The sequence below is a fragment of the Bos taurus genome, chromosome 6, assembly GCF_002263795.3.
Source record: "Bos taurus isolate L1 Dominette 01449 registration number 42190680 breed Hereford chromosome 6, ARS-UCD2.0, whole genome shotgun sequence".
Lineage (NCBI taxonomy): Eukaryota > Metazoa > Chordata > Mammalia > Artiodactyla > Bovidae > Bos > Bos taurus.
In genome coordinates, this window is record NC_037333.1 from 85,923,358 (window position 1) to 85,994,425 (window position 71,068).

The following is a 71,068-nucleotide window of genomic DNA, read 5'->3' on the forward strand; positions in this document are numbered from 1 at the left end:
ATCAGATAAAATAGACTTTAAGACAAAGGCTGTAAAAAGAGACAAAGAAGGACACTACGTAATGATCAAAGGATCAATCCAAGAAGAAGATATAACAATTATAAATATATATGCACCCAACACGGGAGCAACGCAATATGTAAGACAAATGCTAACAAGTATGAAAGGGGAAATTAACAATAACACAATAATAGCGGGAGACTTTAATATCCCACTCACACCTATGGATAGATCGACTAAACAGAAAATGAACAAAGAAACACAAACTTTAAATGATACAATAGACCAGTTAGACCTAATTGATATCTATAGAACATTTCACCCCAAAACAATGAATTTCACCTTTTTCTCAAGCACACATGGAACCTTCTCCAGGATAGATCACATCCTGGGCCATAAATCTAGCCTTGGTAAATTCAAAACAATTGAAATCATTCCAAGCATCTTTTCTGACCACAATGCAGTAAGATTAGATCTCAGTTAAAGGAGAAAAAAATATTAAAAATTCCAACATATGGAGGCTGAACAAGACGCTGCTGAATAACCAACAAATCACAGAAGAAATCAAAAACTAAATCAAAATATGCATAGAAATGAATGAAAATGAAAACACAACAACCCAAAACCTATGGGACACTGTAAAAGCAGTGCTAAGGGGAAAGTTCATAGCAATACAGGCATACCTCAAGAAACAAGAAAAAAGTCAAATAAATAACCTAACTCTACACCTAAAGCAACTAGAAAAGGAAGAAATTAAGAACCCCAGGGTTAGTAGAAGGAAAGAAATATTAAAAATTAGGGCAGAAATAAATGCAAAAGAAATAAATGAGACCATAGCAAAAATCAACAAAGCCAAAAGCTAGTTCTTTGAAAAGATAAATAAAATTGACAAACCATTAGCCAGACTCATCAAGAAACAAAGGGAGAAAAATCAAATCAATAAAATTAGAAATGAAAATGGAGAGATCACAACAGACAACACACAAATACAAAGGATCATAAGAGACTACTATCAGCAATTATATGCCAATAAAATGGACAACGTGGAAGAAATGGACAAATTCTTAGAAAAGTACAACTTTCCAAAACTGGACCAGGAAGAAATAGAAAATCTTAACAGACCCATCACAAGCACGGAAATTGAAACTGTAATCAGAAATCTTCCAGCAAATAAAAGCCCAGGTCCAGACGGCTTCACAGCTGAATGCTACTAAAAATTTAGAGAAGAGCTGACACCTATCCTACTCAAACTCTTTCAGAAAATTGCAGAGGAAGGTAAACTTCCAAACTCATTCTATGAGCCCACCATCACCCTAATACCAAAACCTGACAAAGTTGCCACAAAAAAAGAAAACTACAGGCCAATATCACCTATGAACATGCAATCCCTATCAAGCTACCAATGGTATTTTTCACAGAGCCAGAACAAATAATTTCACAATTTTTATGGAAATACAAAAAACCTCGAATAGCCAAAGAAATCTTGAGAAAGAATGGAACTGGAGGAATCAACCTGCCTGACTTCAGGCTCTACTACAAAGCCACAGTCATCAAGACAGTATGGTACTGGCACAAAGACAGAAATATAGATCAATGGAACAAAATAGAAAGCCCAGAGATAAACCCATGGACCTATGGACACCTTATCTTTGACAAAGGAGGCAAGAATATACAATGGAGAAAAGACAATCTCTTTAACAAGTGGTGCTGGGAAAACTGGTCAACCACTTGTAAAATAATGAAACTAGAACACTTTCTAACACCATACACAATAATAAACTCAAAATGGATTAAAGATCTAAACATAAGACCAGAAACTATAAAACTCTTAGAGGAGAACATAGGCAAAACACTCTCCGACATATATCATAGCAGGATCCTCTATGACCCACCTCCCAGAATATTGGAAATAAAAGCAAAAATAAACAAATGGGATCTAATTAAAATTAAAAGCTTCTGCACAACAAAAGAAACTATAAGTAAGGTGAAAAGACAGCCTTCAGAATGGGAGAAAATAATAGCAAATGAAGCAACTGACAAACAACTAATCTCAAAAATATACAAGCAACTCCTACAGCTCAATTCCAGAAAAATAAATGACCCAATCAAAAAATAGGCCAAAGAACTAAATAGACATTTCTCCAAAGAAGACATACAGATGGCTAACAAACACATGAAAAGATGCTCAACATCACTCATTATCAGAGAAATGCAAATCAAAACTACAATGAGGTACCATCTCATGCCAATCAGAATGGCTGCAATCCAAAAGTCTACAAGCAATAAATGCTGGAGAGGATGTGGAGAAAAGGGAACCCTCTTACACTGTTGGTGGGAATGCAAACTAGTACAGCCACTATGGAGAACAGTGTGGAGATTCCTTAAAAAACTGGAAATAGAACTGCCATACGACCCAGCAATCCCACTGCTGGGCATACACACTGAGGAAACCAGAACTGAAAGAGACATGTGTACCCCAATGTTCATCACAGCACTGTTTATAATAGCCAGGACATGGAAGCAACCTAGATGTCCATCAGCAGATGAATGGATAAGAAAGCAGTGGTACATATACACAATGGAGTATTACTCAGCCATTAAAAAGAATACATTTGGATCAGTTCTAATGAGGTGAATGAAACTGGAGCCTATTGTACAGAGTGAAGTAAGCCAGAAAGAAAAACACCAATACAGTATACTAACGCATACATATGGAATTTAGAAAGATGGTAACGACAACCCCGTATGTGAGATAGCAAAAGAAACACAGATGTCTTTTGGACTCTGTGTGTGTGGGGGGGGGGTATGATTTGGGAGAATGGCATTAAAACATGTATAATATCACATAAGAAATGAATCGCCAGTCCAGGTTCTATGCAGGATACAAGAAGCTTGGGGCTGGTGCACTGGGATGATCCAGAGGGATGGTATGGGGAGGGAGGTGGGAGGGGGGTTCAGGATGGGGAACACGTGTACACCCATGGTGGATGCATGTTGATATATGGCAAAACCAATACAATATTGTAAAGTAAAAAAATAAATAATAATAAAAATAAAGATACAAATGAACTTACTTACTAGACAGAAATAGACTCACATGAAAAACAAACTTATGGTTACTGAAGGGGATAATGGGGGGGAATAAATTAGGAGTTTTGGATTAACATATATACACTACTCTATATAAAATAGATAAACAACAAGGACCTACTGTATAGCACAAGGAACTATACTCAAAAGCTTGTAATAACTTATAATGGAAAAGAATCTGAAAAAGTATGTATCTATAGATAAAAAATATATAGATAAATAAAAATAGCTGAATCACTTTGCTGTACACATGAAAACTAACACAACATTATAAATTAACCATACTTCAATTTTTTAATTAATAAAATAAAAAGCTTTAAAGTACCCACTCTTTAAACTTTTGCTCCACACACCTAAAAGGTAAAATTTAATCAGATTTAAATTTATAACCCAGATTGCTGCTAAGTCACTTCAGTCGTGTCTGACTCTGTGCGACCCCATAGACGGCAGCCCACCAGGCTCCCCCATCCCTGGGATTCTCCAGGCAAGAACACTGGAGTGGGTTGCCATTTCCTTCTCCAATGCATGAAAGTGAAAAGTGAAAGTGAAGTCGCTCAGTCCTGTCCGACTCTTAGCGACCTCTGGACTGCAGCCTACAAGGCTCCTCCGTCCATGGGATTTTCCAGGCAAGAGTACTGGAGTGGGGTGCCATTGCCTTCTCCATAACCCAGATTACTGCAGTTCATTCAGAGTGGGATAGAATGGGAAGGATTAATATGAACCACAGTAGAGCACCCACATAGAAATGTTATGAATAGGCTCAACAAGTTTTCCTTATATTAGAGTCAGCCCCATCAGTATGGAATAAACCTAAATATACAACCACAAAATATATTCCATGTTATGTTTTCCAGGTGGTTAAAATTTTACTGGTGGCTAAAGATTTATTAGCCACAACATTTCAGATTTGCAGAGCTGAATAACATATTATGAATTGTTATGGTTTTCAAAGCCAAATGAAAGAAAATTAAGATTCAACTTTCCAAAAGTGAATATTTTATCATTAGTGTCATGTGATACTAATTAAAAGTGTGTATCAAAGATTTCCTAGGTAATTCTCTGTCAAAAAAAATTCCCTCTGTAAAATATATTAATATGATGATTAAGGTACATAAAAGTGCTCTGTGAACTCCAAACTACTGTAGAAATTAATTTTGTTTACGTTCAGTATGCTTCAAACCAATTAGAATTACCTGTCCTTTCAGCCTCACATCTTCTCCGTATTCTTCCTCACTGTACTTTAATTATTAGTGTAGGTATATGATTGCCAGCTAAACCATCAAGATCAGATGTCCTTCTGGGCATCTCTTGGGGATGCTACTCTTGGGGAAACCTGAAAACTTCCCAAGGCTATAGGTAAACAGATGGACTTAAGGGCTCAGTTTCCACTTTGACCTCCCACATGTGGACTTGACTAAAACAGATCTGCCTGAGAACATGTTCTTTTCTTCCTCTCCTTTCATTGTCACTCTTTTCCCACATTCCAGAAGAAAACCCATGTCTCATCTATCACTGATCTCACTGTGGAAGATTGCTCTGTTATAGAAAACCTTCAAGACACAAAACAAAGAATTTCAAATACTGGAGCTGGTGCTGAGAATGACAGTGGCCTTTTACAATTCAGGTAGTTTCCTGTTCTCAGCTTTCAATAAAATTAAATAAGGACCTATTGGAACATGACTTTGATCATGAAAACGTTTTGATGGTAGAAATTAAAACTACAAAATTTTAAGTGCTTAATTATTAATTCATTTTAAAATATCATTAACATGTAAATTACATGTTAATATAAATAACATCCTTTTTAAATTAAAAATAACTTTTTAATTTGATGAGAATGCTCAATTTAATTAACAACATTTAGTGAGAAGAATGGTTTTATCTTTGTACTCTCTTTCATGTCTGACTTAACAAGAGATATTAGGATTCTCTTATCTGCTTCTGCATTCAATCTTCATCTGTCACAATATCACATATGAAGCTGCTGGAAAATTCTACTACATACTCTTCATAGGATGAGAATGAAAAAGAAAAATAAAATCTTCATATTATTATAAAAATAATTTTACCTCACTGACCTGTCAGAACAATCTCAGGAACCCCCAAGAATCCTCATCAAATTTTGAGAATAACTTTGGATGATGTTGCATTCATATTTTTAATCCTCTCCCTGGTTATATATTAAAAATGGTGCCACATGTGCATGACTTTACACACAGACATTCTCATTGCTTATTTTACTGATAGTTTGTGCCCTACAAAAACAATAACTCTGTTAAAAAAATCAATTTTGTTCAATTCCCACCAAAAAAGAAAAAAGCTATGATACATGTATAGTTGTATGTGCTGTAATATCAAATATATTCCTAGCAGAAAAGAGCTTCCCTTTTTAAAGGAGGCATTGGTGAAAACTGAAACCTCTGCTTCTGATTTTACTATCTGGTTGGTAGAATTTTACACAGACTAGCTTCTGGCTTCAACCATTACAGATCTTTTCCTCTTTCATCACTCCTACTTCTGCTGCCAAGCACCATAAGGCAAGTTCATATGGCAATGCCAACTTTCACCTTTCACTTTGGTGTCCCTACACTTGGTACATTGAGACAGTGGTGCGTAGGAGTATTCCCGAAGACATTTCTCAAATGAAACAACCGGAGCAACTTATTCACAAGCTACATACATATACCCTACTGAATCCAAATTCAGTGTCTCCACAATTAAACCTTTCTGAAGCAGATCTCAAAAACACCTGTGATTATCCCAACACCACTGACACAACATATGTATGGTGAAAGAAAAGTCAGCATGGAGAGAAACAGATGTCTTCACTGGTTACGGCTTAAATATGTTACATTTGCAAGAGCTACAAACATATGACCCCATGAACACACTGCTAGCATCCTCGTAGGCCCCTGAAAGGAGCCTGAAGTGAAAGGCATTGTAGCTTAAACTTAAATTTAATTAGCTTTATGATTAATCTGTCTTTGCCTCACTACTTTTCTCAGTTGTGTTTGCTCTTCCTTCCCCTATATTGTGTATTATTTTTTGCAGTAATCCTATTTATGTCCTTACTAGAAAGCAAAAAGTTCATAATATCACCTCCCTTGTTCTAGGTGACAAGTTCTGCTTGGAGTACAAAGCAAAGGGAAACATTATATACTGAGCATTCTATGTAAGAAATGCAAAATATTTTTGGAAAATTGAACTCTAATTTACTCATGGTAAGGTAAATGGATACCAAAATCCAGAGAGAAGTGCCCTCCAATAGAAATACAACATGAATCACATATGTAATTTAAAATTTTCTGGTAGCCACATGAAAAAGATTAAAAGAAGAAGGTGAAGTTAATTTTAATAATATATTTTATTTAACCCAATATGTATATAGCCTGACATACCTACAATCAAAAAATTAATGATGTATCTTGCTTTTTTTTTGGTTACTAAATCTTTAGAATTAGATATGTATTTCCATTAGCATCTCAATTTTAACTAGCCACTTTTCAAGTGCTTAAAAATCACATTTGGCTAGTGGCTACCATATTGAACAGTGCAGGTCTAAATATAATGGAAGAAGAAGGACAGAGTTAAAAGTAACACCCCTATTGAACAACAGTGAATCTAAAGCTTGGTATAAGTAACATTTCCAATGTCACCTAGGAGCTACCATTTGGTAGAGACAAGATTGGAACATGGGTTTGCATTACAAGTTATAAAGTTAAAAGAAACTTTTCTAAATTACCAAAAATAAAAATCAAATTTAATCAAAAGTGTTAGAGAAAAGACAAGATCATAAAGTGATAATATAAAATCATGATGATATGCAGAAAGAGAAAAGAATCTAGACACTGACCTTATACCTTTCACAAAAGTTAAGTCAAAATGGCTCATAGACCTAAATGTAAAATGCAAAAATAAAAATTCCTAGAATATACAAAAGAATACCACCTAGATGAGTTTAGATTTAGTGATGACTAAATATAATATCAAAAGTACTCTCCTTGAAATAAAAAGCAGTAAGAAAGACTTTCATTAAAGTTAAATTGTTCTGCTCTATCAAAGCTAGAGTTAAGAGAGTAAAATGACAAGACACAGACTAGGAGAAAATCTCAGCAAAATGTATATCTGATAAAGGACTGGTCTCCAAAATGTACAACGAATTCATAAAATCAACAATAAGAAAATAACCCATATTTTTGATAAGTCAAAAGATCTAAACCAACATTCCCCCCACCCCCAAAAAAAGCATAAAGATGGCAGTTGTTTGGAATATGGGCAAAAATACTCAATCTCTTATGCCAGCATGAAATTGCAAACTCAGAAACAATGAAATGTTGAACATGTAAACCTGCACACTGGTAAAAGTAATTGCTGCTAAGAATGTGGAGCAACAGAAATTCTCATCCATTGCTGGTAGAAGTGCAAAATGGCATAACCACTTTGGAAGACAGTTTGGCAGTTCCTTACAAAACTTAAAATACTTTAGCCATGTGATCCGGCAGTTGCACTCCTTAGTATTTACCCAAATGAGTTGAAAATATATACATTCACATAAGAATCTGCATGCAAATGTCTACAGCAGCTTTACTCATAATTACCAAAGTTGGAAGCAAACAAGATGTTCTTCAATACATGAATGGATAACCAAACTGTGGTACAACATACAACAAAATAATTAATATTCTGCTATCAAGTCACAGAAAGTCAGGAAGTAGTCTTAAACGCATCAGTTCAGTTCAGTTGCTCAGTAGTGTCCGACTCTCTGCGACCCCATGAATCACAGCACATACTGCTAAGCAAAAGAAGCCAATCTGCAGAGGATATGCACAGCACAATTCCAGCTGGACGACATTTCTGAAAAGGCAAAACTGTGGTGACAATAACATGATCAGTGACTGCCACATTTTTGGGAGGAGGGAGGAACAGAGGAAGCACGGGAGGTTTTTAGGGCCATGAAACTGTTGTGTATGAAACTGAGGGTGGGTACACATCATCATTTGTCAAGACCGATATTATATACAACATAAAGGATAACCCCTAATGTAACTGTGCGGTTTAGTTAACAAAAATGTATCATTATTGGATCATCAATTGTAACAAATAAACCACACTAATGCAAACTGTTAACAATAAAATTAACTGTGGGGGAGAGAAAAAGGGATAAAAGGGAACTTTCTGTACTTTTACGCTCAATTTTTCTGTAAACCTAAACCTGATATTTTAAGTTTATTAATTTTTAAATATATCCCCCAAATTACTGGCTAGTATTTTAAAATATTAGCCCACAATATTTGCAAATTGGTAGTTTGCTAGAACGGAGAAGGCAATGGCACCCTACTCCAATACTCTTGCCTGGAAAATCCCATGGACGGAGGAGCCTGGTGGGCTGCTGTCTATGGGGTCGCACAGAGTCGGACACGACTCAGCGAGTTCACTTTCACTTTTCACTTTCATGCATTGGCGAAGGAAATGGCAACCCACTCCAGTGTTCTTGCCTGGAGAATCCCAGGGACGGGGGAGCCTGGTGGGCTTCCGTCTATGGGGTCGCACAGAGTCGGATACGCCTGAAGCGACTTAGCAGCAGCAGCAGCAGTTTGCTAGAAATGACTGAGATAGAAAATATCGCCCCCTAGTGGCTCTGAGAAAGAAAAACTACACGTGTAATGAACCAGCTAGAGCCAAGGAAAAGTCAGCAACAGCCCCTTTTGTGGGAAAAGGTAGTTCCAAAAACAAATTAAGTCTGAAATACGATGGCCATCCATAAATCCAAGTAATAGTTCAAGTAGTCAGGAAGAAGGGTGACTAAGGACAGTTTAAGAAAAATCAGTACCACGGGAGTGACTCTGAACGAAGGAAACCAAATTCTATAAATCCTTCAACTGGCTAAGTATCCCTAGGGTAGGAAAACCTCTGCCGATGGGGAAGAATGTCATACTAAAAGGGCCATAAAAATGCACGCCTGCGAAACAACTAAGCCCTTGTGCCACAACTTTTGAGCCAGTGCTCTAGAGCCCTGGAGCCGCAATTACTGAAGAACGCATGCCCTAGAGCCTGTGCTCCACAAGAGAAGCCCGGCAATGAGAAGCATGCACAGAACTAGAGGGTAGCCCCGACTCACTACAACTAGAGAAAAAAGCCCTCGCAGCAACAAAGACCAAGCACAGCCGAAAAATTAACTAATTTAAAAAGTAAAATTATTTTTTTAATGCAGGCCTATCCTCCTAGTAAAATATTTAGTGTTGCTGCTGCTGCTAAGTTGCTTCAGTCGTGTCCAACTCTGTGCGACCCCATAGACGGCCACCCACCAGGCTCCCCCGTCCCTGGGATTCTCCAGGCAAGAACACTGGAGTGGGTTGCCATTGCCTTCTCCAGTGCATGAAAGTGAAAAGTGAAAGTGAACTCGCTCAGTCGTGTCCGACTCTTCGAGACTCCATGGACTGCAGCCTACCAGGCTCCTCCGTCCATGGGATTTTCCAGGCAAGAGTACTGGAGTAGGGTGCCATTGCTTTCTCCGAAAATATTGGCAGATCAGACCAAAAGACATCTAATCTAAGAGGTAAGAAGCCACATTCAGGAAACTCAAGGAGACTAAGAAAAAACAAACAGAATTTTTAATTAATAATATAATTAAAACTTTACATTTGTTAAACTAAAACAGGTAACTATATACCAACATGAAATAGGTTCCAATAGATTTTAGATCAACACATAGAACAAATAATTGCAACAATTTTTCACTTTAGAGTAAAATTTAAAAGAACAACTAATTTGAATTAAACTTCCTTTACCTTTAAACTTCAAGAAGACATTACATATAAGAACATCTCAACAAGTAGTATACTTATATCCCTTATACAATCTACTAAATATTTTTAGAATCCAAAGATCCTACCATTTCAGTGTCCCTATGTAACTGAAAATACAACAATTTGAGAAGTCATAGACTAGAAGTCCTGGAAGGAAAATAGCACATATATGACCACTTTTGGAAGGAATGATGCTAAAGCTGAAACCCCAGGACTTTGGCCACCTCATGCGAAGAGTTGACTCATTGGAAAAGACTCTGATGCTGGAAGGGATTGGGGGCAGGAGGAGAAAGGGATGACAGAGGATGAGATGGCTGGATGGCATCACTGACTCGATGGACGTGAGTCTCGGTGAACTCCAGGAGTTGGTGATGGACAGGGAGGCCTGGTGTGCTGTGATTCATGGGGTCACAAAGAGTCGGACACGACTGAGCGACTGAACTGAACTGAACTGAACTGATGACCACTTTTGTTCACATAAACACATTGCCCTCCTACTGCCACCCAGGTAGTTTCCACTGGCATTGTGGACATACTTATGTTGCAAATTGCATCTTCAGTGTTTTGAATGCAACTTCCTGGATGCCAATACATATTGCTAAGGATGTTTACAGTCACCTTACATTCTAAACTTGGACCTATGAGTTCATGAGTTCTTTCTCCAGCTGTATCTAATCTGCTGCTATACTGATCCATCGGTTCTCTTAATTTTATTTACATTGTCACTTTCAGAATTTCTATTTGGCTATTTTTGAAATCTGCTACATTATATTATTTAGTTTCCTGTTCCCTGTCAAAGTTTTCAAGCTTTGCTTTTATCTCTTTGCATATAGTCTTAGTTTTTTCAAAGCAATGTATAATTCAATCCCTGGTTGGGGAACTAAAATCCTGCAAGCTGCACAGCAGGATTAATTAATTAATTTTTTAAAAATAAAAAGCAAAGCACATTATCATACCAGCTCTACAAAAAAATACCCACTATTCTTTGGAGCTGGTAGAGTTTGTCAGCCAGTCACCAGCTGATTATCATGACTCTGTTTTTTAAAGTAGAAGCAAATGAAAAAAAAAAAAGTTTAATTTTTTATAATTATAAATTATAAGAAAATTTATAAGAAAGAAAATTAGTCACTCAAACTCCATCATTCATATTTTATGAACATTAACACTTTGATAAATACTTTCCAGTCACTTTTTTCTGTGAACATTTTATGTATTTTTTGACAAAGTTGTTTATTCTGCAGCAGTATATACTGTCATGTAACATATTTTTTCCACTTAACTATTCTATATACCATAAGTATTTTCTGCTGTAATTTCGCTAAAACAATTTCAGTCTCTAAATTATCTTCTATTTTATCAATTAGTCATAATTTATACAACCAATTCCCTAATGTTTGAAAGGGATTTTATACAGTAAGAAATCTTTAATGATCTCTGTTGATCTGTCTATGTGAGAAGTGAGGCTGCAACTTCATGGCAAATAGATGGGGAAAAAATGGAAACAGTGACAGACTTTATTTTATTGGGCTACAAAATCACTGAGGACAGTGACTGCAGCCATGAAATTAACAGACGCTTGCTCCTTGGAAGAAAAGCTACGACAAACCTAGACAGCATATTAAAAAGCAGAGACATCACTTTGCCAACAAAGGTCCATATGGTCAAAGCTATGGTTTTTCCAGTAGTCATGTATGGATGTGAGAGTTGGACCATAAAGAAGGCTGAGCGCCAAAAAACTAATGCTTTCAAACTGTGGTACTAGAGAAGACTCTTGAGAATCCTTGGACAGCAAGGAGATCAAATCAATCAATCCTAAAGGAAATCAATCCTGAATATTCATTGGAAGGACTAATGCTGAAGTGTCAGTACTTTGGCCACCTGATGCGAAGAGTCGACTCATTGGAAAAAACACTGATGCTGGGAAAGATTGAAAGCAAGAGGAGAAGGGGATGACAGAGGATGAGATGGTTGGATGGCATTGCCAATTCAATGGACATGAGTTTGAGCAAACTTCGGGAGATAGTGAAGGACAGGGAAGCCTGGCATGCTGCAGGCCATGGGTTGCAGGGTTGGACACAAATGAGCGACTGAACAACAACAAATCATGCGGAGATTCTTTTTTTCCTTCTCCCTACCTGAAAATGAGTGTCAATGAGATGATTTGGTATGTTTTCTTTCATCCCTCCCATCATAGTGACATGGATACCAAGGGTAAGAGATACCAAGGTAAGCATTCAGTAGAGAAGAAAAAGTAAGTATAGGAAGGGAAGAGAGATTTTCTTGGGATAATACCAAATGTAAGACCAGTTAAAAGGTGGTGCATCTTGGCAGTGTCGAAGATATGAACTTGCTGGTAGACACTCCACCCATGAGATGAGACCCACCTCAATGAACCGCATCCAGTGGAGAATGAACTGGCTTTTGAAATCTGGTACAAGAAAGAGTGGAGCCCTAGATTAAAGGCATCTAGAGGCCGTGGAAAAGATTTAAGTCCCAAGAGAAGGCTTGGGTTTTTTTCCCTACAAAATATAAAGTAATATAGAAGTATAAGCTGTTACTTCCATGAGAGATGAAGGGTCTGTCGTCTGTGAATAACTAATGAGGATAACTGAATCCTTGGCACCTGTGGAGTTGTGTGGGTTGAAGGACTTGTCTTTGCCCTGAAAAACTGCTCTGTACATTCTGTGGGCACTGTGTATGCTTGATCAGCTGACGTATGATTGCTTAATAATGTAGTGCTTTCCTCATCCTCCTCCACTCCAAGGGATACAGTTGTGGGGTTACAATGAGGGGAAAATCCATGTACTATAATAACTGTAGACATATTTGTTTAATCACTGTTCAAGTCAGACTTTGTGTCAGCAAGCTTCTCACGGTTAATTGTCAATCATTTAACTCCTCCACACCCCGTCTGTCCCACACTCTGTAATTGTAGTCTGATTTGCTTTTCAAAGTAATGTCTCACCAGGCTAATTGAAGCTAGCTGCAGTAACACAGTCTCCAGAAACTTGCTTAGAAAAGCTTTCCCTCATGCCAAGCAAGTGGCTACTAGATGAGTCTGCTGAGAGTTCTGAGCTTGCATTCTCATATCTGATTAGATCTTGGTCTCTGAACCACTATAATAAAATGCACATTTAATTTTTGCTTGATGTTCACAAGTTATTCTAAGTGCTTTAAAGAAGCCAAACTGGGGACATACTGTAGGACATAGTACACACAACATACTCAAAATGAAATCATCTTCCCTCATGTTCCTCTTCTTGCATCCTCTGTTTTTATCAGTAGTCCCACCATATTCCACATCACCAAAGTTCATAATCATCATAACACTATACACTTCCCTCTTCTCCTGCTCATTACATCCAATCAGATGCCAATCCTCTCCATGGCTACTTTTCAATCCCCTTGTAAAATTGTAAAAAAAGATTTAATGAAAGTATATATTTAGAAAATAATTGGCAAATTCTTAAGCATATTTTAAGAATGCAATAAAGACAGGTGTTATTATTATTATTATCATAAGTATTACCCTGAGTATGACCCTTTTTTCTGACCTGTAAAGACAAGATAAGACTCTTGAGAGTCCCTTAGACAGTAAGGAGATCAAACAAGTCAATCCTAAAGGAAATCAACCCTGAATATTCACTGGAGGACTGATGCTGAAGCTGAAGCTTCAATACTTTGGCCACCTAATGGGAAGAGCCAACTCATTCGAAAAGACCCCAGCGCTGGTAAAGATTGAGATCAGGAGGAGAAGGGGGTGACAGAGGATGAGATGGTTGGATGGCATGATCGACTCAATGAACATGAGTTTGAGAAAACTTCAAGAGACAGTGAAGGACAGGGAAGCCTGGCATGCTGCAGTCCAAGGGGTCGCAAAGAATTGGACACGATGGAGTGACTGAACAACAGCAGCAAGGACAAGAGAATTTGACTCTCCACTTTCACTTTTAGAGAGCGTAAGAAAGTTCCAGGAAGGTAGAAAAGAGTACCAGCAATAACTGGCTCTGTATCCTTAGAACTTAATGAATGTCCCAGAGTCTGTATTTTGAAATCCCAATACAAGGCTGCTGATAATAAGTAGCCTATCTCATAAGGTTGGTGAGCTTGAGATGAAATATAAATTTAAAACTCCTTTGCAAGATATAAAGTAATATACAAACACATACTGTTATTTCCATCCTCTTTTTTAATTACAAAGTGAAAATAACAGGCTGGGAAACTCGATGACCGAGATTTTAAAACTCTACTGATTGTGAAGAGAAGGTTCAGAACTGTCTATGATTCTGTATAATATGTAATTTTCATCTCACATGAGCAATGCTTTGCAGAAAGACCTGACAGTGAAGGAGTGGCTCTGTAGAGCCAATACTTTTATATTCTGGAATGAAATGGTCACTCTTTACAAAAGGAAAACCTAACTTCATTTATTTTTTTTTTTATTTCTTCTTTTTCATGAAGCTGGTTAGGATTGCAGTCCTATGCTGAGGACTGAATCAAGATAAAGAGGCATAGTTAAACTTTTTCCTTTGTAGTATAAAAAGGTTGTTTCAGCCTTTTTATCAAATTATGTTTTCTCATAATTGGATTGAAGTTATAAATTTTGAGGAAGAATACCATAGAGGTGAACATGCCCATCCTGAGGAAGTAAATGGTGTCAATATGTTTTATGTGATACTTAAGTGGTACCTGCTAGATTTTTCCACTATAAAATTTACTGTTTGTCTTTGGACAAAATAAGCATTAGGGGGGAGATAATTTTTGGCTATGCAAATATTTTGTTTCTCCTTAAAGCTCTGACCAAAATTTTAACATTCATCTGTGGATCTTGCCTGCAAAAATGATTCCGACGGCATTCTAATGATAGTTTTCTATTTCCCTCATTCCTTCTACATTTATTAATTGGAATTCTTATGTAAGGAAAAGTTGTCCCCCTCTCCCCAAAATAAACTTTATTTGCTTTGTCACCAAAAACAATCACTGTCCAACTCTTTGCATGATTTATCATCCAAATGTCCTGACTTCCTTACAGAGTTATAAAGGGAACTGAATAAGATAGAACATGTACAGGGTAAGCACTCAATGAATATACATCCCATTCCTTCCACTGCTGCTGCTAAGTCGCTTCAGTCGTGTCCAACTCCGTGCGACCCCATAGATGGCAGCCCACCAGGCTCCCCTGTCCCTGGGATTCTCCAGGCAAGAACACTGGAGTGGGTTGCCATTTCCTTCTCCAATGCAGGAAAGTGAAAAGTGAAAGTGAAGTCACTCAGTCGTGTCTGACTCTAGCGACCCCATGGACTGCAGCCTACCAGGTTCCTCCGCCCATGGGATTTTCCAGGCAAGAGTACTGGAGTGGGTTGCCATTGCCTTTGCATGATTTATGATCCAAATGTCCTGACTTCCTTACAGAGTTATAAAGGGAACTGAATAAGATAGAACACATACAGGGTAAGCACTCAATGAATATACATCCCATTCCTTCCACTACCCACTGTCTAATATCCAGATGAGTCCCATGTCTGAGCCCTATAGTTAGCATTCAATCAACCATAATCATTGAAACTTCTTATCATTAGTTAATTTTGCATACATGTGACTACACCAAATAGATTGTAATGCCCCCAAGATGAGCAAACAGACTTCCTATGGTTACATGGATTCACAGCATTGGTACAGTGTACTATACAGAGACAGTCAGAAAATGTACTGAGTGAATGAATGGATATTTGATAAATGCTAAGAAAAGAGATATATATGCTAAGAGTCCTAAATAAGGATCAGTTTAAATGTTTTCCTGTGTTCAAACTATTCTCCCCTTACCACCCTTTCATGTCACTTGCTTCTAGACAGATTTAAACTTCAACGTCATTAGATCTCTTTTTCATAGTTCATTCATGTTCCTGTTAAAATCCATCAGGTTTTTTGTATCTTCAAAACAACTCAGAAAATAGCCCTAATTTTAAAACAGGCAAAGGATGGAAACGGACAATTCAAAAAGAGCCAAAAATGCACAATAAACATTTGGAAGAGAAAGTTTAAATTTAAAAGTTGAACCTCTGCAAGTTCAAACTTTAAGGAATGTTCAAAACACCAGAGGATCTTGTTAAAATTTAGATCCTGATTCAATGAGGCAAAGAAAGGATCAGACAGAGTCTGCATTTCTCATAATCTCCAAGCGATGACTATGTTGCTGAGCTTGAGGGCCACACTTCGGGCACTCAGACAAACTGTAACCATAATGATGAGGGCTGAAAACAGCTGTGTGCTGTATGTAACTCATTCTGCTGTAGATCAGTACAACCTTTTGGAAAGTAGTTTGTCTTTTTAAGGTAGATTTTATTGAATAGATAAAATTGTGATTTTAAGAGTAATTAATGAAACATTATGTGTTAAAAATATAACAGGAAAATGCTTACCATATAATGCCAATTGTTTTAGTTTTATTAAGGTATAGTTGACATAAAAAATCGCAAGATAATTAAAATGTATGTTGTGGTGATTTGGTAGACATATATATTATGAAACGATTTCTCCATCTAGTTAATTAACACATCCTTTTTCTTGTTCTTTTTTTTTTTTTTAAGAAAACTTAAGTTCTACTCTCTTAGCAAATTTCAGTTATACATAGTCTTATCAACGACAGTTATCATCCTATACTTTAGATCCTCAGACTTTATTCATCTTATAATTAAAAGTTTGTACTCTTTTTTCTAGCCTCTCCCCCTGTCCCCCAACAGCCCCCAGCCCCTGAGAACAACTTCTGTACTCTATGAGTCTGACTTATTTTTAAGATTCTACATATAAGTGACACCATGCAGTATTTCTTTCTCTGAGTTATTTTACTTAGCATAATGCTCTCGAATTCCATCTATGTTGACACAAATGGCAAAATTTCCTCCTTTCTAATGATTTAATAGCATTTTACCACACATTATATACACAATAATGTGTGTATGTGTGTGTGTATATATATATATATATATTGCATGTATACACATGTATCTTCTTTATCTTTCTGTTAATGGATAACATAATGTTAAATTTAAAAATAATGCAAATTATACAAATAGTATAAGTTCAATTATTGATCAAATCAAAAATTTAATTATTTAGTGCCTATATGTGCCAAGCACTATTCTAATAGGTGCTTGGAATAATTTAGTAAGTAATGCCAAAATCCCTTTCCTTGAATTACTTACATCCTATATATCATGCATTTAAAAACAAAAATAGATACAGTCAAATGTGAGTCAAAGTTAGTTCTGAGCAGTCTTTATTTTCTTCTTTAAACGTTTTGGTTGCTCCATGTTTCAAAGTTATATAAAAAGAGATATTTTCTTCATAAATATTATCAACATGGTATCAAGATTAGTTAACATTCTGCAAGTAGCATTTTCTAGAAAGACTTAAGCCGTCTTGGCAATTTCAAATATATCTGTTTCTTTTGGGCTAGAAATATCTTTCTGATGCTGGAAAGATTGAAAGTGAAAGTGAAAGTGAAGTCGTGTCCGACTCTTTGCCACCCCGTGGACTGTAGCCCACCAGACTCCCTTGTCCATGGGATTCTCCATGCAAGAATGCTGGAGTGGGTTGCCATTTTCTTCTCCAGGGGATCTTCCGGATCCAGGGATCGAACCCAGGTCTCCCACATTGCAGGCGGACGCTTTAACCTGGATGACAGAGGATGAGACGGTTGGATGGCATCAAACTGAATGGACATGAATTTGAGCAAGCTCCAGCAGATGGTAAAGGACAGGGAAGACTGGCATGCTGCTGTCCATGGGGTCCGCAAGAGTCGGACACGAGACTGAGCGACTGAACCGATGCTCCTTTCCCTAAATTGCTCCCTAATCCGGTGGTGGATCTTGGACTCCCTCTGCTGGCCAGACAGCATCAACAGAAGACTGTGGTGGTGGTACTGGTGGTTTAGTCGCTAAATCCTGCTGGACTCTTACAACCCCCATGGACTGTATGTAGTTCACCAGGTTCCTCTGTCCAAGGGTTTCTCCAGGCAAGAATACTGGAGTGGGTTGCCATACCTTTCTTCAGGGGATCTTCCCAATCCAGGAATCAAACCCAGGTTTCCTGCACTGCAGGCAGATTCTTTACCAACTGAGTTAAGAGGGAAGATACAACCAAAGACTGAATTGAGACTAAATCTGGAAAATCACAGAGCACAACTACCCTCCACAGCCTTCCCTCATTCATTCAATCAAAAGACACTTACTAAACGCCTGCTTGTATTAGATATGATCCTTGGTGCTAGAAATAAAAATAAATAAGATACAATCTCAGTCCTTGAAATTGTCCTATACTTTTCACCAGGAAATTATCCAGCCCCAAAAGATTTTATGAGCCTGGGACTCAAGAAAAAAGTCTGCTCTGCCTAGACAGGATGACTGGTATGTATTATGCTGGACTATGAAAATAACATGTTTCTGTGAAAATCAGGGACACCTTTCTACAGTACCCTCTGAAGTGAAGTGTTAGTCACTCAGTGGTGTCCAACTCTTTGAGAACACATGGACTGTAGTCTACCAGATTCCTCTGTCCTGTCCTTGGGATTCTCTAGGCAAGAATACTAGAGTGAGCTGCCATTTCCTTCTCCAGGGGTTCTTCCCAATCCAGGGACTGAACCCAGGTCTCCAGCATTATAGGCAGATTCTTTACCAACTGAGCCACCAGGGAAGCTCTGGAAGATACTAACATATTTAAGCTTCAAATTGCCCAAAACTGAGACAGTCGGCATAAAAGAAGAGATCTAGACATTAAAAGATAAAAGTAACACAAAACCATGAGAAGTTTGGGATAAAAATGTGGTCAACTGCCCTAAGAAAAAATCAGATACGTGCTTAATTCTTTCCCAACTTTGGACATGATTTAAAGATTTACACTGCTGCAAGGCTGTGAAACTTCACAAAACAAAAATTCCAGAGATGCTCCATTCTTACCCTTTTCATTACATGACCAGTAGCTACCTGTTTGATGTGGAAAGCAGGTGTGATATTAAAGGAATGACATTCCTGAAATGAATATTCCCTACAACTGATGTTTCAACCACAAATAGCCATGGTGACAGCTGGAATTTGAACTCTGCTTAAACGTCTCCTAGTAAGCTGATTCCCTGATGGCTCAGATGGTAAAGAATCTGCCTGCAGTGCAGGAAACCCAGGTTCAACTCTTGGGTCAAGAAGATCCCCTGGAGAAGAGAATGGCAAGCTCCTCCAGTATTACTGCATGGAGAATTCCACGTACAGAGGAGCCTGGAGGGCTATAGTCCATGGGGTCACAAAGAGTTGGACACTACTGAGCAGCTAACACTTGTACTTTCACAATAAATTGATACAACTTGCAAACTCACTGTCTTTTTATCAAGCATTTTGATCCTTTTGAGCTATGATAGTATAAAAATATGAAAAACTACAGAGGCGTGAATTTTAAAGTAAGTTAAGACAATAGAACATTCCAATGCTTCTCAAGACTTTTTGAATAAAATCTGTAGGCTTTGGTTTAAAAGTCTCTACTAATTGGCTCTATCCAAAAGAAGGCCTGCACACTCTCCTTCAAATCACTCTAATGCATTAGTTTCGCAGTAACTTAACTTAGCCTAAGCCTTTTTTATTTTGTAGCATAATGCTCTTTGCAACCCTATGGACTGTACCCGCCACGCTCTCTGTCCATGGGATTTTCCAGGCAAGAATACTGGAGTGGCTTGCCAGTCCCTTCTCCAGGGGATCTTCCCAACTCAGGGATCAAAAGTGCATCTCCTGCTTTGCAGGTGAATTCTTTACCATCTGAATCACCAGGGAAGCCCTTGTATGTTAATACATTCAGAATATGTTAGGCTTTCACACCTTCCTTTTCATTACAGAAAGAGTATACTGTGCTTTTGCTCAAACTTTTCCAAGAGTTGTTAACCACTGGGAAAATTCAAGTTCCTAAGGGCAAGCACCATTCCTGGCCTTTGAGCTAATGGCCCACACTTGTACCATCTGCATTTGTAGTTGAATTTTGGCAGTCTTTTAAAGTGAAGATTGAGATACCATTAACGTTAATCGAGATACATGAAATGCACAGATACCACCACATTTTATGAATAACTCTATTATTCAAATGGGCATAACAGATTCTTATTATCTATATTATGAAAATTAAAACTTGAAGTTTCTTTAAATTGCTAATTTATGCCTCAACATGTGGTTATAAGACAGAATTTGTGTATTGAACTATTCTATCTTGTCTCTGTCCCACGCAATGCAGGGAATTATTTTGACACACACTTGTAAATAAGGAAAGTGAAAGTGTTAGTCATTCAGTCGTGTCCAACTCTTTGTGACCCCATGGACTGCAGCCTGCCAGGTTCCTCTGTCCATGGGTTTCTCCAGGCAAGAATACTGGAGTGGGTTACCATTCCCTTCTCCAGGGGATCTTCCTAACCCAGGAATCAAACCCAGGTTTCCTGCACTGCAGGCAGATTCTTTACCAACTGAGTTAAGAGGGAAGATACAACCAAAGACTGAATTGAGAATAAATCTGGAAAATCACAGAGCACAACTACCCTCCACAGCCTTCCCTCATTCATTCAATCAAAAGACACTTACTAAACGCCTGCTTGTATTAGATATGATCCTTGGTGCTAGAAATAAAAATAAATAAGATACAATCTCAGTCCTTGAAATTGTCCTATACTTTTCACCAGGAAATTATCCAGCCCCAAAAGATTTTATGAGCCTGGGACTCAAGAAAAAAGTCTGCTCTGCCTAGACAGGATGACTGGTATGTATTATGCTGGACTATGAAAATAACATGTTTCTGTGAAAATCAGGGACACCTTTCTACAGTACCCTCTGAAGTGAAGTGTTAGTCACTCAGTGGTGTCCAACTCTTTGAGAACACATGGACTGTAGTCTACCAGATTCCTCTGTCCTGTCCTTGGGATTCTCTAGGCAAGAATACTAGAGTGAGCTGCCATTTCCTTCTCCAGGGGTTCTTCCCAATCCAGGGACTGAACCCAGGTCTCCAGCATTATAGGCAGATTCTTTACCAACTGAGCCACCAGGGAAGCTCTGGAAGATACTAACATATTTAAGCTTCAAATTGCCCAAAACTGAGACAGTCGGCATAAAAGAAGAGATCTAGACATTAAAAGATAAAAGTAACACAAAACCATGAGAAGTTTGGGATAAAAATGTGGTCAACTGCCCTAAGAAAAAATCAGATACGTGCTTGATTCTTTCCTAACTTTGGACATGATTTAAAGATTTACACTGCTGCAAGGCTGTGAAACTTCACAAAACAAAAATTCCAGAGATGCTCCATTCTTACCCTTTTCATTACATGACCAGTAGCTACCTGTTTGATGTGGAAAGCAGGCGTGATATTAAAGGAATGACATTCCTGAAATGAATATTCCCTACAACTGATGTTTCAACCACAAATAGCCATGGTGACAGCTGGAATTTGAACTCTGCTTAAACGTCTCCTAGTAAGCTGATTCCCTGATGGCTCAGATGGTAAAGAATCTGCCTGCAGTGCAGGAAACCCAGGTTCAACTCTTGGGTCAAGAAGATCCCCTGGAGAAGAGAATGGCAAGCTCCTCCAGTATTACTGCATGGAGAATTCCACGTACAGAGGAGCCTGGAGGGCTATAGTCCATGGGGTCACAAAGAGTTGGACACTACTGAGCAGCTAACACTTGTACTTTCACAATAAATTGATACAACTTGCAAACTCACTGTCTTTTTATCAAGCATTTTGATCCTTTTGAGCTATGATAGTATAAAAATATGAAAAACTACAGAGGCGTGAATTTTAAAATAAGTTAAGACATTAGAACATTCCAATGCTTCTCAAGACTTTTTGAATAAAATCTGTAGGCTTTGGTTTAAAAGTCTCTACTAATTGGCTCTATCCAAAAGAAGGCCTGCACACTCTCCTTCAAATCACTCTAATGCATTAGTTTCGCAGTAACTTAACTTAGCCTAAGCCTTTTTTATTTTGTAGCATAATGCTCTTTGCAACCCTATGGACTGTACCCGCCACGCTCTCTGTCCATGGGATTTTCCAGGCAAGAATACTGGAGTGGCTTGCCAGTCCCTTCTCCAGGGGATCTTCCCAACTCAGGGATCAAAAGTGCATCTCCTGCTTTGCAGGTGAATTCTTTACCATCTGAATCACCAGGGAAGCCCTTGTATGTTAATACATTCAGAATATGTTAGGCTTTCACACCTTCCTTTTCATTACAGAAAGAGTATACTGTGCTTTTGCTCAAACTTTTCCAAGAGTTGTTAACCACTGGGAAAATTCAAGTTCCTAAGGGCAAGCACCATTCCTGGCCTTTGAGCTAATGGCCCACACTTGTACCATCTGCATTTGTAGTTGAATTTTGGCAGTCTTTTAAAGTGAAGATTGAGATACCATTAACGTTAATCGAGATACATGAAATGCACAGATACCATCACATTTTATGAATAACTCTATTATTCAAATGGGCATAACAGATTCTTATTATCTATATTATGAAAATTAAAACTTGAAGTTTCTTTAAATTGCTAATCTATGCCTCAACATGTGGTTTTAAGACAGAATTTGTGTACTGAACTATTCTATCTTGTCTCTGTCCCACGCAATGCAGGGAATTATTTTGACACACACTTGTAAATAAGGAAAGTGAAAGTGTTAGTCATTCAGTCGTGTCCAACTCTTTGTGACCCCATGGACTGCAGCCTGCCAGCTTCCTCTGTCCATGGGTTTCTCCAGGCAAGAATACTGGAGTGGGTTGCCATTCTCTTCTCCAGGGGATCTCCCAACCCAGGGATGGAACCTGGGTCCTGCATTGCAGGCATATTCTTTACCACCTGTACTACGAGCCTTCTTTTCAGCCTTATTCCCCAGAGGTCTGCCACAAAACTTTGCTATTATCCCCTGAATTGCTCTTTCTTTTTTCAATAGTTCTCCAATTTCCTGTTGACTGTCAAAGCACATGGTCTCTGCGGTCCCTTAGTAAATTCAAGACCGAATGTATGCCTCCATATGCGGTTTTAAGACAGAATTTGTTTATTGAACTATTCTGTCTCGCCTCTGTCCTATGCAACGCAGGGAATTATTTGACACACACTTGTAAATAAGGTACAGCTCATTTGCAAGAAAATCATACTTCCTCATTTTCTCACTTCAACAATCTGTAATTTGTCTTGACTTGTTTTCCCTACTGCAATTAAGGTTACTTCCCTCTTTCTCTTATCATATAGACAGGTCCAGTCTGTCATCACTTATCGTAAAACTAGTTTTTATTCTAGTGTCTACTGTACCGCTGCTCTTTCATTTTCCTCTACATCTTGCTCAACATGGCTTTTAATTTTGTTTCTTCTAAAGTCATCATCATGACAAGTAGGTACAAACATCTGACTTCTTCATTTTGGCTTGTTCTGTAGTCATACTCAAGCATTATATATTGAAATGCACACTGCTTATTATATTTTTCCTTCTCCTTTAAATTATAGTAAGGATATTATATGTATGAATACTTAATGTAATTCAGTTTTTAAACTATGTGTTCATGAAGGTTACAGAAGAATTTAATTTCAGGAAATGAAACATTTATTTAAGAAGAGGGCTTCAGGTCTGAGGAGGATAAAAAATGGACACTATTTGCCACCTCCACCCTCAGACACCTTGTTCCTCCTCTCTGCCCTGTGGCTCTGTTTTAGAAGGCTCATTCAGGGAGTTTTGCAATTAGATTTTTTTTTTTAATGTGTTTATTTGGCTGCACTGGGTTAGTTGCAGCACTCAGGATCTTTGATCTTCATTGCAGCATGCGGAATATTTGGTTGAGTCATGTGGCACCTAGTTTCCTAATCAGGAATCAAACTCAGGCCCCTTGCACCGAGAGCTCGGATTCTTAGCCACTGGACCAACAGGGAAGTCCCATAATTAGATTTTTGAAACTACTCCTGCCTCTGAAGGCCTCTTCTGTGTTCGATGGCTCTTATTTATTTACTATAAGTAGTTGAAATTTAATCTCCTACTGCCTTGAACTACCATTGCTAATCTTAAATGTGTGTGCATTATTGCCTCACCAAATGGAATGCAAGTTTCTAGAAAACAAAATCATTTACCAGACTATATCCTCTAACACTAAACTTTGCACAAAGTTAGAATTCAGTAAATTCTGGCTGAGTCAATAAACCAACTTCTAAACGTTATTTGATAGCATAGTTCTCAGCACATCTCACTTGTCAGACCAAACTTTAATTAGTTCTTTATATATCTGACTCTCTCACAATTGTTGGAGAGGAAAGGGACTCTGATTATTCACCCTTGTAACCTCAGCATCAGAATCCACTTACTAGTTCATAGAAGTTGCCCTGTGAGTGTTTATGAATGACCAGATGGATGCATTTAATTAAATCCATGAGGAGGATTCTGTTGTAACTATATATTAACTAGAAGCAATTTAATAGGAATGAGTGTAATTAAAGTCACTGCAACAGAGAAAATCCTGGAATGGAGGTCCCAAAATTCTATCTTCACATTCACATTACCATTTTGTTGTGAATTCAGGTGTCATTTTCAGTTCTTTTTCTTGCAGAAGTTTTCTCACAAGGTAATTATTAAAGGAGAGCTGAAAGAAAATACAGGTTAAAAAAAAAAGATGAAGCCCATTTCAATGTTAGAAAGCCTTTCTCCCCCTTGAAAAGTAGGAGGAATTACATTTTGTAGACCTCTTGTAAGACTAAATTTCATAGACTTGGACATAATTCTAAATGTCTAACCAAGTTTATTTTAGTTCATTTTACCACATATCCATTACCACAGAATCAGCATGCCCTATATTTTAAATGTATGGAATGTATCATTCTGTCTTAATAATGAAAGAATTCACATTGATTGTAGAAATTTGAAAGGACAGATATTTTCAAAATTTAAATCATCCATTTTCCTAACAAAAATGATCAGTGTTTCTGTGTATTTCCTTTCAGTCTTTTTCCTATGTATCTATGTGTCTACAGTTCTACAGAATTAGGATCATATAATGTAATCATGTGTTTTTTCCAATGTTAAATTACAGTAATGGTTTAAAAAAAAAAAAAAAAGAAACCTATACAGGGGTCCTTTCAGTGTCAGGACTCTTTACTCTCTTAAAAATTCTTGAAGACTCCAAATTTTTTCAACATTTAATTTATTAACTATTTTGAAATAACAATAACAAACCAAAAGTACATGTTAACAGAAATTAAAATATTATATGAAAAATTACTATATTTCTCAAAACAAAAATTTTAGTAAGAAATAAGGACATTGTTTTTACATATTTGTAAGTATCTTTTAATGTCTGACTTCACAAAAGAAAGGTGGAGTCTCTGATCTATTTTTGTATTCACTCTTTTATATCATACATACAACGTGTAGCCTCTGGAAAACTCTACCATGCACTTGTGAGAGAAGAGAATGAGAGTGAACAGAGCAAATATAACATGTTCAGTTCAGTTCAGTTCAGTCGCTCAGTCATGTCTGACTCTTTGCGACCCCATGAATCGCAGCATGCCAGGCCTCCCTGTCCATCACCAACTCCCAGAGTTCACTCAGACTCACATCCATCGAGTCAGTGATGCCATCCAGTCATCTCATCCTCTGTCATCCCTTTCTCCTCCTGCCCCCAATCCCTCCCAGCATCAGAGTTTTTTCCAATGAGTCAACTCTTCGCATGAGGTGGCCAAAGTACTGGAGTTTCAGCTTTAGTATCATTCCTTCCAAAGAAATCCCAGGGCTGATCTCCTTCAGAATGGACTGGTTGGATCTCCTTGCAGTCCAAGGGACTCTCAAGAGTCTTCTCCAACACCACAGTTCAAAAGCATGAATTCTTCGGCGCTCAGCCTTCTTCACGGTCCAACTCTCACATCCATACCCTGGGATACCCCGGGGTCCCCAGGATCCCTAAAATGATCCTGGGACCCCAGGGTATCCCCAGACCACACTTTGAGAATATGTGGTCCTGTGAACTGGATGTGGATAAGAAAATGTGAACAGGCCTCTCCCTCCAGCACAGACTCTACTCCAGGAACTCCACATTGGCCATCCTGTTCCTGGAAGACCCTAGAATGCCAGTCTTGGCTTGGTCACATCACAGTCTTGGGGGAAAATAATTTGCACATGTACCACTGCACTTCTGGTCCCCTCACCACCACCACGATAGCTCAGGGAATGATCATAGTCTCAGGTGGGCTAGAGCTTGTAACCAGAAATACCAAAGAAAGTAATATATTATTTTGTACAATAAAAATTTTAAATAAAATATTCTCTTGAAAAATATTAACAGCAATTTTTCAGCTAAAAATAAAAAATTAAGTACCATCCTTAGAAAAAGGCAAATCACAAACACCGACAGTATCTAGCCAACCATCACCCACTGAACAAGCTCTTTCCAGTGAATTTTCCAAATTCTGAGTCATTTGTAAGGCCATCTCTGATGTGGGAGAGATGCAGGAGGTAGTGGCTAAACAACTCCATGTATCCCAGGTCCAGTGATAAATCCACTCTTTCATTAGCTATGAGCCAGACTAACTTAGTCTTTTGCCACCTAACATCTATGCTAACAAAGAATTATGTGATTATGTTTTTGTTTTTGACATAGATATTCTATGGGGTAATATTAGAATCCTTATGAATAATCTGACCAGACAGAGCTCTGCTGCTTGTTATAAATTAATTTTTTAAAGTCTGGTTTTAACTTTAATATTGCCATTGAGTCAAGAAACTTATACTAAGTAGGCCAAGAAAGGTATCTGACAGTCATAAACCTTCTGGGAGTTTCAAAATGCCTGCCAAACCCACATCTCCTTCTAGAAATTTCCTCAATCATGCTTTACAACTTTTACTCTACCTCCTTGGATTCAAGTGATTAGGTAAGGGATGGGTACTTTTTCTGGCCAACAGTCTATGAGATGCCCTGACTCAAAGTTCCACCCAGTTCAGATCTCCTATATGGAATGATGACTAGTTAAATCAGTCAGGTTCTTTCTCTTAGGAAATTTAAACTGGAGACATAGGAAGAAGCGATTAGTGAATCTAATTAACTGGATCGTACAAAGCAGTACAGAGAACAGTTGTGTCTCTGTAAGAAGTCACAACTAACAGAAGAGAAAGCTGCAGTGCCTGCCGTGTTGTGAAGCTGCTGCCAGACACCAGAGGAATTACAAGATGCTGGATGACATCCCATCTCCAAGAGGCCTGAAAATGCATCTGTTCCTATTTTGCTTCCATGTATTAAGAAGCATAATTTGTTCTTACAACTTAGAGCAAGCCACATTATATTGTAAGCTTAACGAGAGAGTGGAAAGTGAATTTAGCCAAAGTCACCATGCATGTGGTGAAAAGGTTTAGAGCAGGCATCAATAGCCAAAATACTTTCCCAAGCAAGAAAGGTAACATACATGAGTGAAACCAGACAGATGTAAGAAAAGTAAGGAGGGATGCTTGCCCTGTTAAAGGAAACAACTGCACTTTAACAATTGGTCATGGTTACCATTCAGAAAGACAGTTTGCTAGAACTTAAGTTTTAAATGGCATAATGTATGTTAAGTGTTTACTATATGCACAGAATATGACAAGAGCTCATTAATATTCATTATTATTGTTGTACCATTTACAATAATTGTTAGCAGTTATTTATAAGATACATATATATATGACATATATTTATAGAATATATATATCTATAGGCTGTATATTGTCACCCTGCTTATTTAACTTATATGCAAAGTATACCACATGAAATGCCAGGTCGGATGAATAAGTGGGAATAAAGACTGCTGGAAGAAATATTAACAAGCTCAGATATATACATGATACCACTCTAATGGCAGAAAGCAAAGAGAAACTAAAGAGCCTCTTGAAAGGGTGAAAGAGGAGAGTAAAAAAGCTGGCTTGTAACTCAACATTCAAAAAACCAAGATTGTGGCATCCAGTCCCATCACTTCATGGCAAATAGATGGGGAAAAAGTGGAAACAGTGACAGATTCTATTTTCTTGGGCTTCAACATCACTGTGGATGGTGACAGCAGCCATGAAATTAAAAGACGCTTGCTCCTTGGAAAGAAAGCTATGACAAACCTAGACAGCATTTTAAAAAGCAGAGATATCAGTTTGCTGACAAAGGTCCATATGGTCAAAGCTATGGTCGTTACAGTAGTCATGTATGGATGTGAGACTTGAACTATAAGGAAGACTAAGTGCCAAAGAATTGATGCTTTTGAACTGTGGTGCTGGAGAAGACTCTTGAGAGTCACTTGAACAGCAAGGAGACCAAACCAGTCAATCCTAAAAGAAATCAATCCTGAATATTCATTGGAAGGACTGATACTGAAGCTGAAACTCCAATATTTTGACCATCTGATGGGAAGAGTTGACTCATTGGAAAAGACCTTAAAGCTAGGAAAAACTGAGAGCAGAAGGAAAAAGGGGTTGCAGAGGATGACATGATTGGATAGCATCACAACTCATTGGACATGAGTTTGAGCAAACTCCAGGAGACAGTGAAGGACAGGAAAGCCCGGCGTGATGCAGTCCATGGGGTTGCACAGTCAGACACAACTTAGCAACTGAACAACAATCTATAGGAATCATCTGAAGAAATGAACCTGCTTGGCAAATTTACATTTTCTAATTATTTAATATATAGTTATCTTTTAAAATTTTTTATCATATTCTTTAAAATGCTTCTCCAATTTTAATTGGTCTTTTAAATGAATCGTGAAAACCCAAAATTTAAAGTACGCTGACTCTACTGGTTTACTTTCTGTTGATTCATTTCCTTAGTTTTTGGAGGAAATACAGTCTACCATTTCTTGTGTTTTCTAGCCTATATTTTCTCTGGTAATTACCTCCATAGACACCTTTCAGACATTACCTATCAGGCAGAAATGTGGATTGAAAATAATGTGATTTTTTTCCAAATGGCTTTAGGCCTTTAATCAGAGACTGCCAGTTCTGTCCAGTTCTTCCAAAATAAATCAGTAAATTTTTCTTGCCTTTGGGTAAAGTGATGAAATTTAGCCTAGAAATGAGCTAGGCTCATAGTATCTCAAAAGAAGATACTATTTAAAAAAGCAGCAAGGTGACACAACACAGACACTTTGCAGAGCACTTACACCATAACTTACAACTCTAGGCTTTAGGTAGGAATTTCTTTGTTTTGGATTTTTTTTTTTTTAATGTGCAAGATTCCATAACTAAAAGTAATTGAGTTGAATGTGTCTAGGCTTCCTTCTCTTTTAACAACAAATATGAATATTATGAAATAATATTATGAATTAATAGACAACATAGTCGAAGCACTTAGAAGTCTCAAAGTAAATAATGCTGATTAATATAATCCATCCAGACTTAGTTTCCTACTGAAGGACAGTGTGATGTAAACAGCACGTATGTAAATAGCTCATACAGTTCAGTTCAGTTCAGTCACTCAGTCATGTCCGACTCTTTGCAACCCCATGAATCGCAGCACGCCAGGCCTCCCTGTCCATCACCAACTCCCGGAGTTCACTCAAATTCATGTCCATCGAGTTGGTGATGCCATCCAGCCATCTCATCCTCTGTTGTCCCCTTCTCCTCCTGCCCCCAAACCGTCCCAGCATCAGAGTCTTTTCCAATGAGTCAACTCTTCCCATGAGGTGGCCAAAGTATTGGAGTTTCAGCCTCAGCATCAGTCCCAGTCAATGAACACCCAGGACTGGTCTCCTTTAGGATGGACTGGTTGGATCTCCTTGCAGTCCAAGGGACTCGCAAGAGTCTTCTCCAGCACAATTCAAAAGCATCAATTCTTCAGCACTCAGCTTTCTTCACAGTCCAACTCTCACATCCATACATGACCACTGGATAGCTCATACAACTGAGTATCAAAATAATAAATAACTCAGTCAAAAAAGAGCCAGAAGACCTGGAATAAGAAGACATACAAATGGCTGCTGCTGCTGCTGCTGCTGCTAAGTCACTTCAGTCGTGTCCGACTCTGTGCGACCCCATAGTCAGCAGCCCACCAGGCTCCCCCGTCCCTGGGATTCTCCAGGCAAGAGTACTGGAGTGGGGTGCCATTGCCTTCTCCGTACAAATGGCTAACAGCCACATAAAAATATGTTCAACATCTCTAATTATCAGAGAAATGCAAATCAAAACAACAATATCACCTCACACCTGTCAGAATGGCCATCATCAAAAAGCCTATAAAATAACAAATGTTGGAGAGGATCTGGAAAAAGACTTTACTTTTGGTAAAGATATAAATTAGTACAACCACTATGTAAAACAGTATGGAAGTTCCTCAAAAAAGTAAAAATAGAGCTATTATATGATCGAACAATTCCACTGCTGGTATATATCTGGGAAAAAAATCAAAAACACTAATTTGAAAAGATACATGCACCACAATGTTCATAGAAGTACTATTTACAACAGACAGATAAATAAGTTATAGTGTGTGTGTGTGTGTGTGTGTGTGTGTGTGTGTGTATAGTGGAATGAGTTTCTCAGGTGGAGCTAGTGGTAAAGAACCCACCTGCCAATGCAGCAGACATAAGAGACGTGGGTTCAATCCCTGGGTGGGGAAGACCCCCTGGAGGAAGGCATAGTAACCCACTCCAGTATTCTTGCCTAGGGAATTCCATGGACAGAGGAGCTTGGCGAGCTGCAGTCCAGGGAGTCGCAAAATGTCAGACATGACTGAAGTGACTTAGCACACATGCATGCATATAGTGGAATATTTCTCAGCCATAAAAAAAAATAAAATTCTGCCATTTGCAGCAATGTGGATGGACTTAGAGAATGTTGTGATTAGTGAAATGAGTCAGAGAAAGACAAATACTGTAGGATATCACTTTTATGTAGAATCTAAAAAATAATACAAATGAATGTATACACAAAACAGAAACAGATTCACAGACATAGAAAACAAACTAGTGGTTACCAAAGGGGGAAGGGAAAGGCAGGGCAAATTAAGAGTATGGGATTAAGAGATACAAACTACTACATATAAAATAGATAAACAAGAATATAGTGTACAGAACAAAGTATAATCATTAGCTTGTCAAAACTTCTAATGGAATATAATCTGTAAAAATAGTGAATAACAATACTGAACACCTAAAACTAATATAATATCATAAACCAAACATATACACTAAAAAAAAAAAACAGAAAAAAACAGCATATACAGATTCTGGAATCATACTGATCTGTATTCAAATTCTAATATGCTTATCAGATATATATCTTTGACAAGCTCCTTAACCTCTCAAAGCCTGTGTTATCATCTCTAAAGATGCAGACAGTGAGGCTTACTTCATAAAGCCGATATGAGGATTCCATGAAACAACATAGAAAAAGAGTCTGTCCATTGTCTATTATTTAGAAGATATTTAATAAATGTTACTTTCTTGTCTCTATGCTATCTTACTCCAGCACAAAGTGAGGATCAATCCAGTTTCACGTATATCAGAAAATATGAGAGTTGACTTGAATGTCCTTAGACAAGATACAGGAGGTAAAGGATCTTGCCCTACACCGTGAGTAAAGACAGATCTGTGCTGCCCCTTCATCACAAATATATCTGCCTGGAATGGCAACAGTGAGAGATACAGTATTCATTTATTTATTCAATATGTCATTTATTCAACAAATATTGGACCCTGTTAGCTTGGGCTACACAGACTAGACTGGAAGTTTGATTCTACAATTTGCCTGTACGGTGTTGAGCAAGTTGCCAAAGCTCCTTTATGCTTATTTTCATATCTTAACAGTTACTGTTTAGTCACTAAGTAGCGTCCAACTCTTTTACAGTCCCATAGACTGTAGCCCACCAGGTGCCTCTGTCCATGCGATTTTCCAGGCAAGAATACTGGAGTGGGTTGCCATTTTCCTTCTCCAGAGGATCTTCTCGACCCAGGGATCAAACTCGAATCTCCTGCATTGTAGGTGGATTATTTACTAGCTGAGCCACCTGGGAAGCCCATCTTAAAAGTGTGGATCATAATAATACCTACTTCCTGGGGTTCTTATGAGAAATAAATGCAATAATAAAGGGCAAGAACCATGCATGGAGTAAAAGTAGACCCTAATAGATATCATTCCCTTTCCCTCCATTCTGTGCTAGATTTTATTATATTCTGAAAAGCACAGCACAACCAGCCAAGAGTTAAACACATCTTGCTGGTTTAAAGACCAAATACACATGCTTCATCATGTGTACTTCCTCTGTTATTTTTGCTTAGTTCTGTACCTCTCTGCACTTCTGTGTTTCAACCAGAAATGCTGAGACAGCAGAAGGAAAGTGCTAGGATCTCTCTCTTGTCTGAATGAGAAATCCTGGCTGCTTTCTTACATTTGCAGTCCAATTGGTTTAGAGTCCTGCATTTTTACATAAAACCAAATATTACCTTGCTCTATCTAAAATTCAGTAAAATCCTCCAAACCCTTCATCCCTGGGACTCTCATGGTCAGGAAATTATTTATTTTTTTAATGCTGTGTCATTAAATGTGACACCGTGAAATGCAGTGTCTCAGAGTTACAGTGTAATCCATGTCTGTCTAGGAAGAGTTGAAGTTTACTTCTCAATGATAAAATTATATTTGAAAGAAGTAATCATGAGAAACATAAGTCTTCACATATATTATGTAACAGATAGTGCCCCTTTTGTGGGGGTTATCAGAGAATGATCTATCCTACATATGTGAATTTCAGATAAATGAAGTTTACAGGGACCCACTTCCTATTCCACTCACCCCAGCTTACTTAAAATGAGTTCTAGAAAGCAGAGAAGAAAATGCAGAAGGGGCCAAAGTCTGCATTATGAATTTAGAGCAGTTTAGATAGCCTGACTAGAGAAGATTAGGAAAAAGAAGCCACATCCTGGCCCAAGGCAGAAAGTGCTGCCAGATCCCCTCCCGTCTACCCCATCCTGCCTGGGGCAGACACTGCAGAACCATGGGGTACGGTCTCTGGCAGGAGGGGTAGAGCTATGGATGTCACGCTGCTGAGGTGTGGACACAGAAGCTTTGAAATTAGAAGTATCCTGAGTTGAGATTTTGTGTGGCTTTTCAGTCTAGTTAATTGATATAAAACTGAAAGATTCAAAGGAATTTGTTTTTAGGAGTCTTTAGGGTTACCAAGGGGCTTCCTTGGTGGCTCAGAAGGTAAAGAATCGGCCTGTGGTGCAAGAGTCTGGGGTTCGATTCCTGGGTTGGGAAGATCCCCTGGAGAAGGGAATGGCAACCCACTCCAGTATTCTTGCTAGGAGAATCCCATGGACAGAGGAGCCAGGTGGGCTACAGTCCATGGGGTTGCAAAGAGTCAGACACGACTGAGTGACAAACACACATACATACACACACAGGCTTACCGAGAGCTTTGGGGGCATCAATAGGCAATTGGAGGGGCCTCTCAAGTGGCTCAGTGGTAAAGAACCTGCCTGCAGTGCAGGAGATGCAGGAGATGCGGGTTTGATTCCTGGATTAGGAAGAGCCCCTGGAGAATGGCTGCCCACTCCAGTATTCTTGCTGAAGAATCCCATGGACAGAGGAGCCTGGCGGGCTACAATTCATGGAGTTGCAAGGAGTCCAACACAACTGAACTGACTGAGCCCACACACATGCAGACATAGGCAGCTGGAATGTGTCAAGAAGACTCTCAGAAAAAGAATTCTTAATGCGGCCTGCTCTGGGTTCTAATTTTTTTTTAAGGGGGAAGCAAAAAGAGTCTCTACACTGAATCTCCAAGGAAGAATAGGAGATTCTAATTCTGGACAACCAGAGCTATCTGAATTTATAGAGATTTGCTTGTGCTCACCCTAGACACTGATGAGGGTAAGGAATTCCAACACATTTCAATATTTTAGATGCAAAACATTTGGAATTTTACCTCTCTGCTTCCTAGACTAAAAGATAAAAACATAATCTAACCTGATTTTAATGACACAATGACCATTTAAAACTCCATTTCCTATATGACTCAGGGAATTCAAACTGGAGCTCTGTAAGAACCTAGAGGGGTGGGAAAGGGTGGGAGGTGGGAGAGAGGTTTAACAGCAGGGGACCTATGTACACCTGTGGCTAATTCATGTCGATGGATGGCAGAAATCAAACCAATATTTTAAAGCAATTGTCCTTCAATTAAAAATAAATACATTTTTTTAAAAAACTCCCATTTCTATTTTAAGAAGGGCTTCTAAGGCAATGAGACCCAGATTCTGTATCAAGCATCCTCAGCCTATTTTTATGTTTTTGCTTTGTTTTTTTTGTTTGTTTGTTTGTTTGTTTGGGTTTTTTTTGTATCTTTGTTCTTAGTCTCAGCTTTTATTTCTGGTGATTAAATATTTCTACATTTAGAAATTTCTCCTTCCCTTTTTATTTTCTTATGATCTGAAAATATTAAACTAATGACATTTATTTGAACTGTAACTCACACAGGAACAAAAAGAAACTAAGAAAAAAAATTCTTATAAGCACATAGGCTTTAGGGCTATGTGCTCTCTATTTTGGTGGGCTTTGAGACTTTTTTTGCTTATTTCTAAGGGCTTGAACATTCCAGATAGATGCATCTAAAGATAAATAACCCTTGAATTAAATGCACTAGATAAATATTACCCCACACTTGCTTGATTCTTTCTCAACCCTACATTTACTCTAGCAATAAATCCTATCAGATTTACCTTGAAAATGATTTAGAGTCCAGCCATGTTTTACCACTTCCACTGCTACTATTGCAGCCTAAACCATCATCTTCTCTCACCTGGATTATTGCAATCTCTCCTAACCTATACTATGCTTCTGCCTTTGGTTCCCTTCAGGCTGTGGAACCCAGCCAGAATTTGTGTGTGTGTTAGTTGCTCAGTTGTGTCTGACTCTTTGTGACTCCATGGACTGTAGCCCACCAGGCTCTACTGTCTATGGAATTCTCCAGGCCAGAATACTGGAGTGGGTAACCATACCCTTCTCCCAGGGATCTTCCAGACCCAAGAATTGAACCTGCATCTCCCACATTGCAGGCAGATTTTTTTACAGTCTGAATCACCAGGTCCAGCCAGAATTGCCCCATAAAAATGCCATGTATGGTTTCTTCAACTATTTTGTAATATTTTTTAAGAATAGGAGCTTGACGTTTCCTCTGAAATCAGGAACAAGACGAGGGTGCCCACTCTTACCACTACTATTCAACTTAGCTTTGGAAGTCCTAGCCACAGCAATCAGAGAAGAAAAATAAATAAAAAGGATCCAGACTAGAAAAGAAGAAGTAAAACTCTCACTGCAGATGACATAATCCTCTACATAGAAAACCCTAAAGACACCACCAGAAAATTACTAGTGCTAATCAATGAACATAATAAAATCACAGGATATAAAATTAATACACAGATATCCCTTGCATTCCTATACACTAACAATGAAACAAACAGAAAAAGAAATTAAGGAAACAATCCCATTCACCATTGCAATGAAAAGAATAAAATACTTAGGAATGCTGCTAAGTCACATCAGTCGTGTCCGACTCTGTGAGACCCCATAGACGGCAGCCCACCAGGCTCCTCCATCCCTGGGATTCTCCAGGCAGGAACACTACACTGGAGTGGGTTGCCATTTCCTTCTCCAATACATGAAAGTGGAAAGTGACAGGGAAGTCGCTCAGTCGTGTCCGACTCTTATCGACCCCATGGACTGCAGCCTACCAGGCTCCTCCATCCATGGGATTTTCCAGGCAAGAGTACTGGAGTGGGGTGCCATTGCCTTCTCCTACTTAGGAATAAATTTACCTAAAGAAACAAAAGACCTATATATAGAAAACTATAAAACACTGATGAAAGAAATCAAAGATTATACAAATAGATGGAGAAATATACCATGTTCATGGATGGAAAGAATCAGTATAGTGAGTATACTACCCAAAGCAATCTATAGATTCAATGCAATCCCTATCAAGTTACCAATGGTATTTTTCACAGAACTAGAACAAATAATTTCATAATTTGTATGGAAACACAAAAACCTTGACTAGCCAAAGCAATCTTGAGAAAGAAGAATGGAATAGGAGGAATCAAACCTTCCTGACTTCAGAATATACACAAAGCTACAATCATCAAGACAGTATGGCAGTGGCTCAAAGACAGAAATACAGATCAATGGAACAAAATAGAAAGTCCAGAGATAAGTCCACGCATCTACAGACAACTTATCTTTGACAAAGGAGGCAAAAATATACAGTAGAGTAAAAACAGTCTCTTTAACAAGTGGTGCTGGGAAAACAGTCAACCACATGTAAAAGAATGAAACTAGAACACTTTCTAACACCATGCAAAAAAGTAAACTCAAACTGGATTAAACATCTAAATGTAACACCAGAAACTATAAAACTTTTAGAGGAAAGCACAGGCAGAACACTCTCTGACATTAATCACAGCAGGATCCTCTATGACTCATCTCCCAAAGTAATGGAAATAAAAACAAATATAAACAAATGGGACCTAATTAAACTTAAAAGCTTTTGTACAACAAAGGAATGTATAAGCAAGGTGAAAAGGCAACCTTCAGAATGGGAGAAAATAATAGCAAACAATTGATGAAGAATTAATCTCCAAAATATATAAGCAGCTCATGCAGCTCAATACCAGAAAAACAAACAACCCAATTAAAAAGTGGGCAAAAGAACTAAACAGACATTTCTCCAAAGAAGACATACAGGTGACTAATAAACACATGCAAAGATGCTCAACATCACTCATTATTAGAGAAGTGCAATTCAAAACTACAATGAGGCATCATCTCATGCCGGTCAGAATAGCCATCATCAAAAAGTCTACAGACAATAAATGCTGGAGAGGGTGTGGGGAAAAGGGAACCCTCTCAAACTGTTGGTGGGAATGCAAAGTAGTAGAGCCATTATGGAGAAAAATGTGAAGATTCCTTAAAAAACTGGGAATAGATCTGCCATATGACCCAGCAATCCCACTGCTGGGCACATACACTGAGGAAACCAGAACTGAGAGACACATGTACCCCTGTGTTCATTGAAGCAATGGTTACAACAGCTAGGACATGGAAGCAACTTATATGTCCATTGGCAGACGAATGGATAAGGAAGTTGTGGTACATATACACAATGGAATATTACTCAGTTATAACAAAGGAACACATTTGGGTCCATTCTAATGAGGTGGATGAAACTGGAGCCTATTATACAGAGTGAAGTAAGTCAGGAAGAAATAAGAATATTGTACATTAATGCAGATATATGGACTTTAGAAAGATGGTAATGAGGATCCTATGTGCAAGGCAGCAGAGACACAGATATAAAGAACAGACTTTTGGACTCTGTGGGAGAAGGTGAGGGTGAGATGATTTGAGAGAATAGCATTGAAACATGTATATTACCATATGAAAAATAGATTACCAGTGCAAGTTTGATGCATGAAGCAGGGCACTCAAAGCCAGTGCTCTGGAACAACCCAGAAGGATAGGGTAGGGAGGGAAATGGGAGGAAGGTTCAGGATGGGGGGACACATGTACACCTGCAGCTGATTCATGTCAATGTATAACAAAAATCATCACAATATTGTAAGATAATTATCCTCCAATTAAAATAAATTAATTAAAAAAAAAAAGAACAGGAGCTTGAGCATATCTCTCTACCATCATTAAATTTAATGATGGTCTGTTCATAGTGAGCTTCTATTAAATGCTCTTTAACAAGCTCAGCAGTTAAGCGACTAGCACTAGATATGTTTCCTGCCTTGCTTTCCAATTATCCACATCAGAGCCTTCTCCTGGGCAGAGTCAAAACAAATACCACCTCTACTGTAAAATTAAATCATGTTATCATGTAGGGTCAATGAATGAAGACCTGAAGTCATTCTGTATTGGCTAGTGATCAACTCATTTTTCTGAAAGTCCTTCTGAAGCAGGCTTATAATGGGTATAAACTGCCAGATAATAATCCAGAAAAGATACAAATGAAACACTGTTTTTAACATACAAAGCAAGTGGGTATGTTACTTGACAATTTGCCAACAACCACTGTACCCATTATCCATGGTTCTGTTATAAATTCCTTTGTTTCTAAAGGACTAATGACAAATTTGTTCATTGTCAGAGTTATCAATATGGAGCTTCGGAATCCACCATGTAAAGAAAGAGGGGCAGAAAATGAGTTCAACCTGATTCCAATAAGAATATATGAAGAATACTGTATGAGGAATTCCTATGAAATATAAAGCTTTTACATGGAAGAGATTTTAAAATATATTTTTAAATGTCTATCAAAAACTTTACATAAAACATGGAAAGAGATTAATTTATATGTTATATAAAATGCTTTATAATATGTGCTCATAATATATATAAAACATACACATTGATAAGAATGAGCAAAAATATGAACAATTTATAAAAATTAGAAATATAGTTAGAAAATAAATATGTGAGGAAAATATTTTGCCTTGATTTGATGTAAGTTTCATTATTTTTTGTCTCTCTCTCCTTTGAGTAAATAGCTGATAAATTCCCTACAGACAAGTATGTTGTGTTTACTTCTCTGTATTTGAAGTGGTTGATTTGTCCATGTCATTGGCACAGTGCATAAGAGCAGGTGTGTGTGTCTTAAACTCTGGTTCCACCACTTACTTGATTGCCACTTCAGGTAATTTACTTCACTTCTTTTTTTTTTTACTTCACTTCTCTATAGATCAGCTTTATCATGAACAGAAAGGGAAGAATAGTATCTTCTTCACGAAGTCCTTGTAAGGATTAAATAAATTAATACATGTAAAACACTAAATTAACACCTCCCCATGGTAAATACTATTCCAAATATTGCCTCTTATGATGTTCATAGTGGGCTTCCCTGATAGCTCAGTTGGTAAAGAATCTGCCTGCAATGCAGGAGACCCCAGTTTGGTTCCTGGATCAGGAACATCCACGGCAGAAGGGATAGGCTACCCACTCCAGTATTCTTGGGCTTCCGTTGTGGCTCAGCTGGTAAAGAATCCACCTGCAATGCGGGCAACCTGGGTTCAATCCCTGGGTTGGGAAGATCCCCTGGAGAAGGAAAGGCTACCCACCCCAGTATTCTGGCCTGGAGAATTCCATGGACTGTATAGTCCATGGGGTCACAAAGAGTCGGACATGACTGAGGGACTTTTAACTTTCACTTTCAAGATGTTCATAGCACCAAAAGATGCAACATAGTAGAATGAGTGATTTCTATTCTAACAGGAATGTTTTTATGGTTGAAAGACATGAAAACCATATCCCAGAATTTAGAGGACCATTTGCTAAGTAAAATGTGAAGGATCTATGACAAACAGTCACCATGTAGTGCATGAACTACTGACAAATGACTGACAATTATTTAGAATTTAGAGAAGGGACTATCACAGAGGAATGGAATGGTGGGGGAAGGAGTCACTTAAGAGGTAAAAATTGAGTAGAACTTTAAAAACAAGTTGCAAAGAGGTAAGAAAAGAGTCTAGGCAAAAAGAAAGGTTCACTCAAAACCCAGGAAGAGAAAAACCATGGCAGAAGCCAGTGACTAAACAATTCTGGTTGGAATAGACAGTTGAAAGGACAATGTGTCAAAACAAAGCAAAAACCAAATTCCATATTTTGTCATATCGAATGTTCACACAAAATCATTTCTATACATTTTAATTAGTTGCTACAGTTTCCACTAGTGACTGGAATAACCACAGCCAAGGCCCAGAGTTAAATATGCAGCATATTTTCAGCATATATGTTTCTTTACTTCAAGAAGAACTCATGATCGTTGAACATTTCCTTCATCAGATGGTGTGCTGAGCTCTAAAGGGGCTTCCCACGTGGCACAATGGTGAAAAATCTGCCTGCCAATTCAGGAGATGCAAGAGATGTATGTTCAATCTTTAGATCCCTAGGTTGGGAAGATCCCCTGGAGTAGGAAATGACAGCCCACTCTAGTATTCTTGCCTGGAAAATTCCATAAATAGAGGAGCCTGACGGATTACCGTCTATAGGGTTGCAGAGTTGGACACAACTGAGCAAGCACACACACTGAGCACTATATTTGTTTCAGTATTCTATTTAAATTAAAAGAAATTCATGCTGTTCTATGCTAGACCATATTTCACAGATTAAATTATTATATGAAAATATTAAATATATTCGAGTTGAGTAGCTCACCCAGTGTCCACGATCATTGTCACAGAGGGAATTTAAACAGCTCTGCTCTCAGCTGCTATAATAACATCGTCCATAGGATCTTCTTTCATTAGATTTTTCTTGATAATTTTTTCTGCGGCATGTGTCCCCTCAGGTGCTCAGATTTTCTGTTATCCTGAGGCTTTTTATTTTTGCTGGGCTTTGGACATAGTTTTTTTAGTTGGGGCTCTGGTTGTTCTTTATATAGGTATTGTCTTGACCAACATTACGTAGTTTCCATCAGCTGCAGTAACTTCCTTAACACCTATAATCACTATCAGATTTGCATTCATATACTCACACTAATTTCCAGATGTTTTGTGGTTAAAACATTTTCCATAGCACGAATTATCATTATATGTACTAACTTTCCCAGTAACATAAGCCAAAAATAAAAAACTGTACTAGAGACAAATGAGACTAACTTCAACTGATTACAACAATCATTATCACTATACCCATAGTGGGAGATATGACTGGAAAGGTGAATTAAAATGTTAATTTGACTGTCTAGTAAAAGAGGGTGAATTTTACATTATAGCCTTAAGGATCCTTAAAAAGTTTTTGAGTGGGACAGGGAAATGCTGAAGTCAACATTTTAGGAAGAAAAACTTGATGTTGCTGTACAAGAAACTGAAGGAAAAAGAAACTAAAAGGCAAACATCTAGGAGACAATAACCCCAGGACTGAGTATGAAAAACATTTTTTAAAAAGGTAAAAGCAACATTACCTATATTACCTATATTGGATATTTGGCTTAAGAGTAAGACAGAACATATGAGTCCTACCAAAATGATGATCATGCTCATAAACTGACTGTAAAAGACACCATTTCCATGTTTAGCTGTCAACTAGGAAGCTTAATCCCATAGATTTAGCATCAACTTCCATACAGAGGAAATGACTTCCATCAGGTCCCTTCTCTACATCCTTGGAGCTCATGAACCTAACCGCCAATACTCCTCCACCTCTAACACACACACACACACACACACACACACACACGATATCTTCATGGTCCTATGTTTCATTGTAGTTTCTTCCACACGAAAGACAATCAACCCATTTATTGAGCACCCACTATAGCTGCTGTGAAAGAAAGTGAAAGTCACTCAGTCGTGTCCAACTCCTTGAGACCCCATGGACTAGACAGTCCATGGAATTCTCCAGGCCAGAATACTGGAGTGGGTAGCCTTTCCCTTCTCCAGGGGATCTTCCCAACCCAGGGATTGAACCCAGGTCTCCCTTATTGTGGGTGGATTCTTTACCAGCTGAGCCAAAAGGGAAGCCCAATAATACTGGAGTGGGTAACCTATCCCTTCTCCAGGGGATCTTCCTGACCCAGGAATTGAACCAGAGTCTCCTGCATTACAGACAGATTCTTTGTCAACTGAGCTACCAGGGAAGCCCACACAGCTGCCATATCTTGATCATATTGCCAAATCTTTGAACTAAGCCTATGGTAGGTAATAAATATTATCCCTACATTAGAGAAGAAAAAAGCAAAGGGGAACTAAAAAGCCTCTTGATGAGGGTGAAAGAGTAAAGTGAAAAAGCTGGCGTAAAACTCAACATTCGAAAAAAACTAAGATCGTGGCATCTGGTCCCATCAGTTCAGTTCAGTGAACTGAACTGAACTGATGGGACCAGATGCCACGATCTTAGTTTTTTTGAATTCAGTTCAGTCGCTCCATCATGTCCAACTCTTTGCCACCCCATGAATCACAGCACGCCAGGCCTCCCTGTCCATCACCAACTCCCGGAGTTCACTCAGACTCAGGTCCATCGAGTCAGTGATGCCATCCAGCCATCTCATCCTCTGTTGTCCACTTCTCCTCCTACCCTCAATCTTTCCCAGCATCAGAGTCTTTTCCAATGAGCCAACTCTTCGCATGAGGTGGCCAAAGTACTGGAGTTTCAACTTTAGCATCATTCCTTCCAAAGAAATCCCAGGGCTGATCTCCTTCAGAATGGACTGGTTGGATCTCCTTGCAGACCAAGGGACTCTCAAGAGTCTTCTCCAACACCACAGTTCAAAAGCATCAATTCTTCGGCGCTCAGCTTTCTTCACAGTCCAACTCTCACATCCATACATGACCACTGGGAAAACCATAGCTTTGACTAGACGGACCTTTGTTGACAAAGTAATGTCTCTGCTTTTGAATATGCTATCTAGGTTGGGCATAACTTTCCTTCCAAGGAGTAAGCATCTTTTAATTTCATGGCTGCAGTCACCATCTGCAGTGATTTCGGAACCCAAAAAAATAAAGTCTGACACTGTTTCCACCGTTTCCCCATTTATTTCCCATGAAGTGATGGGACCAGATGCCATGATCTTCGTTTTCTGAATGTTGAGCTTTAAGCCAACTTTTTCACTCTCCACTTTCACTTTCATCAAGAGGCTTTTGAGTTTCTCTTCACTTTCTGCCATAAGGGTGGTGTCATCTGCATATCTGAGGTTATTGATATTTCTCCTGGCAATCTTGATTCCAGCTTGTGCTTCTTCCAGCCCAGCATTTCTCATGATGTACTCTGCATATAAGTTAAATAAGCAGGGTGACAATATACAGCCCTGACGTACTCCTTTTCCTATTTGGAACCAGTCTGTTCTTCCATGTCCAGGTCTAACTGTTGCTTCCTAACCTGCATATAGGTTTCTCAAGAGGCAGGTCAGGTGGTCTGGTATTCCCATCTCACTTCATGGCAAATAGATGGGGAAAAAATGGAAACACTGACAGACTATTTTTTGGGCTCCAAAATCACTGCAGACGGTGACTGTAGTTATGAAATTAAAAGACACTTGCTCCTTTGAAGAAAAGCTATGATAAAGCTAGACAGCATATTACAAAGCAGAGATATCACTTTGCCAACAAAGGTTCATATGGTCAAAGCTATGGTTTTTACAGTAGTCATGTACAGATGTGAGATGTGGACCATAAAGAAGGCTGAGCACCAAAGAATTGATGCTTTTGAACTGTGGTGCTGGAGAAGACTCTTGAGATCCCTTGGAGATACCAAGGAAATCAAACCAGTCAATCCTAAAGGAAATCAGTCCTGAATATTCATTGGAAGGACTGATGCTGAAGCTAAAGATCCAATACTTTGGCCACCTGATGCAAAGATTCGACCCACTGGAAAAAACTCTGATGCTGGGAAAGACTGAGGGCAGGAGGAGAAGGAGGAGACTGAGGATGAGATGCTCAAAGGAATCAAAGGACATGAGTTTGAGCAAACTCCAGGAGATAATAAAGGACAGGGAAGCCAGGTATACTGTAGTCCATGGAGTGGCAGAGAGTCGGACATGACTGAGTGACTGAACAACAGAGGAAGAAAGTGGAGCTCAGAGAGATTAAGGGACTTGATCTAGCACCAGAGCTGGAATAACAGAGACCAAAAAAAAAAAGAAAACAACTTTCACTTCAAGAATATTCTGCTCTTTGTGAAACATATTCAGATTCTTACTTCTTTGCCTCCTAAAATCTCTCATCAATGGCGAATGGAGTTTTTCAGGCACATCTTCTTAGATAACATTATTTGATCCTGTTAGGCCTAACTTGGGTATGAAGAAATCTTTCTCCCAAAATACCAGCTTCCTCAACATTCCCTGTAATTGTCAAGATCTCTGCTTCCTTGAAGAGTGTGCTTACTCATCCTTTCTCAAGAAAGTAGTCCTAAATGCTTATCTCTACCACATCTGAAATCATACTTTTGGAAAGACAAGGAGGGGCAGAGAAATAGCAAAAGCAGCTAAAGTTCAATCCATATCTAAGACATTCTTATCTATTCACAGAGAAAATCCCATTCATGTTGATGTTGGCTGTTTACGTGACACAGATCTGACTTACTAACCTGGATGAATACTAAATGCCTGAAAATGGTTCTATCTAAAGAATGAACTGAGAGTAGTGCCCATGGACTCCATTGGTTCATGAGAATATCCTGATTTCTGTCCCTCTCCCTGCAATGACCAGGCACTAAAGGTTCACCTGAGGTGATTATTTCAGAGGGTCCAGCTGAAATTCTTTTGCAAAAGTTTGTCTATCTCTAGTCTATCATCTTCAGATACGAAAATATTTAGGAAACTCTGAGGAAAAAATCATAACATATTCATTATCCATCTAATGTTTTTATCCTCTCTTCCAGGCCCAGAAAGTTATTTCAGTGTTTCCTTCTAGAGTGTGTGTATGTTGAGGGGAAAGGAGAGGATTTACTTTCACCACAACAAATATGAAGGTGAAACTCTTGAGAATACTGGCACTGGGTCACTAGCTTTACCTGAAGATTAAAAACCTACATGAAACAGATAATGGTCTATTTTACATATATTTCCCCTAGCTCACCAAAATGATTGTCTTCAGAGTTTATGTTCATTATTCCTTCACTGTCTCCCCTGCAATCGAGTTCTCTGAATAAATACAGGGGTTGAGTTACAATTAAAAATAATGAGACTCCACTGGGCCAGTATCCTTGCATGAAATAAAAGGGTGCAGGCTAATTGCAGGAGCAGAGCTGTTATAGTTTTTTTTCCTCCCATTGAGCTTCACTTTGATTGGTGGATTGGCACTTTAAATAAAGGTTTCAGGTCTTCCCTGAATGAGAGATACAGAGTGAGTCCCAGGCACAGTCCAGAAAAAATTTTTAGTCTTCTTTTCTTAGAACTATCTTGGTTGGCATCGCAAGGCAATGAGAGCACAGTGCATGCCAGCATTGAAGGTAAAATGTGATTTTATGATTTCCATGTGATTCCTGCAAGTTCTTTTCTCCTATCTCCAGGCAGCTTTTATAAAGAGGTTTTATCTTCATTTGTCACCATAAGCTGAATAATAGCTTATGGTGAACCATTATTAGCATGTTCCCAAGAAGACATGCCTAATACCCTTTCAGCTAAGGGAAAAAGACTTGTCTTTCGACTTTTTTGTTATTTGTGATTATTAGTGACAGTATTAAATTTGGAAAGGTATAGAAAGTTGAGCAAATCTTCTGACTAGTCAGATTTCTGTTCGTGTAAATGTAAAGTGCCTTTTGAGTTCACAGAATAAATGAGAGATAATTCATTTTAGAAAGAGGAAAACTCTATTTAGAGGCATATTTTACACTAATATCAAAGGAAATTAAAATATTTAGTTCATTTTTATTTTTAAAAGATAATTTTTGGCATGGTTTCCTGGATAAGCTAAACATAGAATGGTATACCCTTTATACCCGCACATAAAGGTTTGTTATGAAATGACAGTTGGTTGTGTTACATTTTAAAATGTATTTCAAAATTTACTCTGGAAGCAAACAAAGTATAAAATTCTGTGACTCAAACTTTGTAGATGAACATTTCACATAGTGGAAGGGATTTTTTAATTCATAATATATTTTATGAAATGAAATTATAGAATATTCATGGAAGTGTTCCCACATGTTCATTTAGGTGGTAGCTTTGTTTAAAAAAATCATTTAGAAATTTTTAAATTCTTCCTCAATTCATTCTAAAAATTAGTTGTTTAGCAATATTTAGTTGTTTTGATTTTGAACCTAGTCGTTTGGAAAAGCAGAGATTTGGCTGATGGAAATATTGTCTTTAAACCATTCTGAGATAAAAATTCATCTGATTTGATTCTCCAATCCAACTCTGTTTCAGATCCCACTTTTCAAAATGAAGGACATGATACTGATCCTGTGCCTCCTGAAAATGAGTTCTGCAGTGCCGGTAAGTCAGTCCTCTGGGGGTACCCTCGTAGAGACATCACCAGACACGAGACAACACTGAAGGACCTAGCTGAGTGTCCACAAAGGGACTCATTGGGATTAATCCGGTAGTATCTTCCTATTGAGTGAAAAGTTATAGCTGCCTAGATGTCAGCCTTTACCATTCAAAAAGAAACTAAAAGTGAAAGTTGTAGATTCTCAGTCTATCTGATTCTTTGCAACCCCATGGACTATAGCCTGCAAGGTTCCTTTGTCCATGGAATTCTCCAGGAAAGAATATTTCAGTGGATTACCATTCCCTTCTCCAGGGGATCTTTCCTGGAGATGGAACCTGGGTCTCCTGCATTGCACACAGGCTCTTTATCACTAAGCCACAGGGAAAAGCCTTACCAACCAAAAGCAATAGCCAAATATGTAATTTTCCTATTCACAAAGATATTTTAAATATTCCAAAGACAACTCCTATTATTCAACTCAGAGTTATAAGATGTATGTGGTCTCCAATGATGTCACAGCACAGATTTATTATCAACTACCTGCTATCATTATGAAAGTGAAATGGAAAAAAGAAATTTCTCCAAAAAAGTAAGGTACATTTTCTTCTTCATTTTTAAAAGAACAATATTAGCCAAATTCCCGTGATTACAAAACTGAGCTAAGTAATTCCATTTGAAGCTAGCAATTACCAACAGATTTGCTTTATAGGGAGATATTGTGTGACCGAAAGCTTAAGTTTCTTAAATGAAAACATGCCATGGCAATGGAGCTAATTGTGTGTTAGAGTCCTGCACGTGGCACATTCTCTCATATACTTAGATGATTTCATACGAATACCATCCTTTGAGCACTGAACTACTCCCATCAATAGTATGTGATTCAGTTTACATGAAGACTTTATTCAGCTGCTACATGAATTTGGAAAACATTGACTAAGCACCTGCCATGAATCCAGCAACATGCTGGAATTGGAGACATGAAGATAAATGTGACGTGGTCTCTTGAGAACCCTGTAAGTGGCCTCAAATGAACTTTAAATATTTAAGTTTCTTGAGACAAAAGTTCTTTGGGTGTCTTAAACTATTTTGGAAAGGAGGGGTGGCAGTGAAAACTGATTACTAGGGTGAAAACCTCCATTCTACAGATAAAAAGTGTCTATGCCACTGCTCAGTGTGAATTTTAAATGAAAAAAGAAAACTGAAGTTGCCACCTTAGCTGACCTTTGTATGATACTGACACGGGGGTCACCTCAGCCACCAACCGTCAATCTAACACCTTGACACTCTTGGAACCTATGATGGTGCACAACTGTGTCAATCAGGTCCACTCCAAGAAAGTGGAGGATTTGCTTAGGATTGTCAACTGACTGCCTGCCCAATCAGATGTTCTTTTACTTCCCACTGGGGAAGATATCCTCTGTCTACATTCATGTAAATATTGTTCATTAATGCATGACTTAGATAAATAGAAGCAAAGTGTTCTTTGTCCTGTAGTTGAATATGTTCCTGTTACCTTATTTTCGTACTGGCCAAAAGAAGGGTCAACTCTCACATTCCCTAAAGTTCTGAACAATTTGCTCACCACACACACATATCACTCTTTTTGCCTACACAGCTAACTTTTTTCTCTTCTTGGAGTATTTGCTACACATTTATAGCTCCTTTCCTTCTATCCATTTGCAAAACTGAATTATTTGGAGAAATTTGCACCATGACTCACATGATGGGATTTTCCGTGTGTTAAAAAGTAAGAAAGTGGATAAAATATGTTTAGAAAAATGTTCCTGAAATTCTTGCTCACAGAGGAAAACTATGTACTTGTGTGTTTTTCTATTTTAAATGTGTAAGGAAGTGTCTCGTCATTAAAAAAAAAAGGGTGGTGAGTTTCTCTTGAAAGAGAACACCAATTATTCTTATTTCCATTTAGGCGTTTCCTCAGCAACCTGGGATACCAGGCATGGCTAGTTTGAGCCTTGAGGTATGTATTGTCAGAGTATTTACATACAATCATTACATTGGTTTGTTTCTGATAAGAGAGAAATACAAGGGCTGTTTCTCAGTTTGCTGAGCCAGAAGTCAGTGGTTGTCCTCCTGTGAAGTTCTAGAGAAGTTTATGACATTTATTAGAGCCTCACCTTATAATTTTACTGCAGTTTTAAATTTTTAGGCGTTTTGGGCTTTAGAACACCATCTGTATGCAAATCAAAGCAATACTAATATTTAATACTTAATACATTAATTAAAACACATTGTTCTGAATTCACAAATGGTTTATACTTAGTTCCTTCTCATTACAGTGTATGATAAAGTTCTGATGAGGAAAGTTTATCTTACAAAATTAATTGTATATGAGGTCTGTAAACAGCATTAACACTGTAAGATGCTACCTCCTGCATAGACTCTGTTTGTCTTATTGCAGTTCTTATAACTAATATATACTCTGCTTAGAAAATCCCAGCAAAATAGAAATGTTTCAGGTATCACAGTAAAAAGTATACACAGTTAAGAATAGAAAAATGTTTATGAGATTACAAATTTTTCACAAGGTCTTACAAAATTTATTTATATCATGACAGTCTAAGGGTAATCGATACTTGTATGTGCTAGCTTTTTTCACATGGAAGCCAGTTTCATTGAGTTACTTTTTTTCTTACTTTCTAGCTTAACCTCAACTCAAAGCCTTCTAAACCTCTCCCCAGGAAAAAATGAAACTGACTTCCTGTAGAATTGGCAGCATTCTTGACCATCTGTCTAGATACTTACCATTTTCCCCAGTATTTTTTATATTTATTATTCTGAGGGCTTTTTTTTTTAATTTGGGAAAGAGGTAGGGTTGTTTTGTTTTGATTTGCTTTAGTTTGTTTGCCTGTGTGTGTGCGTGTTTTTTTTCCAAATGTCTCTTTGGGCTGGATTTGTAAAAGGCAAAGTAAATTAAATGGGAGGAAAAGAGTCAATGAGACAATGCCTTCATGATTACATTGATATTTCAGTTGAATGGGCTATTTTTCCATGTTTCAATATGACCTGCACTTAAATATTATCTCTTTTAATTAATGATAAAAAGTAAGCTCACTATTTTAATAGCAATAATAACAACAATGGCAGAATCATGTTTAACATTTCCACTTTTTAGTGATGATTTGTGTCTCCTATCTTATTCAAATTGACCCACCCCAAACTTTGTCTTAATATTATAATATGTTGAAAAATCAATTGTGTCATACACAAAAGGAACATATGTGGCAAACACTAACTGAGTTTTCTTTTTCTTGATAGACAATGAGACAGTTGGGAAGCCTGCAGGGATTAAACCTGCTTTCTCAGGTAATCGTATTTTCAAATATTTCTTTTGTTTTGTTTTGTTGTTTTTAATTTTATTTATTTTAAAACTTTACATAATTGTATTAGTTTTGCCAAATATCAAAATGAATCCGCCACAGGTATACATGTGTTCCCCAAATATTTCTTATTGTAAATATTCATGGTATTTGTGGTAGTGATATTAGCAGCAGCATTGTAATTCATAAAATTTGTTTGTGAATAAACAATATCCTAACTACTAAAAGAGCAAAAAGGAACTGAAATAACCTACAACAAAATAAGGACCTAGAATGGGATAGGAGGAAAAAATAAAAATAATGTTGAATTTTCTTTAGTACAAAAAAAATTATTTTTTATATTATCATTTTTATTATACAGCCCAAAATATGAATGCTTCTTAAAAAGCAAAATCTCAAACAAGTTTATGGAAATATTGCAGACTGGCTCAGAATAGAAAGCAAATCTATTGGAAGACTTTATCCACATTAATGAATATCTCTCTTACTTTTGCTATTTCTGCACTTTCAGTGATCTTTTTAGAAAATGAAAACCAAGACAACACTGAAATATAATTATACAATTTTTTTCCTCCATGTCTTTAGTATTCAAGATTTGGCTTTGGGAAATCATTTAATTCTTTGTGGATGAATGGTCTTCTCCCACCACATTCCTCCTTCCCATGGATGAGACCAAGGGAACATGAAACTCAACAGGTAAGTTAGTTGCATCAACATGTCTGAAACTTCAAGCTTTAAAATAATCCTCTACTTGCTTTCTCTAAGTTGTCCTATACTAACCACAGACAGGTAACATTAATGAATACAAAAAAAAACCCAAGTAAAATAAATCAAAATCTATAACTGTTTTTAGACCTTAGGAAACTTTAAAATGAAATGGGGTCCAGAATTTCAACCCATTTTGTATATCTATTTCAAATGGGAAGTTATGGCTTCCAAAATAAAAGAGACCTATGTTAAAGATATGAACAGTAATAATAAATAAACTAGACTCAAAATGAAAGCAGGCTATATCCTGGAAAAATCTAATTTTAGTCAAGATTTCCTAAATACTAAAAGACACATTTAAAATGATGCCAAAGTCCTAGTTAAAACACCATGAGCCCTGTAGCAATTAATAAATATATTAATCAGTTAATTATTATTTATTTGGTGCCTAATAAATACATAAGCCAAACGATAGATTGGCTTTCACTCCACAGATTGGGAGTGAAAGTGAAGTCATTTAAGAATGGCTCTAATGTTTATGAAATTTCACATCAGATTAGGGGAAAAGACAAAACAACACATTACAAGGTGCTGAGTTGTGAGGTATAAGCAATGAATTAAGTGTAAGTACTAATGAAAGCCAGGAGTTTAGAGATGGGAAATGCTTGAAGAGGTAAATCAGAGTTCACACTGTGGTGAAACTTCTAAGCCACTTTGAAGTGGCTGCAACCAATTTAAAAATCATAGGGAACTATTCACAACAGGTCATTTCAAAGAGGAGCAACCAAGCATGGTTGCTTGAACAGGAAGCTTTGATTTCAGATGATTTTCCACAACAAACAGCATTACTGACCAAGCTACATTTAGTGGGACAGTAAATTATGTTAAGGGTGATTCTTTCTCCATATAATTATTTCCAAATTGAATTCATGATGCCAGAATTCAATTGATATTTTACTTGGTTATCTTTTCTCTTTCCAAAAAAATTTTATCATCTATCATGTGCCAGGAACTTAGAAGCTAGTTAAGTCCTGGAGCTATGAAGATAAATAAGACAGAGTATTCTGTATTAGTTGAATAAGGGATAAAGTCATGACATAAATCATTGTAATCCACTGAGAAGATGGTAACACAGAAATACACAGAGGCAGTTGGAGGAACCCAGAGGAGGAAATGGCTCATTCCACCCAGAAGTTCACATAGCTTCCCATCTACGTAAGCAGTGGTAGTCAGTCCCAGTGGAAGCAAAGGAGGTAGACACCTACCAGTCTTACCCAAATAACATTGCCTTTAAACAAATAGATGCTTTCTATGTAACACAACTTCACGGCAAGTCCCATAGACTCTCTTTCAAGTACAAAGTTCCCCAAGACCTTTCGCTTTAAAATTCTAGACCCCACAGTTCAGTGAGCCATCACTTCCTGACGCTCCTTTCAAATTTCTCTGCAGTATGAATATTCTTTGCCTGTGCATCCCCCACCTCTCCCATCGCAGCCATCCCTGCAGCCTCAACAGCCAGGACAGAAACCTTTCCTCCAGCCCACCGTTGTCACCTCCATGCAGAACGCAGTCCAGAAGGGCGTACCTCAGCCTCCGATTTACCAGGGACATCCGCCCTTGCAGCAAGCAGAGGGGCCGATGGTTGAACAGCAGGTGGCGCCATCAGAAAAGCCACCAACGACCGAGGTACCTCCTTTCTCTGAAGTCCTGTCAGGATCATCCATTAACTTAGTGAACGAAAACCGATTTGCAGAGCACATTTAAATACTCAGAGCTTTGGGTATAATGAACGAAAATACAAATATGTGTCCAAGCAATTGACATATTTGGGAGTAGAACATAGATATCCATTCCTGCCCTCTCCCATCTGAGATGGGGGGTATGGGTTCTAAAAGATCCTGTTCCTATAAAACTGGTCTCTTAGTTGCAAAAGTGAAAGCTTTCACTGAAAATAGGATAGTCCAGGAAGTCCAGGCTTCCTATCATCAAGCTCTTTTTCAGTGCTAGAAGACTGAGAAGAGGGATTGATCTCTCAGCAGTGCAAGCAGTACTGGTGCATTACTATTTCTGTGTCTGGTAGCTGCTGTTTGTAGTGTAGTCGTTAAGTCATGTCAGACTCTTTGCGACCCCAAGCACACCAGGCTTCCCTGTCTCATGGGGTGAGATACTCCTATTTGGTGGTAGAGAAGACAATCAGGCGAAAGTACTGTGTGATAAAATAGAGAAAAAAGCAATGGACAGAAAAGGAAGTTCCCATGTAACTAGTATGTTGCAGGCACTTAACATTCTCCAATATCATCCTGACTCCCATCCTATAAAGATAAATATAATCATCCTTTTTTAAAGAGAAAAAAACAGATACTGAGAAGTTATAAAATGTTCCCAGTATCACACAAAAATTAAGTGACAGGGCCAGGGTTCAAACCAACCTGGCAGGCTCTGATCCCAAAGTTCATTACTTTCTATGCTGCAAGACCAAATTTGTGACAGACATGTCACATCCCCCTGCTGTGCACTTGAGTCCTGTCAGGAAGGGGCAATTGTAATCTTGTAGGTTGTATCCTCCAAGCTGAAATGAAACTAAAAACATGGAAATTCACTTTAGATTGTTTATTTATGTAATCGTAAAAAGGATCAGAACCCTTTAAGTTCATTTTGTCTATTCTGATTGCTCAGTAATTTTAATATTTATCTGTAATGCAGCTACCAGGAATGGATTTTGCTGATCTACAAGATCCACCGGTAAGTACAAATCTCAATAAGATATTTTCTTGGGAAATACATCTCTATACTTTAAGGAAGAAGAGTAAAAAATTTTAATTGTCCCGTTTATTCATAAATATGAAGTATAATGGGTTGCTTTGTTTTCTTAAATATTAAACACTTAATATTTATCATAGTAATTCATCTGAAAATGTATTTCATATAACTCTGTAATGGGAAATGTCTGTAATGGGAGGTTTGCTGTGTTATAGCAAATATGAATTGCTTATTCTCTTTCTACCATTTAAAGATGTTTCCAATAGCCCATTTGATATCTCGGGGACCAATGCCACAAAATAAACCATCTCAGGTAAGTTTTTTTAACACCATTTCTCTGTTTGTAATTTATTTAAAAACTTCTCTCTTGGGAATGCATTATGTGATGATTATTGTATTTATATTTAGCTTTACCCAGGAATATTTTACGTGACCTATGGAGCAAATCAACTGGTAAGTCTTTATCCTATTTTAATTAAATGTTACCTTAGGAGATAATATTATAAAATCCAGGTCTCCAACAACAGATCCCATGTTTTCTGACTGCCGAAGTTAGCAACCGAAATGGCAAGGAGGCACAATTCCTATATGGATGATTCTGGCCAGGCATACAAACACACACACACACACAATGGCATTAAAGAAAAGGTAAATAAATTTTCTATCGGAATTATCCAAATTGGCTACATTTATTCAATAATGATTCATCTCTCCACTTTACTCCACCTCTGGACACAGCATTAATATTAAGGTTTGAGGAAAGACCAATTGACTTTTTTCTTGAGTATCTACAAAGATAATAGGAGTCAGCTGGTTCATAATATGATTCAGCGTTTCTTTTTGAACAGAACGCTCCTGCCAGACTTGGCATCATGAGCTCAGAAGAAATGGGGGTGAGTAATGTCTTCAAACTCTTCTTAAAACAGTGGCCAAGGGAGAACAGTCACAGATGACTGGCTGCAAGAGGCATTGGCCATGAGTGTAGCTGAATATACAACATGGGACTCAGGTTGTTCCACTCCAAAACCAAAAGCTGGATTCTGAAGCAGCATGCAAAGAATCATCACATTTCCCATATAACTGTTTCTGAGTGATGAGCATTCTTGCACATAGGATTTTGCCCCATTTCTTAAATGCACAGGAGCAATATCTCTTGAAAAGCCATCACTATTGAACAGCAAATGCTTCAAACCAAAAAAGAAACACACGGTTCATGAAGTTCCCCTTACTTCTCAGACCATTTAACCCCTCAAAACAACAAACTCAACAAAATAACAAATCGTTTAGAACTCAAAATTGAGAGATCAAAAATTAAAAAATTAACCAAATTTAAATTTTGATTATTGTAAAATTCCAAGTACATTAATGACTTAGGTCAAGTATATTCTTACTCTGTTATCATTATCCATGCATATTACAACTTTAAAATTTGAGATCAACAGACTCACAATTGGACTTTTTCTCTCAGAAATTTCTATGTTATATCTGTTAGAACACAAAACAAAACCATACTAAAGTAACAAACCATTATCAAATCACATCAAATTAATAAATACAGATCATATCAAATTAATAAATACACATTAGCATGCTATCACTAAAAGAAAATTCAAATCTCAAATTATTGAATGCCTTCTGTGAGTGAGACATGTAAAAAGACCCTCTGGAGATAAGTTAAATAAAATAAGGTTTCTGATCTCAAGGAGTTTACAGACTAATCAGTGGGAAAAATAGATACCAGAGCAGATAATGTGATAAAGGTCACAGCCCAGAGGTTCACAGTATCATCTCTGGAGGAGATGATGTGAAAATCTGAAAATGGAGAGCCATGAGAAGGTAAGAAGAAAAAGTACTGACTCTACATGACACAACATACGTAACTGACTCTACAAAACAGGTTGAAAATTCAAGTGACAATTTTCATTTTGTAATTTTATTTAACTTACTTATATTCTGCCTCAATCTTAAAAGATTTTCCTGTAGCTTATAAAAAAGACAATAAATATAACCCAAAAAACTGAAGATAGAATTTTAAAATGAGTCAAAATGAGAATACAGATATGTAAGTTATAAGGCCATGCACAACCATTGTAAGTAGCCCAAGATTTTGGTTCTGAAATGTTTTGCAACAAAGGGAAAAAAAGGAAACATGGTCAGTTCTAGAATTTTAACTGTCCACAGGAAGAAAATGTTACCATTTTTCCAGAGGAAGGAAGGAAGGAGGGGAAGAAGAATGAAAGAAGGAAGGAAGAAAAAATTTTAAAAGAAAAAATATTACATGGGGCTTTGCTTCATTAATTTGAGAGATACTGAGAAATGATATTGACAAGGTCCTCCAAAACTGCTCAACCAATTTAGGAATGGATCAGATTTATGTTTGTTTTACAATGGCATTGCACGTTTCAGCTGCTTATTGTCTTCTTAAAACTAAATTCAAACTACCTTTTGCCTGTAGACGTGGTTCTTCCCTACTTCCCTGCTTCTCTTCTTTCCTTTCAGCAAACATTCAAAGGGTCTTCATCTCCCTTTCAAAGAAGTGAGCGCCCCACTCAGAAAAATGCAGAAGTCAATTTAGTGAGAAATGTGCTTATGCAAAGCTGTCAGCCAATTCCCTGTTCCCTATCAGTTTTTTTTGTGGCTTCTCAGTGAATTTGACCAGGTATAATTGCATGGTATAGTTAACAGTATGTGACAATAGTGTCTTTGGTAAATGGTTTTTTCCAGGGAGGAAGAGGAGACCCCCTGGCCTATGGAGCCATATTCCCAGGATTTGGAGGCATGAGGCCCAGGCTTGGAGGGATGCCCCACAACCCAGACATGGGTGGGGACTTTACTCTGGAATTTGACTCCCCAGTCGCTGCAACCAAAGGCCCGGAGAAGGGAGAAGGAGGTGCACAAGACTCCCCTGTGCCAGAGGCCCACCTAGCCGATCCGGAAAGCCCAGCTCTCCTTTCAGAGCTAGCACCTGGTGCCCTAGAAGGGCTTCTTGCTAATCCTGAGGGCAATATTCCCAACCTGGCAAGGGGCCCTGCAGGGCGCAGCAGGGGATTCCTTAGGGGAGTCACCCCAGCAGCTGCCGACCCACTGATGACCCCTGGATTAGCTGAGGTTTATGAGACCTACGGTGCTGATGAGACCACAACTCTGGGTCTCCAGGAAGAAACGACTGTGGACTCCACAGCGACCCCTGACACTCAGCACACACTGATGCCAAGAAACAAGGCCCAGCAGCCCCAAATCAAGCATGATGCATGGCATTTCCAAGAGCCCTGAGAGTCTGGAGATATCGGCTACTTTCTGTATGCACAAGCTCCCCAGCTTTGTCCCCATAGCATATCTGTTTGCAAAAACACTTATTACCCTTCTGCAGCAAAGGCATTAAAAGTGCTAAGCACATATTAATAAATACAAGTGGCTAGAAATAGTGTAGGTCCCCTTCTTGCTTTCATTCTCTTATTGAAATAAAATGTGCCGCCTGTCTCTGTGATTTAGAAATACTATTAATAACATCAGAGCAAGTCAAAGGGTCTCTGCATTTGAAAATCACTGTTTCTTAGCTATCTTGGCATTACAGAATTTCTCCCGCTAGCATGACACTGTTATATCCAGGAAATGTGACACTACTTTGGAAATTTTTCTTTAAGCAAAGGCACATATTCTTAGAATTATAAGTTATTTCATTCAAACGTTATTAAATGGGGACTGGTCAACAATCCCTGACTGGTATTACTGGGTTTGGTTTACTGGATTTAAAATTCTCATTTGTAGAGTATTTTATTTAATCTAGTAAAAACATCTAGCCTATTTTAAATAAAGAATTTTTCTCACTGAAAATATCAGGAATTATACGCTTATTATTTACATATATTTAAATGGTTAAGAGAAGCATACTCATGCCCTGCCTTTGCTACTCTTTAACTCATTTTATTCAACTTGTTTTCCTTTCCTGGCAAGTTTATTGAGTATCTACTGATGCCCTCAGCACTGTGCTAGGGAACAGGGACACAGACAGCCCCTTCCTCTGAGCTTTCAACAGGGGTGATTGACAAGTAGACAAACAACCACAGTAATAACAAAAATCTGGTGGTTCAGATGGTAAAAAATCTGCCTGCAATGAGGGACACCCGGGATCGATTCCTGGGTGGGGAAGATTCCCTGGAGAAGGGAATGGCAACCCACTCCAGTATTCTTGCCTGGAGAATTCCACGGACAGAGGAGCCTGCCAGACTACAGTCCATGGGATCAAAAGAAATGGACACAACTGAGAGACTAACACACACACACACACACGCAATAACAAAAACAGCCACTCAAGGCCAAACTTGAGTACTTTACATGTATTATCTCTCAACAGCCCTGCAGACTAGATACCCCCAACCCCCAACACATATGAAAAGTGCTATAACAAGATCAAGTACAGAGTACCCGGAACCACAGAGATTAGGGCATCCTCAGGCTAAGGTTAGGAGTATGCGAGGGGCTGGGAGGGAATCACACAAGTTTTCTCAGAACAGTATTGAAAGCATCTGCAGAACGGGGCCTCCGAGAGGAAGAAACCCAAGAGTCATGTGGGCATCATGTGAGAATTAGCTCATTTCTGTGAAACATAATGTGGAAAAAAGGAACCCAGATAATGATCAGTACTTGTCAACAAAGCTAGGGTTGTATCAGCCAGGGCTACTTCTGTAAATCAAGAGGTTCCAAGGCCAGATCTGAAAAGTCACCTTACCCCTAAAAAGTAGCCTACTCCCTCATTCTCTCCATTTCCTCTCAAGATGCCCAGACCAGGCCTCAGAGTCTGTGCAACTCAGATTCCCCTCCATCTCTTGTGGAGATTTTGGAGAATAAGCCAAGGAAAAGAGCCCTGAGATGCCTCCTCACCTGGGCTATTTCAAGAGCCTTAACAGGACCATGCAGCCACTTCTTATATCCTCCCTCTCTTCAGGCAGAGCTCTTATTTCCTCCCTCTCTTCAGGTGAGCTAGGCTCACCCCCACTCCATGGGTTGAAGCTGAAGGAGAGATGCAGGGGATAAAAATTCAGTTTGTGTCCCATAGTGGCTCTGGCAAAAGTGCAAGGATAAGAGAATGACAGCCATGGTAGCCAGCAGACACCCACTGAGACCAACCTTAGCATTCCAGTCTCCTAGAAACCAATGCCATTAAAGACAGGTATGAGTTCAAACCTTGACATCACATCTATTATCTATGAGTCTTTGAAAGTGAGACTTTGTCTCTCTGCTCCTGTGTTTTCCTGTCCCTAAGGGAGTCAGAGTGCAACTCACCCCACAGGGTTGCTGTGAGAACCAAATGAAATAAAGTCCACAAACAAAATTGCCACATCATAGTAGTTTCCTTCTTTTCCTACTGATCCTTTTCATAAGGAGAACCTAACAAAACAGCTTCAGTAATAGTGGGTAAATGGAATATTCCCATGATCTGATGAAACTGTGCTGTTCCATTCACACTCCATACCTACCCCTTTTGTCCTTCTTTGGAATTCAGAGCAAGCATTTACAAGATCACATATGCTGGTTTCCCTGATAAATACTGTCATATAACAGGCTCAAAGTTGGTCTCTGCTATTGGCAGGTGGGCACTTAATTGTGTTAATAGTTAGATCAACTTTGACAAGGAGGATACCAGGTTTTTGATACCATACCACCATGGTCACTTCAAGCACCAGTCCATGAGCAAACACCAAGGTGGGTTCAATATACCCCACAGGAGGAGCCATCTTAATTACTGAGAATTTCCTCCACTATCACTCCCCTCCACTGGACATTTACCTAAGAAATAAATATCTTCCTACTATAGCCCATTCTAAAACATTTAAGTAGCCTGCCTTCTAGACATCCTTATTAGTAATTGTCCAGTTTTGTTCTTTCTGACTCCTTGAGCAGCTGACCAGTCTGGTGTTGACCCTGAGTTGGTATTGATCTATATCTCAAACCATTTGTCCTTCCACACATAAGAGACACCAGATATACTATTTGGAGTTCTGTCTACTCAGTGGGCTTGTGCGGTATTTACTGTACACTTCCAGCTGATGCTAGAGTACAAAAATCCATAAACCAGGCACACACTCCTTCCTATCCATTAATTGATCATATATACGTTAGTCATAATTGATTCTCCAAATTAGGACACTTTTGACAATGAAAAGTGGTGTCATGAATGATGAATAATGCAGACAACAGGTATAAACCAGTACTACCTAGGGCAAACCTGGATATCTGCTTATTCTAGTCATACAGAACTCCCCGTGAAACCAGATGTATGGATTGAGGGAAAGGCATCAAGTTATAAAGAGGAAGTATATGAAAGTCTGAACCTGTTGCTTGCACAAATTACTTGAGGCCTTCGAATCTGCTATAACCTGATTATTTTCATTTATTATGGATTACTTCTGTTTATACTGTTTTATGGTTCAACGGATCATAAACCGCCTAATTCAGGATGAGTAACTCAAATAGCATAATCACTTGGCATCCCCAAGTCAGCACATTGGGTCTATTAGGGTCCAGGAGCAAGGCAAGAACTTCTTTTCACAAAGAAAATCCTAAGGCTCCACGCTCTTATTCTCCTGTCAGGGCTTTTCAGAGGTCCCATAAAGCCTCAGATACTCCCATGGGCCCCTGAGTCATATGTCATAATGCACATGTGACACAGAAGCTTATGCTACTGTATGTACCCCTTTCTTGACCTAGTGCAGTTCACTCAGTCGTGTCCGACTCTTTGCGACCCCATGAATCACAGCACACAAGGCCTCCCCGTCCATCACCAACTCCCAGAGTTTACTCAAACTCATGTCCATCAGGTCAGTGATGCCATCCAGCCACCTCATCCTCTGTCACCCCCTCCTCCTGCCCCCAATCCCTCCCAGCATCAGGGTCTTTTCCAGTGAGTCAACTCTTCGCATGAGGTGGCCAAAGTATTGGAGTTTCAGCTTTAGCATCAGTCTTTCCAATGAACACCCAGGACTGATCTCCTTTAGGTTGGATCTCCTTGCAGTCCAAGGGACTATTTCCCTGATGGCTCAGACAGTAAAGCATCTGCCTACAATGCAGGAGACCGGAGTTCAATCCCTGGGTCGGGAAGATCTCCTGGAGAAGGGAATGGCAACACACTCCAGTATTCTTGCCCCCCCCCCAAAAAAAGGGGCTCAAAGAAGTATTTTAATTTTCTTTCTTGACCTAAGTTCCACTCAAAACTGGCCACCTTTCAAGCCATACACTATGTAGTGTATGTTGTCCTTAAAACACACACACACACACACAAAACAAAGCATTGTGCTTCTCTCATCTTGCCCAGTGGTGCAAGCTGCCTCAACTTGCATTTTGCTTTAGCTATCTTGACATGTCCCATGCTCCTAGGCCTCTAGAAATGGCAGGAGCCCCATAAACTTTTCCAGTATTTACCTTCCACCTTCTGGCTTGATTCTTCATGCTAATCAAAACTTGTGGCATTGTGTTTTCAATGGAATGGACTAGCATGGTTTCCAGTGGATTTGAAGATGATCAAGGACGCTCAGGACTATTTTATGATGGATTACAAGAGAGGTGACACAGTCCTGGGGCAAGACAGTTTAAGTCTTTATTGTCCCTGCCCTTTAAAAGCAAATTGTTTCTGATTTTTCTTACTGATTGGAATAGAAAGAAAGCATCTGCCAGATCAATAACCACATATGACATGCCATGGGCTATACTAATTCATTCCAATAAAGCTACCACATCTAGAACTCAAGCTACAACTGGTATCACCACCTGATTGATTTTGCAATAATCCACTGTGTCTCCATAACCCATGTAGCATTTGCATCAGCCAAACAATTGAGTTAAATGGGGATGTGGTAGGTCATCTTCACTTCCCTTTATCTCTCAAGCCTTCAGTGGTGATACTAATTGCTATCATTCTCCCTACAAGTCTTACCATCTTGTCAAGGGGATTGGAGGAAGCAATACAGTTCTAGGAGCTTCCTTCCACTTGGCCTGTCCTACCATTATAGATGAATTCCACTGGAATTCTGTCAATCACTAGGCATATCTCCTCTGACTATACATTCTGGGTCTGGGGAAGTAACCACAAGATAGAGTCATTGAACACCACCCCCCCCCCCCACTATTAGATGGATGTGGACCAATTCTGTCTCTCGTCTGATTTCCAAAGCTTTAATTGGCAAACTGTTAGGCTTTTCAGGTTCAGAACCACTGTCTAATAACTTCAAGAAAGCCTGGGTATTTCTCTTCCCCCACTCCACTCTATACAGTTACCATAGTAAACTGCTTCTAGTCTCTCCAGAGAAGACCTAGGGAAACTTCCATAATATACATACACGGTCTTTCTCACAGAGACCTTGTCTCCCCTCAGATAAGGGGCTCCAGGTCTGGGAAGTAGGTAAGGGAATGTGAATTCTACTGTGGTGACTTGAGTTAGGCTCAGTGAACCTAGAAACTTACCTTTTTATGCCAAGCAGCACCTTAACAGGATGTCCATAGATTGTTTTCTAGAGACTGATGATCTTTTAGTCACCACAACATATCCCTGCTGGTCAAAGCATCCTGACTACCATTCCATCCTGTGACTTAGTGTGGTAATTGCACCCTCCTTGTCTCTGAGAGACTTGGCCTCTATTATTTCAGAATCCTATATTTCCCATTGATATTCCAAAGCAGCAACCTCCATCATTATACCTGCCCTGCTCCTGCTACTGCTAAGTCATTCAGTCGTGTCCAACTCTTTGCAACCCCATGGACTGTAGTCCGCCAGGTTCCTCTGTCCATGGGATTTTCCGGGCAAGAATACTGGAGTGGATTGCCATACCCTTATCCAGGGTATCTCCCACCCCAGGGATTGAATTCATGCCTCCTGCGGCTCCCAAATGGGAGGCAGATATTTTACCATTGAGTCACCAGGGAAGCCATCATATCTGCCCTACAGAGGATAAAACCACAGAGCTCTCCACAATGCCTTAAGTCAAGGAAGGGTCTTCTAGGCCCTTCTGAGTGGAGAAGGGTTGGGAATAAATCTGGAATGGTAAACACAATGGACCCATTACACCAACACCTGGCATTACACCAATGTGTCTTACATGTGGCATGCCTGCCATCAGTGTAAAGAAGCGAAACTGAAAGTATTAGTCGCTCAGTCGTGTCCAATTCTTTGAGACTCCATGGACTGTAGCCCATGAGGCTCCTCTGTCAATGGGAATTTCAGGCAAGAACACTGGATTAAATTGCCATACCCTTCTCCAAGGGATCTTCCTGAACCAGGGATCAAACCTGGGTCTCACACATTGCAGGCAGACTCTTTACCATTTGAGCCACCAGGGAAGCCCAAGACAATAATTTTTATGTAGCACATGAATAAATGTATTTACATCAAGTGATGATGATTTTTCATTTATAGATGCAAAAATGAAGTTTCTTTTAAGATAAATTTTGTATAATAGGCTCCATGCTCACCTACCTCAGTTGAACTACTGACTCACATTTGTTTCTTTATATGACTTTTTAAGTGTTAAAAAATTTTAAATTAAAAATAGTACAGATTGGTGGCACTAGTGGTAAAGAACCCACCTGCCAATGCAGGAGACATAAAAGATGCAAGTTCGATCCCTGGGTAGGGACGATCCCCTGGAGAAGGGCATGACAACCCACTTCAGTATTCTTGCCTGGAGAATCCTATGGACAGAGGAATCTGGCAGGCTACAGTCCATGGGGTAGCAAAGAAACTGAATGACTTAGACAGAAATGTCTAAGACATGACTGAAATGACTTAGCACGGACAGATTAGGGTAGGATACAGCAACAATTACAAAGGCAATTGTACATAAATGACTATATACGTGAACAAAGTTTAGAAAAACACTGACTTAATTCAGTCTTTGCATTTATAGGCAAGGGGTCTCATGCCCAGAACTATAATGTCTTTTTTCAAACTTTATTTGCATTAGAGGTTAAAAATACAAGCCTTCAAATTTCCCCTCGGCTCTCACACAGACTAGACTCTCCACAGCATTCAAGCATTCATTTGAGAATGTAATGAAAGCTGTGAAATGAAGACTCTTTGAGAGTCTATTGGACTGCAAGGAGATCAAACTAGTCAATCCTAAAAGAAATCAGTCCTTAATATTCATTGGAAGGACTGATGCTGAAGCTGAAGCTCCAATACTTAGGCCACCTGATATGAATAACTGAAAAGACCCTGATGCTGGGAAAGATTGAAAGCAGGAGGAGAAGAGGATGACAGAGATGAGATGGTTGGATGGCATCACCAACTCAAAGGACAAGAGTTTGAGCAAACTCCAAGAGTTGGTGATGGACAGGGAAGCCTGGCATGCTACAGTCTATGGGGTCACAAAGAGTCGGACACAACTGAGTTATTGAACTGAACTGAATATTCATAAAATTCTGCCTACAATTTCAGTGATTACTCAGACAGCCTACATTCATTACTCAGACAGCCTACTAATCATTCAAATACTACCAGTATGTGGTATTGTATGAGTGGAGGCAAATATTCAAACTGACCCAGACTCACAGTCTGAATTTTTCAGAACTTGAAAATACTTTCTTTGGGAAAGTAACTGTCAAACACATGAAAGAAAGCTCTGAATTCCTAGGAGTGTTCAGCTTCCATCCAAAACTGCTCACACAGAAAGAAAGAAAGAAAGCGAAGTTGCTCAGTCGTGTCCGACTCTTTGAGACCCCATGAGTTGCAGCACATCAGGCCTCCCTGTCCATCACCAACTCCCGGAGTTTACTCAGACTCATGTCCATCGAGTTGGTGATGCCATCCAACCATCTCATCCTTTGTCGTCCCCTTTTCCTCCTGCCCCCAATCCCTCCCAGCATCAGTCTTTTCCAATGAGTCAGTTCTTCGCATGAGGTGGCCAAAGTACTGGAGTTTCAGCTTTAGCATCATTCCTTCCAAAGAACACCCAGGACTGATCTCCTTTAGAATCGACTGGTTTAGACAGTTCCTTTCTTCCGTAAACACTGGAGACTGGAGGGAGGTGGGAATACCTGCAACCACACTCCACAGAACCAGACGCTAGAAACAAAATTCCCAGTTTTGAGAAGTAATCATTACAAAGTTGCCTGTCATCATACCTTTTGCTGATGCCTTCAGCTCTCTCCCTGCACTTTCATCTTTCACAGGTCTCAACACTTTTCTGCCAACAGACCCCCACATAACCACCAGTTTGATAATGACTTAAAGATAAGCTATGTGAGCACAGTGAAGGAAATGACTGTGGGCTTTCCAGACTGAACCAGGATTTACATTCTAATTTATTCACAAACTAGAAATGTAGTGGGGAGGGGGCTGTTATTTTAAAGATGTGTTTAGAAAAACTGACATAAACAAGTTAGTCCTGGAGATATGTGTCTAGCACAGGTTGGACATTATTTTAATATGAGCCTGGCGGGCTACAGTTCATGCCGTCACAGAGTCAGTCACAACTGAGTGACTGAGCAACTGCACACAAACACACAGGGCTATGCTACTTCCATGAAGCAAGGAAAGCTAAGTGCCATAAGATGAAGCTACAGCATCACTACAGGTTGCAAGCTTGGGGGAAAAAAAAATGGAAGATAGAAAGTCAGAAACCCTGAGACTGTCCCTCTGTCCTGGATCTCTGAGGCTTACTTTTATACCTATCCTAAAGCCAAGTATGCCAAGCCAGCTACGTCCAAGATAAGTTTATGAAACATGTGGGTGTCGAACATGTAGCATTTGTCTCCTTTTTGCAGTTTTAAAAATTTTAGCATCAAGTACATATTTTTGTGAAAGATCCTGTGCAGGTGCTGAGGGTGGTCATCCATCTCAGTTTGCTAGAAAGCATGTTTGTTCAACAAAGATCCAAGTGAACACCACGCACTAAGCACTGTTTTAGGCACTGCAAAAACAACAGTAAAGGGAACACCAAATCTGTGATATGACTTCAAGTAATGATAAACCCTGTGATGAAAGCTAAAACAGGGTAAGGGAAGAAAGAGGAAGGAGAGACTATGGGGCAGTTAAGGAGAGCTCCCTGAGGAGGTGACACTTGAATTTCAAAACTGAAAGCTCCTTAAAGAACAACTAAGTCAAACACATACATTAAAATTTTAAAAATAAAACACTGAACACCAGAAGGTTAAAACTTGCTCAAGGTTACACAAGGGCTTCCCAGATGGCTCAGTGGTAAAGAATCCATCTGCCAATCCAGGAGCTGCAGGAGACACAGGTTCAGTCCCTGAGTCAGGAAGATCCCCTGGAGAAGGGAATGCCTACTCACTCCAGGATTCTTACCTGGGAAATCCCATGGACAGAGAAGCCTGCCTGGTGGGATATAGTCCATGAGTTCGCAGAAAGGCAGACACAACTGCAGTGACTTAGCTCCCGCACGCATACACACACATACACACACACACACACACAAGGTTACACACAGACGAATGTGGGATCTACAAATAGAAGCCAGCCAGACCAAGGTATTCCCAGTCTGGGATTCTGTGCTACCATCTGCCCCATTTTAAAGCACCTTCTCAGTCTTGGTGTTGCACGGGCAGAAGGAAACGTGTGAATTGACCCTGACCTCATGCCTGGGTTTCATTAGACAGCAGTATGGCACAGTAGTTTAAACACAAATTCTGCTCTTCCTGGTTTGTGACTCCATTCTTTCATAATTCTGTGCCAGAGCTTCCTTATATGAAAACAAAACAGACAAGGCTAAGAAAGGTAATCAAATTCAACATGTTAGAACACACAATGGTGACTTGCATATTAGAACTCCGTAAATATTAATACTAGGAATTACTGTGCTTTTTAGAACTACTAATATGTATAGCATTGCCTATCATTACAATTGTAATGAACAAATTATTTGTGTAATATTTGTTTAAGATCTGTCTCCCCCCACCAGCCCATAAGCTTTCTGATGATAGGGCTATTTGTTTTGTTTACTTCAGTGTCTCCAGATGCTAGAATGGTACCTGACTCAGAATATGGACTTGATAAATATTTACTGAATAACTTAATGAATTAAAATGCATAATTGCTATAGATTTTGGAAAAGAAAGCAAAATTGGTAAGAATCTTGCCAGTAAAAACTGCCGTTGCACATTTTTACTTAATGAGTCTTAATTTAGACTCACTATTTATTGCCACAAGAGAAGGCTTTAGTAAGCAATAGCCTAACTCATTTCGTATGAGCAGCTATGTCAATATGGTCCCCTACTTATACTACCCAGAATTACTTATCACAAGAGTCCAGTTCAGTTAAACCTCCGCAATTGGACTTCATTCATTCAGCCAACACATTTTGAGCACCTACTAGGCCCTGGTACTGCGCTAGCCCACTAGAGACACAATGATACCAAGATGAGTAGGTCACTCAGATGCTGCTGTAAATGCTGCTACTTAGAAAAGGACTCAAAGGAAAAGCTGACTCTGCAGGGAGTGAAGGAGGAAGTGGCACAAATAAGGGTATTTTTGAGCTGGCTCTGAAAAAATACAGAGCTTTCTAAGTGGAAGAAGTAAAGAGAGAATTCTAGGCTCAGAAAACCACAAGTGCAGATGGACAAATATTTAGAAAGATCTGAAGAGTCTGGGGAGGGGAAATAAAACAATATGGCAAAAGTGTCAGGATGTTAGGAAATAATTTCAGTGGCGCGTTAGGAAAAACAAGAAGAGGCAGATGGTGACTTTATGCCAAATTAGGGAGTTTACATTTTGTCCTGTACCTCCCAAAGAAGCCGGATAAGGGACCGGAACTGGTTTGGGCAAAATTAATCCTGACAGCAGTGAAGTGGGTTGGAGGGTCTTTGAATTAGGGAATGGTTGGAGGCATGAATCCAGTTAGGACTGTCTCTGTCCTCTGAGGCTTCTTTCCTGTCTGTCCTTTCTGTCTCCCTGACTTGTGTGTGTGTGTTTGTGTGTGTGTGTGTGTATGCATGTGGGTGTGTCTCCATCTCTCCCTCTTTCAAGTCCTCTGGCTCTCTGCCTTCTTGCACACTCTCTCCCTCTGGCTCATTGCCTCTCCCATTATCATTATTTGATGTACAAAATACATAAAATTCCTTGCCTTTACTGCAAAAGAGGAAGATAGACAAAAATTGTTAGGAAAACATACGTTAATTGATGATGAGTACAATCAAGAAAAAAAAAGCAGGAGAGAGGATTAGCAAGGATGACAGAGCTACAGTTTTACCTCACTGAGATGGCAAAATTCAAGTGAAGACCTATAGGAGGCACGGGAGTAAGCCATGGAGACTCTGGGTAAGAGTGTCCTAGGCAAAGGCCACAGCAAAGGCCCTGAGGCAGAAGCATACCTGGCATGAATAAGATAAATTAAGATGGCCAGAGTGGCCTGAGACGAGGAGGGAGACAAAGTAGGAGGAGAAGGCTATCAGAGAGATGGGTTCAGACTCATAGGGCACAGGCTGAGCTGAGCCCATTGGAAGAAGTTCATGATCTGATTTACATATATTTAAATATATATTTAACATATCACTCTGGCTGCTAATTTGAGAAAAAACTAAAAAGGAGCCAAGAAGAAGCAGAGAGACCACTAAGGTGGTAAGACTCAGCAAGAGTGAACAGAACAGGTTCAAAGTGGTCTGATTCTGGATCGATTCTGCAGATAGAGCAGCTGGGATTTTCTGAGGAATGGGGAAGAGTCAAGGATGACCCCAAGGTTTGGGGTCTGTGAGACTAGGACAGGGATACATCCCTTTAGATGATGCTGGAAGAAGCGCAAGCTGGAATCAAGATTGCTGGGAGAAATAGCAATAACCTCAGATATGCAGATGACACCACCCTTAAGGGCAGAAAATGAAGAAGAACCAAAGAGCCTCTTGACAAAAGGAAAGAGGAGAGTGAAAAAGTTGGCTTAAAGCTCAACATTCAGAAAACTAAGATCATGGCATCCAGTCCCATCACTTCATGGCAAAGAGATGGGGGAACAGTGGAAACAGTGGCTGACTTTGTTTTTAGGGGCTCCAAAATCACTGCAGATGGTGATTGCAGCCATGAAATTAAAAGACGCTTACTCCTTGGAAGGAAAGTTATGACCAACCTAGATAGCATATTCAAAAGCAGAGACATTACTTTGTCAACAAAGGTCCGTCTAGTCAAGGCTATGGTTTTTCCAGTAGTCATGTATGTATGTGAGAGTTGGACTATAAAGAAAGCTGAGCACTAAAGAATTGATGCTTTTGAACTGTGGTGTTGGAGAAGATGCTTAAGAGTCCCTTGGACTGCAAGGAGATCCAACCAGTCCATCCTAAAGGAGATCAGTCCTGGGTGTTCACTGGAAGGACTGATGTTGAAGCTGAAACTCCAATACTTTGGCCACCTGATGTGAAGAGCTGACTCATCTGAAAAGACCCTGATGCTGGGGAAGATTGAGGGCAGGAGGAGAGGGGGATGACAAAGGATGAGATGGCTGGATGGCATCTCCGACTCAATGGACACGGGTTTGAGTGAACTCTGGGAGTTGGTGGTGGACAGGGAGGCCTGGCATGCTGTGGTTCGTGCGGTCGCAAAGAGTTGGACATGACTGAGCAACCAAACTGAACTGAAGGTTGCTTCTGCCTCTGAGATTCTATGATTTGGAGAAACTTTTCCTTCAGAGTGGAATCTTTCACTCTTTCAGAAACTAGTTTATTAAAAAACTGAACATATATGGTATCCCTTTTATATTACTGTCTCTCTTCAGGAAGCTTTTCCAATAAAGGAAAATCTATGAGAAAAACCTTTTTAAAAACACAACAAAATAAAAATATCCATTTGTTTAAAAACCAATCTTTTCCAATTACCTTTTGAACACTCAGTTAGGCTGGATTCCTGCATTTCTTATAGATAAGGCAAGTATTGAATTGCTGGTGAGCCCAGAATGATCTTGTCATCAAAGGAAAGCAGAAGAACCAAGATGGACCCCAGGCCAGAAACAGAGAGAAATCCCCTGGGGTCAACACTTTGACTTACTAATGCTGATGGCTCCAGTCAAAGGGTAGCCCTTGTGCTGATGTTCCCTGGTAGCTCAGCTGATAAAGAATCTCCTGCAATGCAGGAGACCCTGGTTCAATTCCTGGGTTGAGAAGATCCCTTGGAGGAGGGCATGGCAACCCACTCCAGTACTCTTGCCTGGAGAATCCTCATGGACAGAGGAGCCTGGCGGGCTATAGTCCATGGATCACAAAGAGTCGGACATGACTGAGCGACTAAGTACAGCACAGCACAGTGCAGACTTTTGCCTAGCCTTGTGACAATGATATTGTAGCAACTGGAAAGTTGAGGCAACAGATAGTGGTGCAAACTCATGCTCTGGGTAGCCTCAGATTCTGTTCATTAATCACCCCAAGTTCCATTAGATATTAAATATCTACCAGTATTAATATCTACCATTCAGAGTTACAAGGAAAAGACAACATATCCAAAGTATACAACTCTAACCCTACATCTCAGGCTGAACAAATGGGTGGTAGAAACTCGGAATACAAGTTCACATTGGTCTAGCATCCCAAAGGTAGGTTTATGAGACCCACTGCCTCTGAACACAGAGCTGAAGGTCAGTGGTGGCAGGTAGGAAAGGGAACCCATATAACACAAAAGCCATAAACAGAGGGCTGCGTCCCATGTATATGAGACCATTGAGGAAGAGGTGCTTGAAATGTGTGTATCATCTCAGTGTAGAAGCATAGTGTGAATGCTAGCATTTCTGAAAAAAATGATTAGATGATGTCTGGTAAGAAATGAGGTGATAGACTCAACAAGCTTCCACTTACTCAATTATCCAGTCTGCTCTAACTGTTTATTTAGAAGTTGATTCATCTTGCCCAGTATGCACTATATTCTAAATACCAAGAGACAGCTTCCTGCTTTCAAGAAAAGCAAAACTTATTTTTCTTTTACATTCCATGCAACTGAACTTTAAAATAATCATAATTCATGTTAGTATTTGGAATTGAAACTTCACAAACCCATTTTATATAAGTTCACATCCCACTTTATTTTTACAAAAAAAAAAAAAAGCCTTTTATAGAAAGTTGGGGGACTTCCTTGGTGGTCCAGTGGTTAAGAATATGCCTTGCAATGCAGGGGACATAGGTTCAATCCCTGGTTGGGGAGCGAAGATCCCACCTGCAGTGGACCAACACCACAGATAGAGAGTCCATGCACCACAACAGAAGGTCCCATGTGACAGAGCAGTTTCCACATGCTGCACCTAAAACCCAATGCTGCCAAATAAATAAATATTTTTTAAAAAAAGAAACTTGGTCCCAGTGTCCTGAAACCACTCGTGAAAACATACACATGTGTCTACACTATTTAAAGGGAAATAGTTAACTGCAGGCAGACCTGGGTTCAACTCCCCATTCTACCACTTAGCCTTTGGCAAGCTCTTAAACTTCATTAACATTTCATGTTTTCAACAGTAAAATATTGGTGGATGGATCATAGTGCCTACTGCCTAGGGTGTGTGTCAATATTCAATAAGATAAATCATCTAGAGAACTTAGCCCAGGGCCCAGCATGCAGTCAATGAAGTTATTTATTGTTATATATTTCAAGGTGCTATTACTATAAGGAAATGATAATTAGGCATTAGGGTTTATTGTTACTATTTTATTTTATTAATGAAAATTTTTATATCTATCTCCTCTCAGACACTATTTTATACAGTTCATAGCATGAAATAGTAAAAATGAAGGGGGAGATAAATTAGGAGTTTGGGATTAACATATACACACTACTATATATAAAATAGGTAAACAGCAAAGACCTACTGTATAGCACAGTGAACTATACTATCTTGTAACAATAATATAAAAGAATTTGGAAACGAATCTGTACATATAACTGAATCATTTTGCTGCACACTTAAAACTAACACAGCATTGTAAATTAGCTATACTTCAATTTTAAAAGTACCAAAAAAAAGAAAGAAAAAACTCCAAAAAAAAATAGTAATAAGGTTAGTAACATTAGATGGTAGACATAAAGGACATTCACAGGCTCAATACAGGGTCAGAGGCTGAGTCAGTTGCCTACAAGTGGTTGAGACTGCTGTATCTTCCCATTCCCATAGTCCCTTCAACACGCTTCTCCTAAATTCAAATGGCATTGGAATAGCCCTGGACATTTTGAGAAGCTGAGGTAGGAGACATTTAGTTTGGGTTTAGTGTTACATATTTTATGTGATCCACAGTAAACTTTTATATGTAGTTAAAATGTTCTCTTTTTGGAATGATTTCCAAGAATATCCCTTCTTCCCACGCCTAACTCTCAATTCCTACTCATTCTACATGTGACCTAAAGGTGTCAGACCAGAGAAAATATTGTGATATGAACATGTCTTGGAAGCTGGCCTGGCAGCATGTGAGGAGAGGAGAAATTGGGCTTCAAATGTATGGATGCTGTAATAGAGGTCAGGCAGTTAGTAAAAAGCATTGTTTTTCCAGATTTTGTCAA

At 38.9% G+C, this 71,068-nt stretch overlaps 1 protein-coding gene and 1 long non-coding RNA gene across 2 annotated transcripts; one reads left to right on the top strand and one right to left on the bottom strand.

Moving 5' to 3' along the window:
• Positions 1-16,698: 16,698 nt before the first annotated feature.
• Positions 16,699-59,513, bottom strand: LOC112447096 (uncharacterized). The gene is made up of 3 exons (XR_009494913.1): positions 57,490-59,513; positions 24,443-24,522; positions 16,699-17,569 (listed from the first exon to the last, which is right to left on the bottom strand). It is a non-coding gene; the product is annotated as an uncharacterized lncRNA (long non-coding RNA).
• On the top strand, positions 44,723-56,030 carry AMBN (ameloblastin; the record flags this gene model as incomplete). The annotated part of the gene is given in 10 exon segments (NM_173988.2): positions 44,723-44,822; positions 45,739-45,807; positions 47,730-47,780; positions 49,079-49,126; positions 49,726-49,836; positions 51,343-51,534; positions 52,552-52,590; positions 52,862-52,921; positions 53,017-53,061; positions 55,333-56,030. Coding segments are annotated over 10 exon segments (1,194 nt in total). The 3' UTR covers positions 55,882-56,030.
• Positions 59,514-71,068: the final 11,555 nt, after the last annotated feature.